Below are 72,089 nucleotides of genomic sequence, written 5' to 3' on the forward strand. Positions count from 1 at the left end.
GTTCCCTTTTCAGAAATAAAGAATAGCTATGACCCCTATGACAAAATTTCTCAAAAATTGTCCCTTCAATACACCTGAGGTTTTTTTAAAAAACTTTTCTCCACCAACTTCAGAATATCTAGTTTAAATTTCAATTTATGGCTTCATACCTCCCCCTTTTACAGCTTATGGCCACCTAAACTTCTTAAGTTCTTCTATAATAACTAGTATAAGCTCCAAAATTACCCTCAAATACCCCTATAAGCTTTTTTTTTGCTCTCTACCATCAACTCCGGAAAGTTCATATTGTGACCCCTTTCCAACTCATTGTCCCCCCACTTTGGCTCCTTTGCTGCTTATGGCCCCCTAAATTTCTGCAATGACTCACTTTGGAAACCCTTGTCTATATGTTATGATCAAAGTCAGACTAATTATTAATAATTAAAATGATAATTAAAATCCTACTGCTGGGGAATTTTTTTACACTAAACACAGTGCTTTTTGCTAAGTATGACCAGTGTTTGCTATTTAGTCAACATTTATGTTGAGAATTTAGTGTTTTTTGATATTTAAGTAAATTATTATCTAAATAAATATTACATACCAATAACTGTGCAAAAATCTAGTTTAGTATCACTATTTTTTAAGAGAATATATGTTTGAAGATTTTTATTCTTATTTGATTAAGCTAGCTTGATATTTTGTTAATATTAATAACAAACAGTATGTTTGACTTTTTTGTTTATTTTTCTAAAATTCTGTTATGTAATCAGTTTAAAAGTCCGTATTGCATTATTTTTAATTAAAGTAATTTCTTTATTTACAAATATTTATGTTATAGGTTTTAACATCTGTTTCTTGTATAATATAATATTCATTAAAGCAAAATAATTATACTACAGTCAAATTCTAGTTGTATGTAAAAATCGCTTAATTGGTTTTCATCTGTTAATTTTTATATAAATTTTTTTACTTCTGTATTATTTTTAAATCTTACATATTGCATTAGCATTATAATATATATTTTTGAAAACACCAATATTTGTATGAATATTTTAAAGCTTTCAACCTATGTATAGTCAAGTTATAAAATTTTTGTAAGTATATCTTTAAGGAGTAGGTGTAAAATTTGACAAAGGGACATTTTTTCACAAAGATATTGCATGGGAATAAATTTTGCACAAGGGGTCACTTTTGCTCAAAAAAACTAAGCACTAAGACACTTTTGCATGGATTGATTTTTTTTTAACCAAGTTGTTTTATATATATTTTTTTACTATCACTATTACCCCTAACCCTTACCCTTGGCTGGTAACTTTTTTATTTTTTATTTGTTTTTTTATTTTCTATTTTTTTTTTTAATTTCTACTTTTTATTTTTATTAAACTGCTACCCCTTACCCTCAGTCGGTAACTTATTTAATTTTTAATTTTTAAATCTCTTGCAAAAATGACTCTTTGTGCAAAAGTGACCCTCCGTGAAAAAGTGTCTTGCAAAAGTGGCCCTTAGTGAATATTTGACCCTTCGTGCAAAATTGTCTTTTCGAATATTTGACCAGTTCCCATCTTAAAATTTCTTGACTTGATGCTTTTATATGCTTAACAATTAAATATGCTTTATTCATAACAATTTTGTTATGCATACAAAACTGCTTGATTAGTTTTTCATTTTTTTATTGTTTTTAAATTTGAATGTTAATGTCTTTGTTTACTTGACATTTCAACATAGGCAGAGTCTTATGTTAGTAATTTAGAAAGTAAATTATTTTTAATGTTTATTAACACAATATAAAACCACACTGTTAATTGTACAACAAATAATAAATAAAAGCTTAAAATAAAAGTTGTTTTCAAATAAATCTCCAAAAAAAAAAAAAAAAACTGGTTATCCAATTGTATGAAGACTGTATTTTATACATTAATAAAATTATATTCTATTAAAAATTGTAATAGTTTATCATAATTAACTTCTAAGCAAAAATATAATTTTCGTTTTAAAGAAATACTTAAAGCATGTATCTTTTGGCCCTGTTTTTTTGTCATTACTTTAAAAGCCAAAATAGTTTTAGTAATTATCAAATTAACCAATCACTAATCATAAAGAATGTTCTGGATCTACTTTTGTGAGTTGGCAATATTTTCAGCAAATTAGTATGAAATTATTTAGAGAAATAGTTTTAAATTAAAGGGGTGTGGACAATAAAACAAATATTATAAATTAGTATTTTTATACATCTTTTTTATTAATATTGTTATTGATCTATTACTCACTCTTCTTTTGGGAATATTAGTTTAAAGCTATTTGGGAGAGTTAGTGTTAAATTAAGGTTGTTTGGTCAGTAATAGAAATAAAAAACATGCTATCTTTTTTATTACTATTATCGATCTAACAATTAGTTTTCCTTTATAATTATTGTTTATTTAAGTACTTTATAAAAGTATCAGTTGATTTATTTGCATAACAAATCCTATTGATATACTTGAATGATATTTATGATACTTCAATTTTTAGTTGGTATTATTTTTATTAATTCTTTCTTTATTTTGATATTTTATACACTTTTTTAAAGTGTTTTCTTTTATTATTGTTATTGTTTTTCTGTTTGAAAGTATTTTGTGCTTCAATTATGTATTAGATCAGAAGCAATAAAATTAGGGTTGACACATACACACTCAGTCTATATAGAACAAATCAGCTTAGTTTTTTATCAAAGATCAAGCTTATTTGTATATATTTGCTAAATTTCAGGCTAGTTAATCTAAAAAAGATTAAAAAAAAAACTTTTCTGTTTATCAAGTCTTTTTGTCATATTTTTGGTAATTTTAGGTGATTAAGCTAGTTTATCGGTATTTTTATGACTTGTCTGAGTTGAACCAATATTTTTAAATTTTATCTTAAACTCAGGTGAACTATGATTAACTTTATGAGAAAATGGTTGTTTTTTGCCTTTAAGAGTGGAAACCCTGTAAAATGTTCAAATGTTTTTATTTCAATGTAAGTTGAACCTTAAGTTTGATTTTAAATGTTTGTCTTGTACACAGTTTTTGTGAACCTTGTACTTTTTAATAGTGATTTAGTAGCTCTTTGGGCTCAAATATATGAGTCTATCTGCAAGGTTGCCACAAATTCAGAAAAAAAGACAAAAGTCAGGAAAAAATGGGGTTTTCGAAAAAAAGTCAGGAAAGGTCAGAAATTTGATATAAACCTGCTTATGATAAGAAAGTTTATCATCACTAAAAATGGTGCAATGGAAGTTAGATGATTAAATATAGCAAAAGAAGTCTGTTGTTTTAGCCTGTATAAATATAAGATTAAAAACTTTACATAGTTTCAAGTCTTTGCATATGTATTTTTGAATCAGTTTTAAGAATTTGATTTAGAAAAGTATGGATTTTTTTTTGAGCTAAATTTGTGTCTGTCTGTGAAATTTTCAAACGTTTGCATTTCAATGTTAGTTGAACTCTAAATGATTTGTTGACCATTGTTCTTTTTGCTAGTGATATTTTTTGCTCAATTGTACTATAGTGATGTTGGGCTATCTGTCTGTAAGTTCAGTAGTACATAAGTTAAAACAAAATGAATGAGAATCATTATAAATGTACAATGAAAAATATATCAGCAAAATTTTAATTATTCATATAAAAAAGGGTTTTTATTTTAAGTCAAGTAGCAATAGCTTATATTTTGACCAAAAGTAGCTATACTGTTATATTATGGTAAGCTTCAAATGTTTGCTTATTCGAAATTGAAAAAAAATTAAACTACAATAAATTAGAATCACTAAAGTTTTGTATTAAAAAACTTATTGCAAAGTTTAAATTGCTTGTATCAAATGTCAATGGTACTAGCTTATTATAGTTTCTATTGTGGAGCTTAGGAAAATGGTGCCAAAAATACTTTGTTATTCAATTTTATCATTAATGCGCTTTCTAGTTTATTTGTTTTTATATTTATTGTTTAATTTAAAGAAAAATTCTCCTTTCAAAATAACAACTTGCTTAAAAAATACTTGAAAAACATTTCTTTTTGTACATAAGAATATGATTTGTAATGAAAACAAAGCAGTATTTGACTATGAAGTTTTTATTAACTATTATTGAACGTTTTGTAATTTGTCCAAGTCTAAACATTTGTAGTAAAAAAAAAAGAAGTAAATTAGCTTACAGTGAGCATGAACACTTAAACATTTTGGTGTATCCTCCTTAAATGTTTTGGATTATTACGATATGGAAACTCAATTTCTTTGAGGCTTATCTTTTAAAAGGTGTTTTGTGTTGAAATTTTACCATACAAGAAGTTTACCTGAATAAGATATACATGTTCTATACTGCTTTTCATATAGTTTTATTACCGAAATGTTTTTTTTTATATTATAAAAAATTTATGTGTTATTTAAATAAGAAAACAATTTAGTTTGTTAAAGTATGTATAAATTTTTATATCCAATAAAGTTTATTCCTTAAATCAAACTGTAATTTTTAAGTTTGCTTCATACTTGATTATTTATGAAATTGTAATGATAAACTGCTTTAAAAGTTTTTTTTTTTCTAAATTATATTTTGTACATTATTTTTAAATATATGTAATCATTTAAAAAAGTTAAGCTTGTTTATCAAGCATTATTCTGTAATGTTTCCATCCTAAAGCTTTACTTCTAAAAGCAAAAAATGAGTTCTAATAAAAACTTTAGTTTTTGAATCTCTGCAAATACACACGTTGTCACAAAGTTTACAAAACCAGTTCAAACTGGTTTCATCCAGTTTAGTACAAGATATTTTATACACGCCGTATATTTGTTTTACTATTACTGTTTTGGAGAGGGCTTTGTTTATCTCTTATTAAAACAGTGGCAGTCTTGTTTGTTTTCACAAACTAAGTTTATTAAAAAAAAAAATTATAAGTTTTTATGTTTAGTTTAATCGATTTATAGTTTTAAAGAAATCTATTAAATAACTTGATGTTAAAAAAAAACAATTTATAAGTTTTAGTTTGCTGTTAGCTTGACTTGTAATTGATAAGAAGCATATTTTTGTTTTAACAAAAAGTCAACCTTGGCTGTTAAATTTTTTATACAACAAGAAGTGAAATGATAAATAAAGAACAAACATAAAGTTATAAATTAAATGTGCGCTGTGCGAAGTACTTGAAATCAATTTTCTGTCTTTTGCGCTTTCAACCTCGCCTTTCAAAGTTCGCTTGTTTTAACTTTTCATACAATTGTCTGTGTGTACATATTTTACAAGCTTGTGCGTTTGAAATTTGGTGTGAATTTAAATAATCTAGTATAAAAAAATATAATTTATTAACTTTAGTTTGCTGTTAGCTTGACTTTAAGTAAGTTATAAGAAGTGTATTTTTGTTTAAACAAAAGGTAAACCTTAACTGTTAAAATTGTTTGTATGTGTATGCATATTTTACAAGTTTGTGTATTTGAAATTTTGTGTGAGTTTAAATGATTGAAAATATGTTTATTCAAATTAAATGAATTGTCTTTTTGCTTGAATACTAAACAATAAAAAATACTTTAAAAACAATTAGATAAGTTAAGACTTCAAATTTAATACATAGAGTTCAATGTAAAATAGCTTGCAGTGATAAATTATTTTAACAGTTTTTTTTTTTAAATAAATATAATAAGCTTTATATAAAATGACAAATTTCAATAGTAATCCTTTTACTAGTTTAATAAATGTAAAATATATTGGCATTTAAAATTTCCATTTTTATTGTACTAACTAATTTTACGTGCTAATTGGGACTAAAATGTTACATGTACTTCAAAAAAATCTAAAGTTTTTTTTAGTATATAATTTAAATACAAATAAAATAGATTTACTTAGATTTAAATTTTACGCAATACTTACTCAATAATTTTTATTTCTAAGTGATTTAAGTTTTAGTATTTATTTCAAAGAAATTAATAAGGTATAATTGAAATTACTTTAATTATTTTATTTTTGTAAACAACTTAGAGATGACTGTATAATTTATAAAAACATAAGTTTAAGTTAATTCTTTATAAATTAATAATTTAAAGTGCATTTTTCCATATGTAATATATATATATATATATATATATATATATTTATATAACACATTTATTTATATTCCAGTGAACTTGTATCACTAGGATCATTTGTTAGCAAACGATTAAATGTATATTTTGAACTAATATATTTATATAATGATTTGTTTTATAAGCCAGATACTTTAAATGCTCACTAGTTCTGAGTTCTAATTGGGTCGAAAACCTTTTGTTTACTAGAAAAAAAGCAATATTTCTTTGCAGTATATAGTTTAAATGTACATTCAAAGATGAACAACCTTTCAAACGTCAAACCGAACGTGATTGAAATCGAACCCCACAAGATGGAACAGCTGACCAACAGGCTGATCAGGAAGGTTTGATGAATGATAGTTTTAAAATAATTACTGATTTTATAACAAAATTTTAAAATGAGTTACTTGATTCAAATTAGTTACTTGATTGCATTAAGCAAACTAGCAAGCTGACCAGAAAGATTTGATTTAATATGTGTATAAGTTATTTTGTTTTTGTATATTTTAGTGACAAACTTTTTGTCTTTTTTTAGTCCATGTATCTTTTAAGTGCTCTACAATTACATAAATTTGCCTAAAATAAAAAGATTGCTAGTTGTAATAAATAGTGAATAACTATTATTCATATTAGATATAATTTCACCTTGTTCTAGTTTCATTTTACTAAATTAAGCACTGGTTTTTTATTTAAATTTCAACTACTTATTATAATGTTTAAGACAATTGTTTTATTATTTTCTATGAAAATAGAATAAAATACTTCAATTAATAATGATTAATTTATTTGGTGCTAGTTTGTTTTGCATCAAATTTTTTTGTACATAAAAATGAGAAAAGTAAGTTTTAAAATAGCGATTAGAGTTTGATCACTCATTTATTTAATTATTGTTTTTACATGAAAGTTAATAAGTATTTTTTGTACCTCTCCACCCCAGTACAGAATTCTATGCCAAAGTCTATACCCAAATAAGTAAGATAAGTTTAGTTATAACTTGTAAGTATTAAAGTAATAACTAAAAGTTTAATTTTTAATTTTTCATAGTTTTTTTTTTGCGTAGTCGAAAAACAAATAATTACCAAATATTTTTTGTTCTTCCCAGCCCACAAAACAGAACTGTTATTTTAAATATTTTAAAAATAGTAAGAACTATTTTATAAATAACAGTTTGATTTCTCATTTGTTCGTTATACTTTGTTTTTTTTATATTACAACAAACAAACAAACAATTACCAAATATTTTTTGTACCCACCCTGACACACAGAACTCCCCAACTTGCAAACAGAACCCGTTGGACAGCAACGTGGGCTCCAACAGCTCCTCCTCCACCAACCAACACAGCAACATGGGCAGCAACCAGCAGGTCGTCGTGGCAACCGGCCATAGCAACGAGGACAGCGTCCCCGACATGCACTCGTTCGGGGACAAGAGCAACCCCAGGAGTAAAAACGGCGGGAAAACTCCGAGGGACCGGAAGAGAAAACGTTGGTTGCTTGGTAACATTTTTAAAAGTAACCTTGTGCTTTTTATTTTTTCTTCTTTTGAGGTTTGTTTTTGTAAATATTTTTAAACAATATAGTATTTTAATGGGCACAGTTTTGGATTAAAAATGTTTATTTTTCCAACTAATAATATGCATGGTATCGTATACATCCAAGCAAATAAATTTTGTTATGTTAGCAGACCTTTTTAAGTTAAACAAATTACAAAACTTTACATTTATAAAAAGTTGAACTGTTTTTATCAGTTGAACTTTCTACTTGAGTAAAAGTTTTTAGACTAATTAGCAGTAACTGATTCACATATATACCATACAAATGGGAATGTAGTTATGCGAAAGAAGTAATTTATAGTTAAGGATTGTTATAAAACAAATCTATTTTGTAAACGTATTAAGACAACTGATCTATAACATTAATACTTAGTGAAAGCATGTACTTAAAACCTAGTATCAGTAAGGAAGTTGATGTGTTTTATTTTTAGCCTTGTCTTTTATTTGTAAGCAAAAACAAAGAAATTAAGTTAATTTAATATACTAAGTAATCTTAGTTTTCAAAACCTTTAATAAATGAAAAAATTAAAATAAAAAATATACTGTTAAATCGACGAAGCGAAATGGATTATAGATATAGATGAGTTATGAAATATATAGTTTAATTTAGGATTACTTAATTTTCTTATTTTTCCTTATTGTTTATTAAAAAAAAATTACATTAGTTTTTAGGTTGAATGCAGTTGCGCCTTTTTATTACACAAAAATAATAAGTAGATCAAAAAAATCTACAACAGGTGTTAATACATAAGTTATAGATTTATAATTTTTAGGGTTGCCAAAAAACCTGTAAACCTGGAAAAACCTGGAATTTGATAGTTTAGGCTGAAAAACCTGGAATTTGAAAATTAAAAAAAAAAACCTGGAAAAACCTAAAATTTTTAACAATTTTAACATGTTCAGTAGTAAAATTTAGATTTGACACAAAAAATATATCATATAGATAATTTTTTTGTCATCATCAAATATTTTTATTAATAAAAACTTCATTTAAAGTCGCTTTACAGTATCTTTTCAATGTTTTTATACTCTTTAACACATTTTCTTACCTTAAACTTAACTTTAAATTAAAAATAGACCCAAAAATGAGCACTTTTAAAAACCTGGAGAAAATTTGCCAAAAGTAGTTGGCAACCCTGAATTTTTAGATTATCACAGGTTTGCTACACACTCATGCCTATCAGGTTAACTCAAGATAGTATGAAGTTTTTTGAAAAACTCCAGGTTTTTGACTTTTCTCTCTTAAAAATCAGGCTCACTTTTTAAACTAAAATCTCTTATGAATTTGTGTTTTTTCTTCTAGATATTCAGTTATTTCGTTGTAACAATACTATTAATTTTAAATTAATGATATTTAGAATTTCAAGTTTGACCAACAGTATTTTAAAAATATTTGGCTCCAACTGCTTGTTTTTTAAATTTTATAACAAACTCAGGCTGTCTCTGACTTGTTTTTGGTCTTTCAGGATTATTTTCCAACCCTGTTATATTTTTTTTTCTTTTTAGGCATAATTGCACTTCTTAAATTTTAACAGCGTCTAAAATAGCTATATAGAATAAACTTAAGACTTAGGTTATTAAAGTTTCTATGATTACAATAAAACTTTTTCTCAACATTTCTGCATGCAATTTGCACCCTGTTAAAATAATCAAAACGTATAGAATAAAGTAAAAAAAAGTCCTCAAGCATAAGTTAACCCCATCAACATTTAAGTATTCCACTAGCTAATAAGTTCTATAATTTTTTTGACTTAAACTATATATCATCTTTATGTATGCATTTGAACCTCTTAAACACCTACGCAGCCTCGAAAACATCTATAATTAAATGTGAAATAAACCCGCCACAGGGTTTAGAATTAGATATTTGAATTCAGTTCAAGTTTGTTTTTTTTTTGCAGGCGTTTTTGTTTAAATACCCCACAAGGTCCACCATTTGCCCCTTTTTATTACACAAAATGTAGAAAAGAAAATTACAGCAAGGGATAAGACCTAAGTTAAGGATTATACAAGTTTTTATCTGTTAAATATTATTATTTTATTTTTTAAATTTTTTTATTATTCTTTATGCACTCGTTATTCAAACACAGCGTCGAAAACGGCCGACCAGCTGCACCAGATCGAGGCGAAGAACAACAAGACGCACCCGCAAAAGTCCATACTCAACTACGAGGGCTTCAACAAGACGGAGTCGCCGGGCAAGATCGGCAAGATCAACCCCGTGGACGCCAACAGGGCCAAGTACCAGAAGGTCGACACCCCGACGAAAGTGGTCGCGCAAAAGGGAAACCACCAGAGCAAGGCAAGGAAGCAGCTCATGCAGGCGGTTCGTTTGTTGATTGTAATTGAAATTATGGGACACGATCAAAAACCACCCGGTCAAATTCGAGAACCGCTTAAATTCGAGAACCGCTTTTCAAACAAAAAAAAAGAAAAAAAGAGAGCTACCGATCGAGGGTAAGGGTTAGGGGTAACAGTCATAGTTAAAAAAATGCAAAAAAAAACATTAATAAATAGATAAATGTAAAAAAAGATTAGGGGATTTCGATTGCGAGTGAATTTTGATCGGGTGGATTTTGAAAGCAGGTTGAATTTTGAAAGAATACCGAAATTATATGTTTAACTGTTTATACCAGCTGCCCCTCAAGACGGAGGCAATATTGCCCACCTTAGAAAACCATCCATTTTTGAGGTACTCTCTATTTTTTTCATAACTGGGCCATTTTTAGGATACCCTTGCTTATAATTTGTTTAACTTTGTTTTATTATGGCTTTGGTTTTTGCAGAAGTCAAATATTCAATACCAAGTTTTTATCATTGAAAGTAGCTCAGCTCTATTTCATCTCACAAACCATTAAAGTACATATATATATTATGTGTTATCATTTTAAAATGTTTTAAAAATAACACAGGGGCTAGTTAAAAAAATTACACAGCAAAGCTTAATTTTTATGTTTTTGTATGTTAACGTTTATTCTTTAAAATTTTGATCGAGTTTTGTCCCTTGAATGTAAATTTTGCCTTATTGCAAGCACAACTATCAAAAACTTTCTCATTGTAACTAATATTTACAATACTCTATTAAGTTGTTTCAATTTTAAATTCGAATAAAGTTTAAACCACTTTTAACTTTAATCCTATGCGGTAGTCATAAATTTTTCCATGGGTTTTTCTTCTCCTTGGTTTGTTTTTATGTATAAATTACCAGCCTTGAACAGTAAATATGCTAAAGGAGGTACAGTGACAGTTCAAGTTATACAACTTTTTAAACTCTTTAAAAATTCCAAATGAGTGAACTATATCACACAGTAATAAGACTACCAGTGAAAAATGCAAATGTTTAAACAAAGATAAGAAGGTAATTTGGTTTTAGGCAGAAGATTCATCGATTCCAAAAAAGAGGAAGCTAGATGAAAGAAAAACAAATAGTTTCCAAGTATAAATTTATTTATAATACAGTTATTAATTTTGGCTATAGCCTTTTAATTGGAATAAATTTAGCACATTTTTTCTTTCTTTTTGATTAGTTTTTAAACTTGGACAACAAACATTTATTTTATATCAAATTTTAATGGTTTTAATGCCTCTTTATCATATTTTATAGTCAAAGCCAAATTGAAGTTACTTAGTGTTTGTATTTAAAAAAATAAGAAAAAGTTTCAACTTTACAACTAAAATCAAAACATTTAGACTATGAATTATTGTGAAAGTTATACTAATTGTAGTTTAAAATTTTTAAACTATTTTTTTTTTCACAGAACACAGCGGCATACAGAGTCTGTCAAAGGTCAGTGGTTATTTTTTTTACTTAATATTGCTGTTTTTGAAAGTTGAAACTATAAAAGTTCAATATTTTTCAGTTAGAAATAAATAATGTTCAATTTATAATTTTTAGATTTAATGACATTTGTCCAATCGATGTTGTTTTAAAACTACCAACTGAAAAAAAAATGCTATTAATATACACATTAATAATATTTATTTGCTTCTGTACTTCCTTCTAATAAGTTGTGTTGATTATAAAAATTTTAGTTTAATTTTTTTATAATTTTGTTTTGATTTTTACAGTTCTGCCTACACTCAGACGGAATCGGAGTCTATTTACAGTCAGTACAACTTTGCGGTTAGTGTTTTATAATCAGTAAAAATTAATAGTTTTATATCTTTCCAATAACTATTTTGAGTTATAAACAAAATATTTTTGGCATTACAAACTTTGAAAGCTAAAATTAATACTTTTTTAGTATTACAAAATGTTTTATTATGAACTTAAAAGCTTTCTTTTACAATAAAAGCACAAATAAAAAGTAGTAAATTATATGAGCTATTTTTTTGCTTTTAAGTAAAATGATAAAATAGGTGCTCAAAAACAACTAAACCAATAAAAACTAAATTTCAACAGCACGCTATTTAATTTGAAATAAAATAAACATTGTTAGTTACTTGATTTAAAACAACGACCATTCATAAAAGATTTTGTGTCAAATTTTGTATTTTGTAGATTATACCTTATAGCTGTTGAACTTGTATGTTTTGCTCCTACTTACTACCTTCTAATAATGAATGCACTTGATTATTATTATTTAATTTGTAAAAAAGTGTACAATACGAGTAGCAGATTAATGTAATCAAATATTTTTTTACAGACTCAGAAGTGCCTGAAGCTGCAGAAGGAGAACGACGAGTTGTCCCAGCAGAACAAGACTGCCAGGGAATTCATCAAGCAGCTTCTCATTGAAAATGCCAAGAAAGAAAAGGTTGGAAATAGTTGTTTGTTGAAAATATATTTACATGTTGATTAATTAAATAGAAAATGGTTAGTATTTAAACCGCTGTCTCAGTATTTTACAAAACACTAACATTGAAAAATCTTTCGTTTATTAAATGAAAATAATCAGTTCTTGTTCAAATAGAATCACGTTGATTAATTAGGGCATTTTTATGTAAACGATTTTTGTTAGTGTTTTATTATAATGCAATAAAAAGTATGCGTGATTTAAAATACGTTTTTAGACACAGAATAGAAAACAGTATAAAGTATATAAAGAAACAGTATCAACAAAATAAAAATAGTTTGGAACATGAATGGAAAATTTTCAAATCATGTTGCCTTTACAAGCTTTTATACATGAACTCCTTTTATTTAAAGCTTTCATAAATAATTAGTTGCATCATTTTTTAAAAACAGCTTTAAAATTCGAAAATTTCTTTGTTTTTTCACGCTTTCTGCCAATGGATTTTCTCAGATTTAAAAATCTGAAAAAATAAGTGCGTTCATTAGCACAGGGTTTAAAATACAAGTTGAAATAACAAAGGAAAATTTCATTTTGTATTTACTAATTTTACAAAATTACATATGATAAGAATAACTAATTGTTTATATTAATGTAGAACAAAATTTATAAGGATTAGCTACAATTATTTTATTTAAACCCATCATCTGTCAGTGGATGTACTCCTACAAATTAAAACAAAATACAAATACTAATAAAAATAAATTCCAAAATCAAAAACCAACATCAAATAAGTATAAAAAACATAAATACCACAGCAAGGTATTAGGTAGGACAGTATTTATAATGTTATTAAGTAATTATAAGTTACAAGGACAAAAGAATAATTAATTTTGTAACCGTAACAGCAAGATATTAGGACAGTGTTTATGATGTTATTAAGTAAATATAAATTATAGTTGTAAACACAAAAGTATAATTAATTGTGTCACCATTACAGCAAGATATAAGGAAGGACAGTTTGCATTCAATAAAAATGCAAATTCATATACTACTTTAAAATAACATCAATTTAAAAGGTTAAGTTTCAACAATTGGCTTAAGGTTAATTTAAAAAAAACATATAATAATAAAATTAACATGTTTCATTAAGTTAATAAATTCAACAGCAAGACATAAGGAAGGACAGTTTGCAGAGGTGCGTGGACCTCGGCAGGTTTCAGAGGCAGGGCGGGTATGGTCAGGAAAGGTGGGAAAACGGGCAGCTGTTCTCGAATATTGACAGGTATTTATCATATAATTATGTATTTTTATTAAAAAATATGTGTATTTAAACAAATAGATTTCAAAACGGTATGCAAAGCTTCTACTAGTTCCTTTTCATAACTTTTATATTTATCCTATCTACAAAGATATAAGTTTAACAAGTTGTTAGAAATTTTAGAGAAGTTTTAAATATCAAAAGCGACTTAAACGATTATAAAAAGCTAGTAGTGAAATAAATAAAATGTTGTTAAATGAATGTGTTTAATGTTTAACTTCGAAGGAAAAAGCAACTGAACGCTCTGGAAAAGCAAGACATTGAAAACCAGAAGAAAAATTTGACAAAAGTTAAGCAGACCAACAAGAGGAAAACGAACAACGACGACAGCAGAAGCAAATTTGTAAGTTAAAAATATTATAATAAATGTATTTTTAAAATATATTAACTTTTAAAATAGTTACAAAATTTAGTATGAGCAATACAAATTAATCTTACTACGAAAATTTCTTCTGTGATCAAATGAAAACATCCGTTTAAGCTTATTGTTTTATTTTAGTTATGTCAAACTTAAGCTTGAAGTAAAGACAAAGCATTAAAAAAAAATGTGACACACATGCGACACTAAACTTGTGCAATTATTGATACACTAATAACAAACTCCCTCACTTGTTTTAATTATTTTTTGCTGAAAGTTGAAATTCAAAGTTAAAATTTATTCCTCATTAAAGAAATCTAGAGAGCTGTGTTTGAGAGAAATATAGATCACAATTGATTAATTGAACTATTAATAAAAATTCTCTAAAATGCTGTACATATTAAAGGAAAAAAAAAACAGTTTCTCAACAAATTTATTAAACTAAATAAATGTTCTCATTCTAACACGACTTAAAAATACAGAAGGTTTAGTAAATAAAGTTGATAACTCATTTAAATGTAATTAATAATAAATAAAGTATAAATAGCACTATCTAATTCAAAACCTTCCAGCAATAAATGCTTTTTTCCATAATTTAAAAATCCCGGTTAAAAAGTGCATCAATTGGCATAATGTTAAAAACACATAATAGACTGCATTGGTCGCACAGAACTTCTTGTTGGGAAAAAAATAATTCTTTGTGAAATAAAAATTCCATGTGTAAAAAAAAATAATTAACACAAGTCCACATGTTGGCAGAAAATTAATTCAACTCCCTCACCTTCTCACTTTAATAGGATTTAAAAACAAAGGCATGCTAAACTCAATACTGTTTCAGCATAATCTAATAAAAAATACTCCACATCATAACTTCATGCAAGATAGGACGCAGCGAAAAAATAAATTTGTATTCTCACCGTAATTGCGCTAAACAACACATATATTTTTAGCAAAGTAAACTTGTTAAAAATTAGAAAAATCCTCACCAGGACTTCATACAAGATAGGCAGCAGCAGAAAACGATGCACGAGCAGTCGGAGATTTTGAAGCTGCGGGAGGCCAAGCTGAAGGAGGAGAGCGAGAAGCTGCACCAGGAGTGGGGAAGCCTGGAGAGGGAGAGGAGCCTGCACATCCGGGAACTCAAGAGGATCAGGAATGAGGATAATTCGGAGTGAGTGTTTTTATTTTAAATTATTAGTATTTGTTAATTATGAGGAGTCTGCACATAAGGGAGTTGAAAACGATCAGAAACGATTCAGATTTAGTTGGTGATGTCAGGGTTTATATTAATTAAGTTCTTGTTAGTTGTTTAAGAATTTGAACCATTCTTAAAAAAAAGGAAAAAGCCTGGCTTGGAGTTGTTTCTAAATATTATTTATCTAAAATAATAAACAACATATATAAATAACTAATATTTTGTTCAATAGCTTCAACGACCATAGAGTCCTTCACGATAGACATTTGCTATTAATAAGGATAATAATAATAGGTTTAAAAATTTTGAATTTAACAGTGTTTTAAAACTTTTTTCAGTTCTTTTTGATAATTATACCTAAAACCTTAAATCCTTTTGATAATACTTTTACAACTATTATTCAATTCAACAGTTTCAACGACCACAGAGTCCTCCATGACAGGTATCTTTTGTTGAACATGCTCGGAAAAGGTGGATTCTCTGAAGTTTACAAGGTTTGTTTGGTTTTTTCATGTTTAACTTGGTATTTTTTATTAAATTTTTATAATATGACTTAAAATTTTGACTTGTTTTGTTTTGAATAATATTAGTTTTTTTTCAAGTTTGTTTAAACACAAATAAGAAACGACAATCAACAAATAAGAAGATATTATTGATTGAATACTCTAACTTCTAAAGAAACTCAAATACAATTCAAACAAAACCATTATCTAAAAGTATCATAAGCACGACATTGAAACAACAAATAAACAACAAACAAACAACAAACATTTAAATTTGTAAAACAGTCATTTGACAAAGTATGGAAAATTGATAGAAACACTATAAAACTAAACATTATAACAGGGATACGATTTGACGGGAAACAGATACGTTGCAGTGAAAATTCACCATCTCAACAGAGACTGGAACGATCAAAAGAAACAAGATTACGCCAAACATGCTAACAGGTTGGTTGTAAGAAAGTTATTGATGTTATGTAGGATTTTTTTTCATTACTTAATAGTTTTGTGAACGAATTTACATGTAACTAAAATAATTTAAAGATTTTTAATAAAGTATAATTTTTTTTGTACATAGTTTAATGTTTTTTGTACATAGTTTGCTTTCATTAAATTTAGGAATATTTAAAGAAACTTTGTTTTGTTCATAATTATGTGTGCATTTTTTTTGCATATAAGAAAACTTATTTTTGTAAGCAGTTACAGCTTGTTCTGAATCTTATTTAAAAAAATAAAAACCCCCTACTAAACTCTTACACTTTTATCATTATATAAAAAAAAAATCGTTCATTCGACTCGATTCCGTTTCTTTTAGGCAAATTGTCATAGTTTAAACGTGAAAGGACATTTTATTTAAAACAAACAGGGAATCGGAAATCCACAGGATGGTTGACCACCTGAGAATCGTATCGCTCTACGACAGATTTGAAGTTGATATCAACACGTTAGTTCATTTGTTAAATAAATACTAAATTACTTTTTAGTAATTTGTTATTTGTTGTTTGATAAAGTATTTTCAAGATAATTCATAATTATAACGGGTATTGTTTTTTTTTATACCGTATTTAAAACAATGACAAACAAAAGTTTGTCGTTTGTTTGGACAAAAACATTAAACAAAAAAAAGAAAAAAAAAAGCTACATAAATCTTTAACTTGCGTTAATGCGTGGCGTTCGCGATTCTAATTATGACGTCACTAAGCTCACACGTCACAGACTTCCGTGAAAAATTCGCCTCTGAAGCTAATCATCTGTAAAGTAATCAGCCACCTAATTGTGTGTTTCCACTAGTTTTTGTAATAGTTTTTGAAATAGCTTTAAACCCTGTATTTGTAACAGTTTTGAACCACGTATTGTTAACAAACATGTTTGGTAGAGATGAAATATCATAGTTTAAAAGTTCAATCGCTTTCAATTATTTAAAACTTTTTGAAATGAGATGATACTGCTGTGAATTATTTATCATGTATTTATTTCTTTGAAGCTTATTTTCTTGTAACGCCTCTTATAAACTCATAAAACCTTTTACCCTCTTAATGGCCTTAGAAATGAAATAGAGTGTTTACTTTATACTTTTTATCCTAAATAAAACACCTGATTTTTTTCATATTATTCAGCTTACCAAAAAAAAAGTTTTTCCTTTAAAATACAAGATTAGACGAAGTTGATTGCAAGCAATGAACTTTGGGTTGCAAAAATCAATTTTTATCTTATTGATAAGCAATTTTGCGAGCATGAATTATTCAGTAAGCGCGGTAGAACATTCAGAAACTGCCTTGTTTTAAGTTTGAAATTTTTGAAAAACAAATTAAAATATATTAGAACAACATAGAATTTAGTGCTAGGTAATAAATATTTCTCATTGTAATGATTGTAATAATGTTTTTTTAAAGTTGACAATTTAAAGATATACTGCTCAAGGTTGGCTAAGTTAATAAATTATTTACAGTCATGAGGTGAGTTTGTCATGTGGTTTGAAAGTTTGTAATAGACAGCTTTCGGATAAAAATACATTATTGCTGTTTAATAAGATATTCACATTTTTTGTTTTTATTAAAATTTACTATTGCGTTATCTTAAACCATGAAAAATAAAACTACAATATTTAAAGGAGTATATTATAAAATAATGAACGAAAACACTTTTTGATCTATTTTTGATGACTATGTTTAATTTGTACCACATTTAATTTGTACCACATTTAATTTGTTAAGCATTAGTTAATTGAAACAATGAGGCTAGATAGCAATCAGACTGAAACAATCTTAATCAGTTTTTACAAGTAACTCATCAAACTTAGATCATTACAGACTTTTTAAAGTTTTATAGGCAAACTAAAAATAAATTTTGTATTTAGTTTGGTTATTTGCTGAACAATTTTATGCATGTAACATTTAATATTATCACTTTATAGAGCTATTATATTGAGCCATATACAACATTCTTGCGTCTACATCATTTACACGTTTTGTTTATTTTTGATATAAGTTTTCAGCTTCTCAAGCATAAATAATTTAACAGTTGACTTTACTTGTTAAGAAAACAAAAAGTACACAAACGAGTCAGAACTAAAAAAACTGTATCGCAAACCAATGTAAGTTTTTTTTAATCACTCGGTATGCAGTCTATGAATAATTAATACCGCGTGTACCATTTATTTTCTTCAGTAAATCTCCATGCACTTTCGAGCTGCATGAATCACTGGTACTCGGCATTGATCGATTTTTCAACAGGCAATAGTTCCAAGTTGCGCAGTAGGAAACTGGATTGTGCAAATTGAAAACCGGTGAAGTAGAAAAAAATTTCGATAAAAAAAAACTGGTAATGAATTTAAGGTTGGAGCAGCAGAGTATTTTTTATGAGTAAAATAGAAACAAAATTTTCTAGTTAATTGCGTTACTGCAGTTTGAATGGAAATTTCCGAGAAAATTTGCGAGAGATGTATCGATCGAATAATCACAACTGACATATATTGCTGTTTAAAAAAAATTGCACGAATCAGTTGTAACTATGTTTGAGGAAACACTTGTTTATAAACAGTAATGTCTGAACAAATCAAGTTTCTAATGTTTTTGATTTTTTTGATCGAAGTTTCAAATGACTTTCGCCGTAAAATCAATATATTTAATTAAGAAGGGCGTTTTTTTGTATCATAGAAAGCAATACGCTTGAATAAAATAAAAGAGGTATTTTGTGAATTAAACTGGTGTATGTAAATACTAAATTTATATACAACTTTTTATGGATCTAAGGAGTAAAATTTTTACAATTAATAAAAGTAAATTGACTGTACTTTATTTTAGACATATTTAAGATTATTAGAGTGTTTTTGTTTTTTGCAGTTTATTATTTTATTTAGATAAAAAGCGACATTTTGTAATGGTGTTCACTAAATTCAGATAATGTAACTCTTGTAAACAAAATAAATCAATACGCTGTAAAGGTTAACTGAGAAGTAATATATTATCTAAAGGTCAAAATATATAAATTTCCAAGCAAAACACTTGTTGTTATAAGGAAATTCTTTCGCGGTGAAACCCAGCTTTAAATTGTTTATAAAGCTTCCATTTATATCAGTGTTGAAATAGTTTGAAGTCAAAAGTATAAATAAGTGTTGTATATCGCATTAAAAAATGAAAATATAAGCTAGTTCTGTTTATAAAAAAGTTGAAAATAGTTAGTTAATACTGAAATTAAAAAGTATTGGTCAGTAAGTTATAAAGACTACATAAAACTTATTAAAAATTAATTAACTGTAGATTTATGTTTTAAATTTAATTAGCATGTAATTCGAATTCCACTTCCAGCTAATCAATAACAAATCGTGTTTACAGTTCATATTCAGTACCATAGAAATTGTTGAAACATTTTTGAATATTTATATTGCTTATGTTTTCATGGCAAAACAATGAAAATTTTTATTTACTTATATATATTTGAATTTAGGAATATAAACTTTATATTATTTTAAAATATTTGCTGTAAATATAGAATAGACTAGTTAATGCATTGATGTCTGTATAACTGTAGAAAATTTAAGTTATGTTATTTTGATTACGATTATCAGTTTTTAGAATATAAAGGAAATGATAGATTCCTTTGAATTTTATTAAAATGAGTAATTTGTTATATTTGACATACACTTATTGATTAAATTACATATATAGAAAAAATCAACCTTAATTAAATATTTACTGAAAGTTTCTATTTAAATGAGTGGCAGTTTGAATTATTTTTATCGACTTTAATGTTTACTGTTACTACTTTAATAGACCTTTGTTACATGAAATGTTAGATAAATTAGTAAGTATTATGATATAAGCTATGATTAATATTTATATTGTACCTGCTGTAGTTATGTAGGTTATATTTTGCGGAAAAACAATCAAAATAACTTTTTTTCATTAGAATCTTAAACTATTTTTTACGCTAATTAAGACTACTTAAATAATTAACACAAAATTTGTAACAACAAAACTTTTTAACGAAAAGTTGATTATTTATTCCTTGAATCAGTTTCAATTGGTGAAACACTAGACTAATTTTTATTTAAATTATCAGTTTATTCATACATATATGTTTTCAATTTAAAACTAACTTTTAAAACGTGACACGTTGCTGATAAATTGTTTATTAAAGTGTTATTAGTTTTCATTGTCAGTTTCTGTACTGCTAAAAAAGAAGTTAGTTTGTTTGTAATTTGAAAATTCATACTTTCATCACGTGATAAGTGCATTAGACCACTGTTTAAAGATACACAAATGTTTTCTTTAAATTTAAACTTTAGAACTCCCTTTGAACTTTTAAAATTGTTAATTTAAATCCTATGACTTCACAGCAAACCAGTTTATCATAGCTATCCCTAAAGCCAATAAATTTAATTATAATTTTCAAGTTTTGAAGATATGTACTTCCATTGGCAAAGGGTTGTGATTTATTAAATCCAGTATAATTTGCTACTTAAAAATTCTTAATTAAAGTGTTTATTAAATTTTTACAATATTAATTAAAGTTCTGAGCCATTAGTGAAAGCAAGTATTTTCTAGATAGAAGTTGTTTATACTTAAAAATAGTTCTCCAAAATTTATGCACTGAATTAAAAAGTAATACACTTCTATTATTTCTTCAACAGTTTTTGCAATAAAAAGAAATATCAGTATTTCCTTTTATTTTATTTTTTCTTTATACAGTTCACCGTGTTGGGGTATTCAAAAATAATATATGTTTGTACTCAACAGTTGTTAAAAGGTGAAATTAAATATATATTTTTTCCAAACAGTTTCTGCACCGTGTTGGAATACTGTGACGGCAACGACTTGGACTTCTACCTGAAGGAGAAGAAGCTGATACCTGAAAGGGAGGCGAAGACTATCATACTACAGGTAATATATATATATTTATTAGAAAAGTAAGATTTTAAAAATACTAGTACATATGTTTCATAAAGCTAAACCCTTTAATCATCAGCTAGTGAAATAAAACTAGCTGATGATAAAAGCGTTTAGCTTTATGAAGCATATGTATTAGTATTTTTAAAATCGTATTTTTTTAATAAACTATTTAAAAGCCCAAGTGGGCTGTGTAGAAGTTGTTCAAGTTTGAATAACCTTTATATTTTATACATTTATAAATATATTTATTTATACACATATGATATATGATGTCACAATCACACTGCAGGTTGTCAGTGCGTTGCAGTACCTCAGTCAGATGGAGAAGCCAGTCATCCACTACGACCTCAAGCCCGGTTTGTTTAATATTTTTGACTATACGTCTTGTATTGTAAATATTGGTACCTAATACAAGTTTACCATCTATGAAATCCTGTTTAAAACATCAAGAAAAAAAATTGTCACTCATTATGACTTGAAACCTGTTTTTTTTTGCGAGATAGTAAGACAGTATTCTCTAATTATAACGTCATGTATTGTAAATTTAGGTCTTAAGCAGGTTTCCTGTCTACTAGAGTCAGTTTAAAACATTTTTTGTAAATATCTAAGTTAAAGGATAGATGTTATTAGCCTTAAACGTGGTCATTGAATTTGATCACAAACAACCAAAGCAACATTCCTCATACAAGCAGTTTTAAAACCTAAGCAAGCAATTGCAATTCTTTTTAAATTTTCATTGAAAGCTGCAGTTTTTACCATCAACCAAAATGATAGTTTTACAACAACAGTTAACTCACTGACAAATAACATTTCTGATATTTGAACATAAGTGACCAGTAATTATACAGTAAGTTACACATGACACACAATTTCAAAAAAAACTAAATATATTTTGAGCAATTTTCATCAGTAGAGTACAAAACTAACAAGTAATAAGATACTTGTTAGCTTTGTACTTAACCGATGAGAATTGCTCGAAATATATTTAGTTTTTTTGAAATTGTGTGTCTTGTGTAACTCATTGTAAAATAACATTTCCAACGCAACAACCAATCTAATCTCACAGGAAACATCCTGATGAGCAAGGGCAAGCAGCTGACGGAGATCAAGATAACGGATTTCGGGTTGAGCAAGATCAAAGACAACTCGTCGCACGCCGACATGGAGCTCACTTCGCAGGGCGCCGGCACTTACTGGTCAGTAGAATTTATATGTGAAGTTTTACTAGCTAATTAACTGGTCAGTAGAATTTATATGTGAAGTTTTCCTAGCTAATTTACTGGTCAGCATATTTGTTGTGTTTTGTATATTCTGTGGTTTAAAATTATATTTTTGTATCATGAAATAAAGCGTACTGTTTTTATTTGTTTCTCAAGAAAGCCCAAACTTTCTAATGAGAATTATTTTGATATGTTATGTTTATAAACTGGTGTTGTTATAATTTTGATTGAATGATTGTGGTTTACTAAAAAATATTACAGACAAATTAAAAAAGCTTTCAAATTTAAGCTTTTAGTCACGTAATTTGTTTGCGCGCTTACATTTATAAAAAAGGCATTAGTGGGTGTTGCCATAACCTTTAAATTTTTAGTTAAAAAATTACCATTAGATATAGTTAAAGAAAGTTTTTTTTCTTTGCCAAATTCTACATTTAATCACCCATGGCCCGGTAGAGTAACTCGGATAATTATGCAACGCCACACTTGAACAAAAAAATAATTAAGAAATGTCTTGGTTTGTTTTATGGAAACAAAAAATCTAAACCAAAAACACAGTAAGAAGGTTGTAACGTTGCACAATTGTCCAACACAAAAATTTAAAACTATGACATCACAAAACTTTCTTATATCACATTATGACGTCACAACAGGTACCTGCCACCAGAGTGTTTCTGCCAGGGCCCGATGGGTGGACCTCCGAAAATATCGAACAAAGTCGATGTTTGGTCGGTGGGCGTCATTTTCTTCCAGTGCTTGTGGGGAAGAAAGGTGAGATATATGTTTTTGAAAACGCTTTAATGGGTTTGATAAGCTCCTTCCCATTATATAAACAAACTATTTATTAAATGTTGATTTTAAAATATTTGGTATTTAAAAAAAGTATGTTTTTAAAAGGCTTTTTTATCCAGGGTTGCCAAAAGTCTGGAATCCTGGAAAACCATGAATTTGACAATTTGGAAAAAAAGTAACCTCTCTAAAAACCTGGTATTTTAAACTACTTTTACATGTAAAATAATGAAATTTCAATAGATACGAATATAATAAAAATAATTCTGTATATTTAATAAAAATTCTTAAAAAATACATTTAATCAAAGTGCTTTATAGTATCTTCTCATTGTGTTTATACTATTTATACTATTTTTTGTTACTTTAACTTAAATTTATAATAAAAATAGACCAAAAACTTGTTTTTTAAATACCTAGAAAAAAATTCAAAAAAACATGGAAAATTTTTGAAAAATTTAACCTTCGGCAACCGTTTAAAGTGTTTTCTATTTTTTATTATGTCTTAACTTTAAATAATTTACTGCACTTACTCATAAGTTTATAGTTTGAGACAAATATCTTGGATGTCTAAAAATTTCACTTTTTAGACTATACTAAATTACTATAATTTTTATCTAGTTTTCAAGGTATTAACTATTATTTTAGATATTTTTAAATTGCAATATTTTTTAGTCATTTTTTTACATGGTTAGCTTTCATTTATAAAATTGATTACAAAAATATTTTGCATTCAAAAACAAATATAGTTCCAGGTTGATTTTTAAATGTACGTACATTGTTAAAAGGCACAAACTTTTTCCACTATCTAATAAAGTTATACAGTATAATAAGAGAAACAGAACTTAATTAGAAAGTTTTTTATTTTAAGTTTACATAAAAAAAAGCATAAGTATACAACTTAAAACGTTAAAATATATTTTAACGAAATTTGATATTTTAAACATATCACAATGACTTGCACTGCAATTTCACAAAATACCGAAATTTATAAATAGTTTATTTTGTTTGTTTGATCTGTTAAAATTTCACTTAGATATCACATAACACAAAACGAACTTTTCTTTTAGTTCCGTAAAACTCACAAAAAAATATGTTAAGCGGTTTTTTGAGCATGTATTTATCAAATTAGCATTATATATCTCACTAACTTAACACAATTATTCCAGCCGTTCGGAAACGGCCAGACGCAGGAGGCCATCCTGCAGAACGGGACGATCATAAACGCCAGGACGATCGAGTGGCCGCAGATGAACCACATCAAAGTCACTCCCGAAGCCAAGGTTTGCATATGTATATATATGTATTTATTTTTTTACAGAGCTCAGTTGAAGTGTGTTGACTCGTTTAACACACAGAAACGTATGTCAGTGTAATAAAAGAAGGGTTCTGTATAATTTGTTATTATTGTATAACCAGTGAACTTGTTTCGCTAGGATCTTTTGTTAAGAAACGCTTAAATTTATATTTTGAATAGTTTTGATTACTAGTTATTTTAAATATAAAGTTTGAAAAAGTGGAACAATATTTTTGCTTTATTAGCTATTTGAAGTTAGTTTATTATCTGTTTAAACTTTTAAAATAAAAGGCAAATCGCAGACAAATCAGAAGTAAACAGCCTTTAAAATATCTTTGCTTAGCAGAAGATTAATTATTTTAACTCATTGATCAAATATTTTAAGATAGATAAAAAAAGGATTAAAATTAGTACATATGTAAATTATCATCAGTTTTATTATTCTTAACTCAAACTTTTAACATTAAAAAAAACGTTATATCTATTAGTAGCTTAGTATTTGAATAGTAAAACTAGTTTATTACTATATATTTTCTTGCGTTATGATAACCAAAGTAGCTTAAATAAATTTGCTTCGTGTAATATGTATTTCAAACATTTTTTAAATTAAATACAGAAAAAAAAATTTTCATGATAAAATATTTAAAACAAAGTTTAACTTTATTCAAACAGTTTGACAGACAATACCTTATCAACCGTGCTGGGTTGAATTACAGATCAAATAATATTTTTTTATGAGAACAAAAAACAGTTTTATGTTCAAAGTTTATTTGTTTAGATAATATGCTTTATTTATTTTGTTTGTTCTTATTCCGCTTAACCTTTGTAGATGAAGTTTTTTTATAAACAAATACATTGTCTTTATTCTGAGTACTGCCTTGTACAGTGAGCCTAAATATTTATAACTTTAATCTTTTAAACTTCATTACAGATTCTTGCAAGATTTGTTTTTTCAATTTTTTATTTATAAAAAGTAAATGTTATTTCAACAGAGCTTCATCAAGAGGTGCTTGTGTTACAATCAGGAGGACAGAGCCGACGTCAACGAACTGTACGAGCATCCCTACCTTCAACCTAAAGTCAGAAATCAGGTATGATTGAACGAATTTTAAATTTATATGTTTTTTGGTTTATATATATTTAATATATATGGTTTGTTTTAAATATTTATGATTATACCTTCAACCTAAAGTCAGAAATTAGGTATGCTTGAGCGAATATGTTTTTAAATCTATATGTTTTTTTGATGGTACCCTCAACCTAAAGTTGGGAATCAGGTATGATTGAATAAATATATGGTTTGAAATTAATGTTTTTTTGATGGTACATTCAACCTAAAGTTAGGAATCATGTATATTATTGATTTGTTGTTTAATTAAAGGATGTGAAAGTACTTTAGAATGATTAATATGCTAACGACGTAATGTTGTTAGTTTTTTATAATATGAGTACCTTATAAAATTTTTGGTATGAATATTGAGTTTAATTTAGCTGTTTGTGTTTGTTGGTATCGTGTGTTTGTGGCAAGGGTAGAGTAGAATAGTGAATTGTGTTTAAGCTCTTTTATTTATAGTTTAGCTTGAATGTGCTAGTAAATTTAAATGGGTACAAAAAGTCCTGGAGTTTGGCAGTTTAGGCAGAAAAATGGATTTGAGGAATTTTGAAAATAAGCCTGATAAAACCTTGAATTTTGAACAAAATTCACTAAAAACCTAGAATTTTAAATAATTTTTACATGCAAAATAATGAATTTTCGATGAGATATGAAAAATCTATCATATACAATAATTTTTTTGTATCAATTAGAATTTTATACATAGCAAAAATTAAACACTTCTAGCACGTTTAAACTAAAATAAAGAAAAAAGAATATGATTGTTGTTTATTAACTTAACTGTATTATAAAGAAATATAATAACTTTCTCATGTACATTAGTTTAATTTTATCAGAATATTTCTAGTAATTTTTTTGTATTGTTTTCCAAATATAGAACAAGAACAAAGCCAATCCTCAACCGGATCATATCACAGTTTCTGTGGGTAAATATTTTCACCTTCTTATGTTTTTAGTATTTTAATCAGAAATAGGATGTATCTTTGTTATATGTAAAATTTTTATGATTGTATGCAGAAAAACAAGTCATAAACTTTAAAACTAAATAAATAAATTTTATCTACACTAAATAAACTTTCAAAAAAAAAAAAAGTGCTATGATATTGTTTTATATTTGAGTTTTAATAAGTATAAAAAATAAACTTTTGTAGTTTTTACAAATTAAGTATTGAAGTACTTTGCCTGGGGTAACTTTGAAAAAAAAAAGAGACTTTCCACAGATACTGATTTATACAACAAATAAAAAGTATGGTTTTAGCGAGAAAGTTGTTAAGATTATAAAAACCTGACTTTCAGTCAGTATGCACTAGAAAAAAAAGTTTAAAAAAATTTAAAGTGAAACCGTTATTTCTTGCTGGCTAAGTATTTATTTGTTGTATTTGTTAAGTTTTTTAACCAAAAATAATTCCTTTTAATAGTTTCATGGTAGAGAGATTTTTAGCCGTAAATATTGAATTTTGCCCTTAGTATATAAAAATAGTCTCAGCAGTTATCATAATAAACATGTTTTTTCAAAATTTTTTCATCAATAGGCATGGGAATCTTTAAAACGTTTTGTAGCTAATCAAAAATGATACCCTTAATTATCAACTTTCCGTCAACCTGTAATCCGAATTATTTATAAGATTCGTTCTATAGTTAAGCTGTATGTCGAACTTCACATTTAAAATAATTTGCACCACTGAAAATTTGAACAACGTTGCGTTGTAAACTCAACGCTTTCGTGTTGAAGTTGTGATTTTTTGTCTTCTTGGGAAATTACCATTTACGGCCGTTATGTTCCTTCTTGAGATCTTTGTGACGTCATAACTCTTATAAACTTTTCACAGCCAAAGAACAACAGCCTTAGCCAGGAGAGCAGAAACCAGCAGCATGACCTCGTTCAACCGACCTACAACCAGCACGGAATGCTCTTCAAATAACCGAACACTCGAGTGTCTGGATAAGCACTGCTGGAAGGTTTACGAAGGAAAACGAGAGAGCTCTCACGTTTCGTCTCTCTCGTTATTTGTTGTCTTGTTTTTTTTTTTGAGTTTGGCACGACAAATGCCACGTCAAATGTTGAAATATTTTAAAACTTGATATTTATTACTACTCAAGTTGGAAAAAAAAACTAATGGAATTTAAGAACAGTTGTTCGTTAGTATTAGAATAATTTATTTGAATAATTAATAAAAATATTAAAGTTTATAGAGCTTTTAGTTAAATTATTCTGTAGTTTTGCCTAACTATATGACTTTTTAAAAATTGTGATTAAGACTTATTTTATCTAAAATTTTCTAAATAGTTTGTGTTACTAAATGGAGTTTTTGGTTAAGTAAAATTAAAAACTAAAGTTTATTAACGTAAAGTGACATTAATAACTAACTTAATTCGTTGTACTTAAACTTTTGGATCTATCTGAAAGTTTGGTGACTAAAAGGTTAAAATAACGTATAATAATAAATATTCAAGTGATTTCAATAATTTAAAAATAATTACTGGTAATATTATTCCAAAACTGAAATAACTTACATATTTATTACAAGAGTTTTGTCGTTAGTAAGAAGTTCTTGTGAAAAAATCATGCGTCTTATTATGTATGATTTAAATTAAATTTTATTTTAGTTTATTGTATTTTAGTTGAAATTGTTGTAAATTTCAGAGATTTTTCTTCTCGACTAAAATTTGATTTTTTAGAAATTTTGTTGTTGATTTCTACTAAATATTAAAAGATGTCTATTAAGCAGGGCTGCCAAAAGGTCAGGAAAACCAGGAAAAATTAAAAAAAAAAAGACAAAAGTCAAAAGGAATGGGAATTTTTGAAAAAAGTCAGGAAATTTGACAGAATTTTAAAAAACGTCTGATTTTGTCAGTTCAAAATTGTAAAATTCGTTATTTTCCAAAGCCTTCCAGTGGTACTAAAATTCCAGACTAAAATTGCAAAATTTTCTTATAAATTTACTAAATTACTTAATTTTCAATGCCTTCATTTGGTAAAAATTAATAAAATATCCTTTATACAAATGCATAAAATTTTCTATAAACAACTGTTTTTTTAACCTGTATAAAAATAAAATTGATGGCTTTATATAGTTTCAAGTGTTGATTATGTATTTTAGAATAAGTTAAAAATAAGAGATTGATTTTGAAAAGTTCAGAAAAATTTTAGTAAAAAGTCAGGAAAATTTTCTCAGCTTGATCAGTGGCAACCCTGATTAAATGTGTTCATTGGTTCTTAGCAACTTAAATATTTTTGGTGTAAAACTTCAAATAAAACAGACAATTGATTGAAATATTCTCGGTTTGTTTTTATTTTATTAAAAAGGTTCTGATTTTTATTGAATTTTGTTGTACTTTATTTTTGATTACATGGTTTTGTTATGTTTGTGTAAAAATATTATTTTGAAAATTAGTTGCAGTTTTTAGAATACATAGTTAATTTGTTACAAACCCATAGTTTTCTGCCGTTAATAAGTTCTGAAATTCTATTTATTATTTCAAATACACTTTACAGTCAAACAACAAAAAAAAGTTGAATAACAACGACAATAGTTGAATGCAACTTGTTTCATGCAAATTTTATATCAACTTTAGTGTACATACTTTACTTTATTAAATTATACGGTTAAGTAGAAAATATTTTACCTCTAGATTTAGATAATTATTACAGTGAACATGTTTTTTTTTGTTTCCAGTAATCTTTTACTTAAGCTTCATATTTTTTACAAAAAATTAAAGCGATGTCAGTCTTACTAATAATACAGTTTAAAAATAATTAAAAAAATAAGTTAAAGTTTGAATAGGTGCTTGTTTTTATTGTTGATAATTTTTCATGTTTTGTAAAATAATATTTTTAAACAACATCAAATTTATGGAAAAAGAAATATTTGTCAACCAAATAGTTTTCCTTGCAGTTAATAAATGCAGTATAAACACTTTTTTTTAAATTTATACTGAAAAATTAACGTTGTATTAGTTTAATCGTAATAAAAATTTTTCGTTTAACGGTAATATATAATAGACTTTTTTATTGAAAAATTTTTAGAAAAACTCTTGTTGCAAAAGTTGAACGTTAAAGGGAGTTATTTAGTTTAATATTTTCATTGAAACGTTCTAATTAATTACTTAATAAAATTTGTAGTTGGTAAACTAAGGTAACATTTGTAATTCAACAAAATCTCAAACATATCGAGAGAATCTCAATTTATAACCGATAAAAAAATATTTATTTAATTTTAAACAAACTTTTTGAAAAAAGCAAAACACTTCATTTTCAGTTCAGTTCAAACTGAAAGCTTAAATTTTTTTTGTTTGATATACATTAGTATTAGATAAAGTATCATTGAAGACAAAACCAAATTTTTCACTAAAAAGTGCATCGATTTAATTCATGTTTACGAAATTGAACTGGTCAACCTGAACTTTATTAAAAAAGCCAAAATCCCTGGTTCAAGAAATGTTTTTTCTGAAAACGAACAATAAACTGTGTTTTTTATAGCAAGATATATGCTATTTGAAGCAATTATTTTCATGTTCTTTTAGATTTGATTACTAAACAGAATGATGTTTGTTATAAAACAGTCCCACTACAACTTTGTTTCTGATAATTCTTAAAACATTGCAGTAAGAATTTTATTAATTTTACTGTCCGCAAATTCTTCTTAACAAAGCTCCGTTAAATTTGGTGTATAACAGAAAAGTTGACTAAAATACTTAAGCTTTAAAAACGGAAACTTACATAAGTGCAGAAGTTTTACATTTCATATAAATAAAAAAACGTAAATAATTGTTCCGATTTCTATTCATTAAAACAGCTTTTGATATATCATTATAAAACATAAATTACATAATTAGAAAGTCCGAATAATAAGTTTTCAAGCTTTTTACAAAATGTTTACAAGTTATAAAAACTAAATGAACAAGTATAGTTTACGTATTACAGTGCTTCCTCGCTAATCCGGTTCCTCGCTAATCCGGCCGGTTTTAGTCGAGAAGCCGACTTATTTACTTTAGCGTTTTTAGCGTTTAATTTCATTTTACTTCGAGAAAGTATTCAATTTACGTTTTATAAGTATGCAAGCAATATATTGTTACGTCATTATAAAGTATCATTTGTATAATCTTCAGTTTTTTTTTCATACTTTTCCCGCTAAGTTGCAACAAACTTGTTTATTATTCATTTGCAATTTTTCTGTCTTTGCTAAGCAAGTTACACTTTAATATACTACAATCAACATATCTGGTTAAAAAATGGATAAGACAGCAAAGAAACGAAAACGCGTTCAACTAACAATTGAAAACAAGTTAAAAGTTTGCGAAATGGCAAACAATAATGTGCCTAAAGCTGTTATAATGAGCCAGTGTAACGTTGGTAAGTCAACTTTAAATGACATTTTGAGAGGCCAAAAAAAGTTCAAAAAGTTTAAAGCCGAAAAGGAGGAGCTGGGACTAATTGGAGCTGCTAAAACGGCAAAAAAAAAACAGTGTAGTTTTTTTTTCCATTAATTTTGAACTTATAAAATTTTATTTCGTTTAGTTTTGTCTGTTTTAATTCTTTTTTCTTTGAATAAAGTAAAATAAATTAACAGAATTTTATACTACGTTTTGTTATATACATTCATAATATAACTAAGGTAGATAATTTGTAAAAAAAGCGATATTTTGCTCTTATCCGGCCAAAGGCAAATCCGACCGTATTTTCAAAAAAATCTTGCCCAACTTGGCCGGATTAGCGAGGAAGCACTGTACTTACAAACAAAGGCTTGACTTGTAAGTATTTAATCAAAAGAGACTTGACTTCAAAGACAACTGCAAAATATTTTGAACATATCTTGTTAATTAGATGTTTTATACTTTTAACCACTGTAAAACACAGCTGTCGTTTTTTTTTTACACTTTACTGTTAAGTCTTGTAAGTATCAAAAACCTTTTTTAATGTTTTATAACTGAAACAACTTTAGCACTCAAAAAACTACAAAACTTGTCCATTTTTAGCCAAGACATTTTACTTGGCTTCTGGTTTCACGTTCGAACAGTTTACACTACAGTTTAGGCTCATTTGGCCTAAACAATTCAAAGACAACTTAGAACTTTTACCTTAAAACTCTATATCAGGGTTTCCCAAAGTGGGCCTAGTTGCACCCTTTGGGACCATGAGGTCATAATTTGAATCTTACACTAGATATTTTTGAGTTTCTGAAAACAAAAAGATCTTAAGTGTTTTTAATGGTAGTTTCTGAGTAATCTTTCTACAAGGGGGGGCCATTTGAAAAAAGTTTAGAAAACCCTGCTCTATACCAACGATTCTTAACCTGGGGTAGATTTACCCCTGGGGATAAATTCCCTTGTTTTAGGGGGTAAATTTTCTTTATTACACGTTTTGTAAATTAGAGACTAATAACTGTATTTTTACTTTATAAGTTAGTATCTAGCTGTAAGTTTTTTTCAAAATATATAAAATTTTAAGTTTTACGATTTAATTATCTAATAAACTTAACGTTTATAAAATTTAGTTTTTTTCTTCAAAATTAAATACTGTTTTGGATATTGGGTGTAAGTTAGGACATAACTTTCCAAATTGGGTAAAATTGGTAACAACTTTCAAAAAAGGGGTAGAACAGGAAAAAAAGGTTAAGAACCGCTGCTCTATATGTTTGTACACTTATTAAAAGAAAAACAGTCTATGACTAGTTATAAATAAATTACAATAATGTTAAAGTGCACCAAATTATAAAAATCACCTAAATATACTCGCTTGGTCCAAATTTTTAAAGCGTTACAGTCTTTTATTTTGAAATATCTTTTTAAGTAATTTTCATGTGACGACGCAACATTAAGTAATTTACTGATAATAATTAAGTTAAAACACTGAATAGTGATCAACAAAATCAAGGGTCTGAATTCGGCCGGACCCTAATTTTTATATCTGGTAGATCACTAGTATTAAACATTTTCTAATTATCTGTATTAAGTTAGTGAAAAACAAAATGAAATAAATAAATAGAAAAGGTTTGACTTTTGTAAAACTCGTAAATTTTAAATAAATTGATATTGCTAGATATCTTTTTAAAGTAATACAACTTGTAAAAATTACTTTAGGCTACTTTATAAATGTAAAACTATATAGCTTACTATGTAGTGGTATCTCAAGGCTGAAAAGTTACTTAGTAGTTTCATTTTAACACAAAAATTATTTTTTTAATAAACTCGAAAAAACCATAAAAGAAGTCAAGAGAAAATTGACAAACTTATACTTTAGTTCGATAAAAACTAATATGAGTAAGTTGCAAACCTGATAAAAGTAAAATAAAATAATTAAATGAGTTAAAAATGGTAAAACATTAAAAAAAAGGTTGTGGAAAATAAAGTTTCAAAATAGCAATAATCTATTTATTTACCTAAAGCAGGGTTTCCCAAACTTTTTTTAAAGGCCCCCTTTAAAGAAGTTAAAAAAGCTAAAGCCCCTTCTATAAAATTTTTCAAAAAACTATCTTTTTTTTGATAAGACTTTTTTTTTGTTCTTCATCACTAAATCCAAAATTTCTAGCGTAAGTTTCAAATTATGACCTCATGGCCTCCCTTTAACACTTTTGCTGCTCATGGCCCCCTAAATTTTTGTAATAGCCCCTAAGGGAAACCCTGATCTGAAGATTTTATATTTTATTAATGTTACAAAAAAATAAAAGCTCATTCAATACCTAAATAAAAGAATTACTTAAAGACCGTTTAAGCTACAGAAAACCACATATAAGTTTTCAATAGCTTAATACTTATATTGGAAGATTCTACGAGATTGATAAGTTAATTATAGATAATTAATAAAAAAACTAATTTATTTTAAGTTATTTATTGCATTTTACATTTTAAAAATTGGTTTCCGTATATTGAGTTAGTATTCTAAAGTTAATTTTTTTATAGCTGCATTTTATCTGTAATCGCCTTCTACCACTGGAAGACTTTGTTGCGTCTCCTCCCGAACCTTGAAGCTTTCTTCTTCCCATCTCGAAACTTGCTTATTCCTTCACCATAATTGTCATCGTCAAAATCGTTTCCTTCCCTGACTGGCAAATCGTCATCGTCAAAAAGATCTCGGTTTTTCTCGGCTGCAAAATTTGAGCGGGAATTTTCAGTCGAGCGCGGACCTTTTTGGTCTTTTTCCATTCTGGGTTTTCCTCCGAAAGCAAGTCCTTTTATCTTGCTCAAGTACCTTTTACCTTAAATCAATATTTGAAGTTTATGCTGGTATATAACGTAAAACTGTTTGTACAAGTAGATAAAGTTTTTTTTAAGAGATTAAGATTTAAATAAAGCCTGTACAAAAATATATTTTTAATTAAGAAAAAAAAGCTTATACCTTTACCGTAGTTGTCATCGTCAAAATCGTTTCCTTCCCTGACTGGCAAATCGTCGTCGTCAAAAAGATCTCGGTTTTTCTCGGCTGCGAAATTGGAGCGGGAATTTTCAGTCGAGCGCGGACCTTTTTGGTCTTTTTCCATTCTGGGTTTTCCTCCGAAAGCAAGTCCTTTTATCTTGCTCAAGTACCTTTTACCTTAAATCAATATTTGAAGTTTATGCTGGTATATAACGTAAAACTGTTTGTACAAGTAGATAAAGTTTTTTTTAAGATATTAAGATTTAAATAAAGCCTGTACAAAAATATATTTTTAAATAAGAAAAAAAAGCTTATACCTTTACCGTAGTTGTCATCGTCAAAATCGTTTCTGTCCCACACTGGCAAATCGTCGTCGTCAAAATCGTTTCCGTCCCACACTGGCAAATCGTCGTCGTCAAAAAGATCTCGGTTTTTCTCGGCTGCAAAATTGGAGCGGGAATTTTCAGTCGAGCGCGGACCTTTTTGGTCTTTTTCCATTCTGGGTTTTCCTCCGAAAGCAAGTCCTTTTATCTTGCTCAAGTACCTTTTACCTTAAATCAATATTTGAAGTTTATGCTGGTATATAACGTAAAACTGTTTGTACAAGTAAATAAAGTTTTTTTTAAGATATTAAGATTTAAGTAAAGCCTGTACAAAAATATATTTTTAATTAAGAAAAAAAAGCTTATAACTTTACCGTAGTTGTCATCGTCAAAATCGTTTCCTTCCCTGACTGGCAAATCGTCGTCGTCAAAATCGTTTCCGTCCCATACTGGCAAATCGTCGTCGTCAAAAAGATCCCGGTTTTTCTCGGCTGCAAAATTGGAGCGGGAATTTTCAGTCGAGCGCGGACCTTTTTGGTCTTTTTCCATTCTGGGTTTTCCTGCGAAAGCAAGTCCTTTTATCTTGCTCAAGTACCTTTTACCTTAAATCAATATTTGAAGTTTATGCTGGTATATAACGTAAAACTGTTTGTACAAGTAGATAAAGTTTTTTTTAAGATATTAAGATTTAAATAAAGCCTGTACAAAAATATATTTTTAAATAAGAAAAAAAAGCTTATACCTTTACCGTAGTTGTCATCGTCAAAATCGTTTCTGTCCCACACTGGCAAATCGTCGTCGTCAAAATCGTTTCCGTCCCACACTGGCAAATCGTCGTCGTCAAAAAGATCTCGGTTTTTCTCGGCTGCAAAATTGGAGCGGGAATTATCAGTCGAGCGCGGACCTTTTTGGTCTTTTTCCATTCTGGGTTTTCCTCCGAAAGCAAGTCCTTTTATCTTGCTCAAGTACCTTTTACCTTAAATCAATATTTGAAGTTTATGCTGGTATATAACGTAAAACTGTTTGTACAAGTAGATAAAGATTTTTTTAAGAGATTAAGATTTAAATAAAGCCTGTACAAAAATATATTTTTAATTAAGAAAAAAAAGCTTATACCTTTACCGTAGTTGTCATCGTCAAAATCGTTTCCTTCCCTGACTGGCAAATCGTCATCGTCAAAATCGTTTCCGTCCCACACTGGCAAATCATCGTCGTCAAAATCGTTTCCGTCCCAAACTGGCAAATCGTCGTCGTCAAAAGGATCTCGGTTTTTCTCGGCTGCAAAATTGGAGCGGGAATTTTCAGTCGAGCGCGGACCTTTTTGGTCTTTTTCCATTCTGGGTTTTCCTCCGAAAGCAAGTCCTTTTATCTTGCTCAAGTACCTTTTACCTTAAAAAAATATTTGACATTTTTGCTGGTATATAACGTAAAACTGTTTGTACAAGTAGATAAAGTTTTTTTTAAGAGATTAAGATTTAAATAAAGCCTGTACAAAAATATTTTTTTAATTAAGAAAAAAAAGCTTATACCTTTACCGTAGTTGTCATCGTCAAAATCGTTTCCTTCCCACACTGGCAAATCGTCGTCGTCAAAAAGATCTCGGTTTTTCTCGGCTGCAAAATTGGAGCGGGAATTTTCAGTCGAGCGCGGACCTTTTTGCTCTTTTTCCATTCTGGGTTTTCCTCCGGAAGCAAGTCCTTTTATCTTGCTCAAGTACCTTTTACCTTAAGTCAATATTTGAAATTTATGCTGGTATATAACGTAAAACTGTTTGTACAAGTAGATAAAGTTTTTTTTAAGAGATTAAGATTTAAATAAAACCTGTACAAAAATATATTTTTAATTAAGAAAAAAAAGCTTATACCTTTACCGTAGTTGTCATCGTCAAAATCGTTTCCGTCCCTGGCTGGCAAATCGTCGTCGTCAAAATCGTTTCCGTCCCACACTGGCAAATCGTCGTCGTCAAAAAGATCTCGGTTTTTCTCGGCTGCAAAATTGGAGCGGGAGTTTTCAGTCGAGCGCAGACCTTTTTGCTCTTTTTCCATTCTGGGTTTTCCTCCGGAAGCAAGTCCTTTTATCTTGCTCGAGTACCTTTTACCTTAAATCAATATTTGAAGTTTATGCTGGTATATAACGTAAAACTGTTTGTACAAGTAGATAAAGTTTTTTAAGAGATTAAGATTTAAATAAAGCCTGTACAAAAATAGTTTTTTAATTAAGAAAAAAAAGCTTATACGTTTACCGTTGTTTTGATTCTTAAAGTCTTCGTCATTCCATTTCTCAAACCGATCTCGGTTTTTATCGGCTGAATATCTTGATCGACTGAAATCTTCTACTTTTCTTTTTAAGTCCTTTACGCTAAACTTCTTCCGAGATTCTGTTTTCTTGGCAGGGCGATTCCGTTTTCGATCATGCTTTCCCTTGTCAGACTTTTTTGGTCTTTGCCAAGCTTCGCCGTCGTAATCTATGGTGTACCAGGAACCACTGTCGTCATTATCAAAAGAAGTTTTGGAGGGAAGTTTGGAATTGCTCGAAGGATTTTTATTTTTATTCTTGCTCGGTTTGGTGCCGTCCCAAACAATGTCACTCAAGTGTGCTTCATAGTCTCCATATGAAGATTCATAACCGTCATCATGGTCGTCAAATGTAGACACACTTTTCTTTTTTCCAAACCTGGGTTTATCCCAACTGAAATCGTATTTACTGTCGTCAAATTTTTTCGGGCTTTCCCACACCGGGGGCTTGTAGTCATCGTCCAAGGTATACCAAGAATCACTATCGTCGTCATAAGTAGATACGGTTTCATCTTTTCCAAACCTGGGTCTGTCCCAGTTGGGGTCATATTTACCGTCTTCAGGTGTTTTCGGACTTTTCCACACCGGGGGCTTGTAGTCGTCATCCATGGTATACCAAGAATCACTATCGTCGTCATAAGTAGACACGGTTTTATCTTTTCCAAACCTGGGTCTGTCCCAGTTGGGGTCATATTTACCGTCGTCAGGTGTTTTCGGACTTTTCCACACCGGGGGCTTGTAGTCGTCATCCATGGTATACCAAGAGTCACTATCGTCGTCATAAGTAGATACAGTTTTATCTTTTCCAAACCTGGGTCTGTCCCAGTTGGGGTCATATTTACCGTCTTCAGGTGTTTTCGGACTTTTCCACACCGGGGGCTTGTAGTCATCGTCCAAGGTATACCAAGAATCACTATCGTCGTCATAAGTAGACATGGTTTCATCTTTTCCAAACCTGGGTCTGTCCCAGTTGGGGTCATATTTACCGTCGCCAGGTTTTTTTGGACTTTCCGAAACCGGGGGTTTGTAGTCGTCATCCACGGTGTACCAAGAATCACTATCGTCGTCATAAGTAGATACGGTTTCATCTTTTCCAAACCTGGGTCTGTCCCAGTTGGGGTCATATTTACCGTCGTCAGGTTTTTTTGGACTTTCCGAAACCGGGGGTTTGTAGTCGTCATCCATGGTATACCAAGAATCACTATCGTCGTCATAAGTAGATACGGTTTTATCTTTTCCAAACCTGGGTCTGTCCCAGTTGGGGTCATATTTACCGTCGTCAGGTTTTTTCGGACTTTTCCACACCGGGGGCTTGTAGTCATCGTTGAAGGTATACCAAGAGTCACTATCGTCGTCATAAGTAGATACGGTTTTATCTTTTCCAAACCTGGGTCTGTCCCAGTTGGGGTCATATTTACCGTCGTCAGGTGTTTTCGGACTTTCCGAAACCGGGGGTTTGTAGTCGTCATCCATGGTATACCAAGAATCACTATCGTCGTCATAAGTAGATACGGTTTTATCTTTTCCAAACCTGGGTCTGTCCCAGTTGGGGTCATATTTACCGTCGTTAGGTGTTTTCGGACTTTTCCACACCGGGGGCTTGTAGTCATCGTTGAAGGTATACCAAGAATCACTATCGTCGTCATAAGTAGACACGGTTTTATCTTTTCCAAACCTGGGTCTGTCCCAGTTGGGGTCATATTTACCGTCGTCAGGTGTTTTCGGACTTTTCCACACCGGGGGCTTGTAGTCATCGTCCAAGGTGTACCAAGAATCACTATCGTCGTCATAAGTAGACACGGTTTTATCTTTTCCAAACCTGGGTCTGTCCCAGTTGGGGTCATATTTACCGTCGTTAGGTGTTTTCGGACTTTTCCACACCGGGGGCTTGTAGTCGTCATCCATGGTATACCAAGAATTACTATCATCGTCATAAGTAGACAGAGTTTTCTCTTCTATAAACCTATTATTTTTATCTTTCCGAGGTGTGTTATTGTTTTTTGAAACCGGTCTGCCCACCCTATCTCTCAGATTGGCTGCAGCTCTACCAACCTGAGTTTTAAACCAAGGGTTTTTACCAATCGGTCGCCTTCCTCCAGGAGGTTTAGGAAATTCCGGGTCGTCGAAGGGGTGTCTCGGTGCCGGCTCTCCTGCCGGTTGCCTGCCCCAAACAAAGTCATTATTCCTCGGGTAGATATATTCGTCTTCTGAATTTTTCGGTTGTTTAGTGCCGTCCCAAACAAAACCACGGTCAGCACCATCAATGGGGTCATCTTTGACACGTTGTTTTCTGAAGATGGAAGGCCTAGAAAACCGTCGGCCTGCGGGCATTCCCCCGAAAGGAAACTGAGATTTCAGGATGTTTTGGTCGTCAAAGTTCGGGTTTGAACTCGTGGAGTCGGGAGCCCTATATGAACAATACCAGGTTAGAACTTTTATCTAAAGAGGTTGTCGTTTTATCCAAACAGGCAATATAATGGACTAAAATAAAACTAAAATGATATCAAGGAGTAAATGAGTTAGTTACTTAATATTTGTTAAGCAAATAAAATTATTTGCTTATGTAAAATATACTTGTACGATAATAGAACTGAAACGGCACAAATACAACAAAACTTATGTACTTCTACATATAAATTTTTTTGGATCTCTATTATATAACGCCTTAAAAAGTTATAAACTTTATCTTGATATTATGTAAATTTATCATTTAAATTTAATTTAATAAAATCAGTAGGATTGATGAGATTGTAGCAATTTCACATGCTTCACTGCTTTCTTAATTGTATAAGAGAAGAGATTGCAAAAAAAAATATTTATTTCTCAATGCTTAAATATGATAATTTTCAATATACGTGGCTTTTGGTAGAATGATGAGCAAAAGTCACCTGTTAACTCTTTTTTAAGCTAAGTATAATTTGATCGACCATTATGCTTATGTATTCTTTATAGTCTGTATTTACTTTGTATATATTGAAATGTGTAATAAATTGTAAAATGTTGTATTGAAAAGTACTTAGGTAAATATAACAAAATATACTATTTAGAATTCATTAGCTAGGCTATTTTTATATAGTACAGTGCTTATTCACTTATCCGGACAGTTTCGGTCAGAAGAAAATTCAATAAATTTCAATAGTAAACACAAAAATTCATTCAAAAAGTTTCGCAACTTTTTAAATTCCATTAGTTTTCTGCTGAAAAACATGCTAACACTATAAAACAAACGTCTACTATTTCTAATTATAGTAAAACTTCCAATAAAAACTAGTTTGCTAGGAATGATATGTTTCCGTTAGTTGACTTTAAACTTAGTCTAAGTTTCCCGTTTTCTTTTTGTCTATTTTTTTAATTAAAAAAAAAGTCTTGCATTTCATTTAAAGAGATAGGTTTACATTATTTTTTGTTTTAAGATAAAACTAATTTATATTTTCTCTTAAACAAAAATTAACATATTTTTAAAATTAATAGTTAGGGCAGGTGGAATTACAAATGATAAATTTTATTTGCTTGACCAATAAAAAATGTATAAAGTTTTAGAGGGTTAGTAAGTCTGATGTTTTTCTACCATAGAAAAAATTAATCAATTAACCTTAAGTTTAGCTTTTATTATTTATCATTTTATTATATATTACTTACAATTACTATGTTTTTGTTTTTACTGTAACTCTTTTATTATGCATTGCATTATATGCAGCTGTTATATTATTATATGAAAAAAAAGAATTTTTGTAGTTATCCGGATTTTTAGTTATCCGGACACGTTTACAGAAAAATCTTGCCCAACGTGTCCGGATAAGTGAATAAGCACTGTAATACTTAGTTTATGCAATGAGCCTTCAGGTCCTCTATCATTATATTGGCGTCCTATTTAAAATTACTAACCTTTCGATTAGATCAGTCTAAATTAAGAAAACTTCTAATGAAGACTAAAACAAAACAGCAATAAAGTTATTGAATTTTTTTTTTAATCAGGAGTTAGACATTTGTAATATCTTAATCATATAGTTAAAGAGTGCATTTACTAAAAGTTTTAACAAGCTTGTAAGAAATTAATATAAGTTTTCTTTTTGTTACATTTCTATCTACGATTAAGTAATAAAAGTTGTTTAAACAATAGTTTTGATACAGTGAGTTCACAGTCGAAGTTACAAGTATGTAGTAGAAGCCTATTGTTAATTATTAAAATAATAATGTTTATTTCTCAGGAAATTTTTAAGCTAGCGAAGATTAAGAAGCACTTAATTTTTTTGTTTTTTGCGGTTACTTTTATTTGCCTTCTCTATGTTTTCTCAAATATCAAGGTGCACAAATTTTAAGCAAAAGATGCAGTTAATCTAAGACGCCAACACACGCAAAAGTCGTCGACCAAGCGCAATAAATGCACATTGCAATTGTTTTTTTTATAAAAGCATAGGAAGGAACTTTGTTAAACCGCGAAAACATTGAGCAGCAAAAAATGAGCCTGATAAATACGATTCTTGTTGACTTCCATTCTCAACTAACACTAAACGCTTCTAACTAATGTTTCACATTTTGCAAATTTTTATATTATGGATATATTGAATCTTTAGACGTTGTTATATTTACTTTTGTGCAACAAAATATAAATCTTTTTTATGAAAAATATTATTTCAAATTACCGCAGACGGCAAAAAATGTCTTTTAAGTTATGAGCAAGTAATTTTAAAATTTATGTTGCGAATAAGTTGCTTATGTGTAATCATATAACAAACTTTCGATTTAAAAAGCTAAATTTAGTCGAAAAGAAGGTGACATTTCCTAATTTTTTATTAGCAAATACTCTATACAAGTGGTTAATATTAAAACAATAGTCGAAGGAAGCAGCTAACATACTAGAAAATCATTTAAGCACTTTTATTGCTTCAAAAAAAAGAAGCAATTTAATCAGGAAAGTAGAGAAAACATTTTTTGTTTTTAATTTGTTTTCACATCAAAGCAATTTGTAATTATTAAAGTTTTTAAAAATAGCTTCTAAATGTCAGTGTATTATTGTGAAGTTTGATAAAAGTTTATTTCATTAAAAAGCAGCTTATTAAGTAGTCTTTAAACCAGGGGTCGGCAGGCTGGAAGTACTCGGGGGCAAAACTTCTATTTTGAAACATGTTAAGGGGCCGCAGTTTTAGTTTTAGTCAGATATTAAAAACTATTTAGTTTTAATCAGTCTAACACTTGAGTCTAAGTTATATATGCATATAAGGCTTATTATTAAAAGATAAAATTGTGATTTTAGTCTTAATGAACGCACTACCTGTCTATTTATTTATTAATTTCATACTTAGTAATTTAACTACTTAACTATCACCTACTAGCACGAAACAAACAAGATTAGGTTGTAATTTTAGGTCATTTTTTACAATCGTCCTTATCAATATCTTTTAATAGCTTAAATAAATCTCCTTAGTTAAAGTTTTATAACGTGATAAAACTTAAGTCTTTCAAGAAACTTAACCTAAGTAATCTAACTTTAATACTTAAAATTAAAATTCATGAAGGCTAATCAAAATGAGTATTATTACCATTACTGTTATTGTGACTACATAAGTACTAACAATTTGGCTATAAAATTAAAAAAAAATTACTTACTTAAATTTACTTAAAAAAACAACTAGTTTGAAGTATACTAGCTCATGAAAATGTTAAACTATCCTAAATTTTTGACAACCCTATGTAGTCTAAAACCAGTACAAAATGTAATAATACAATACAATAAACAATAAATAAAGTTTAATAATAACAATAAATTAATTCAATTTTACAGAACCAAAATGTAAAAAAAAAAAGATAATTCCAATAAATTAAAATAAAACTAACTATTAACTTTAAATAAGCTATAAAAACAAACTTTAAAAAAAAACTAAGAGCTAATAAAAGTACAAGAATAGCAAAAAAAAGTTAAAGTTTTAACAACCCTTATTTAAATATTTGACAACCATATTAAGCATAGATCTATGGAAGTAAAGATAGAACTAGTTCAAAAAAAAGTTTGTTACATTACAATACACAATTAATAAAGTTTACTAACAATCTATTAATTTAATTTTTAAGAATAAAAAAAATCTAACTAATCAAAAAATTACTAACTATTAACTTTATATAAGCTATAAAATAAACTAATAGCTAATAAAAGATAATAGCTATTAAAATATGGAGTAATTCAAAAAACTGAACTTTAACCAAAAAATCAACTTTAAGTTAAATTTTTAGTATGCCAGATCAACATGCTCGCGGGCCACAGAATTACCTTTTGCGGGCCGCATTCCATTAAAAATTAAAAAAATGCTCACGAGCCGAAAATTTACTCTTCGAGGACCGCATGCGGCCCGCGGGCCACGTGTTGCCGACCCCTGCTTTAAACAAGCGTATGTTTTGGTAAATAAACTTGTTCATTTCAAACTTGATGTTTGTGTAAAGGGAGTTAAGTTTTGCAGTTCTGTTATAACGTTATTCTCATTCACTTTAAAATAACACTTAAATTCGTTTGGGCTATTTTGGTATTTTGATATGTTTAAAACTTTATTTTGCAAAGTAAACTAATTTTATCGATGCAGATATTTGACAAATACTTTTAGAATATTTATAGGAGTAACTCTCATAGTTATTTTTGACAATTACTTTAAAAACGAATTTATTTTTTATTTACGAAACTATATAATTTTATCTTTTAAGCTATTTCAAACCACTTGTTTTAAAACTGTGTAGCGAAAGGAGTAATTGATTATTTTAAAACATATATAAAAACAAACTACTTCTTTTATTTGTTTACAAATTGAAATTATTTCTTTAATTTGAGGTTTATCTAAAATTTTATACTTTTGTGATAATATCATTCCAATATCAATGTTTTCAAAACATTGTACTTGTATATTAGAAGTTACTTAACGAAAATGAAGGTACTTTGTGAATATTAGTAGTAAAACACTTGTTTTAATTAGTTACACCTTTAAAAATTTAAGAATTTAAAATTTCCTTTAGTCTTGAGTGACTAAAAATAACAATTCATTTAAGATATATAAAATTAAATATAATACTTTAAAATTTCAATAGACAACTACAACGAGCGATCTAGTCACTCGATTATGACGTCACAGCCGTAAGTTCGATGGTAGTACAGAAGAATAAATAGAAAGGTCATCGTGTACACTAGCGGATAACAAATGTTCAGATTCAGACAGTCGGCGACAATTATCTTCTTATTTGTACCTAACATTAACGTTGTTTAGCACATTAGACGTTAATTTTTCGACAATACGATTGGAAAAAAAATTGACTTCAGTTGACATACTTTGACATTTGAACTAACATATTACGTGTTTTATTTGTTGTTTTGTTGTAAAAGTGTTAACAAAAATAAAATATTTCACTTATAACTTTACATGTGTACTTATGTTTTGTACATAAGTATTTTCTCAAAACTTTTGACACTTTCTATAAAGTTTTTATTATTTTAAATAACGATATAAAAATAACTTAATCGGTGAGACAATTTTTTTAGTTTTTTTAGAGGGGAAGAACCTAATGTGAAAAATTCCATATTTAACTTTTATTTTAAAATCTTAGGAACAAAATTTAACTTTAAAAAAAACAGGTTAAGGAGTGTAGCAATGTCGCATGCTTCTATGCTTTCTTAATTATATAAAAGTAAAGATTGCAAAAAAAAAAGATTTATTTCTCAATGCTTAAATATGATAATTTTTAATATACGTGGCTTTTGGTAGAACGGTGGACCAAAGTCACCTGTTAACTCTTTTTTAAGCTGAGTATTATTTAATCGACTATTATTTTTATGTATTCTTTATAGTGGGTATTTACTTTGTATATATTGAAATGTGTAACAAATTGTAAAATCTATTGTACAGTACTCAAGTAAATATCACAAAGAGATACTATTTAGAAAGTATTAGCAAGGTTAACTTTTTACATAGTAACACTTAGTTTATGTTTAGGTCCTCTATCACTACAACATAATTGTGTTTAAGTTATCAAAACAATTAACTTCGTCACTCAAGGACCGTTAGAGTTAGTTTTACAGTAAATATTTAAACATGCAATAATACAAAACATCAACCGACCTTTCCACGTCAGCAGTATAGTAGTACGCGTTGTAGGAGGCGAACGTGATGAGGACGAGGATGCCGAACGCGGATCCGATCCTCGCCACGCTGAACTCGTCTTCTTCCTCCTCGAAGATGACCTCTATGTTCCCGTTCCGCCTCGAACGTGCCGGCCTGCACGATCGGTTGCTCGAGCGCGATTGGCTGTTGCTGGTGGTCCGCGAGCGCGACTGGTTGCTGGCGGTGTTGGATTGGTTCGATCGGTTCGAACTCAATCCTGATTGGTTAGATCTCTTGGATCTGGAACTTGCCGTTTGGCAGCTGCTCATTGCGGCTAAAGTTTTTTGGAATTTTAAAGTTTATGTTTGTTTTTTACGACACTTTTATTTATATATATTTATTTTTTGAAACAAATATATAACATCTCTACTTCTAGAGGAGAACTAATTTGGTTTAACATTTCAAGACTTTAATCAGTAAACTAAGTTTCGGTCAAAGACCTTGTCAATGCTTAAAATAAAGTTTTATTCAAATAGATTTTTGAATTCTACTTTAATGAAGTAGAATTCTATATTTATAACTGTATTTACTTATTGCTATGGTTCAAAAGAAATAAAAATCAAACTTAGCATGTAAGATAACAAATACAAACGATTTAAAGCCTAGTAAGTTTTGATGTAGCTAACTACTCATACTAAAAAATTAAACTTCCATCGTCTATACACTTTTAATGTTATGGAATAAAACGGCGAAGAAAATATAAAAGTTCCGAAACAGTTATCATCTAAAGACTTTAGACTATGTAATAGAAAAACAAGAGCATAATAAATCTATTAAAACTACGACTAACAATATTTTTCAGGTATAGTTAATAAAGACTTAGTTTGAAACAAAACATTTACTTCAAAATTTGTTAAGGTAATATTCATTAAATATAAAACAATACTAAAGATCAATAGCTGTAACTTAAGTTAATTTATACATTTAGAACATAACTGACCCTAGATACAACCTAGTTGTAATTGAGACAACAGTTTGAAGAATAAAGAGTGATTTCTTTTCAAACTTTCTCGGTGGCTTTCGTTGAATGAATTGTAGATGCTGATAGCTTCAGTCTTATTCTGCCTTTCTGCTATTTTCTGTTAGCTTTGGTGAAAATTTTAAGTTAGTAAACACGAAGTGGTCACTAAAATGTTTTAGAATTTCTAATGAAATTAAAAAATATAAACTGGTGTCCGTAAATTACCATGGAAACCAATACTTGTATTATGTCGAACAATAGAACTATTCTAAAGTGAATTAATTAGGTGGATATACTTATTTAATCGGTAGTTGCGGAAAAAATATAATAATTGCATAAGTTTTTAAGGATTACAATTAGAAAAAAGTCACAAGCCAAAATAAGGACTAAGATTTGTTTTTTTAAAAAAGAAATGTGACTAAAGATAATTCAACAAAACTAATAGTTAAATAATAAAAAAACTTTCTTAGCTGGTATCCCGATAAGGCCTTTTTTTAGTTAAGCAAAACTCAGGAAAAGCTAGTTAAATTTAATCATTAATAACATAGGAAAAAATAGTGGTACACTACTATCATTGATGTTTCAATTTTCACAAACATATTGTTTCACTAGGATAAAAATTAATTATTAAGCAAAGGCCTTGTTGTTTTATTTAACTAAAATATAAAAAGACAATAAACTAAGGTTTAGTATATTTGGTATCTCAATGTTATAAGTAAAAATAGAAAAGTAGTACAACATGTTTGTAGGCTATTTTTACTATTGAAATTGAAGTTAAATCTAGATATAATTCCTAAACTAAACCATAAAAATTAAAATACAAGTCTAAGTTATAGTCACAAGGTAAAAATTGGTACAATTTCTAGACTAAAATAGTTACAAACAAATCTATTTCTACACTTTAAATAAAGTAGTTATCATAATATTACACATATTCAAGTATAGTCCAAATACAATAATAATTTTTTAAACTAATCTTCAAATTAAATTTAGAACTTTAATGATATAACTTAAACTTTATTACTTTTGGCAACAAAGTTAAAACTTTTAAAATATAAGTATAACTTAAACTTGTAGTTAATTTCAAAGTATAACTAAGTAAAGCAACAAGTTTTACTTTTCATATTGTAATTAGAATAAAAATAGCTATTATTATAGGAAGGTTTTTGAACGTATTTATATACCATTTGCAACTTAATATCAATAGATTATTCATTTTGTTTTTTATATCTAATTACACAAAGCTTTTCAAAACCATACAAGATTTCTTTGTCAAGTGATAAATTTTTAAAATTTTCTGAGTAAAGTTTTCTAGAACTAAACCGTAAGTGTTATAAAAAATTATATAAATTATTTATTTAATGCATTTATCTCAGTTATATTTTGTATAACTAAAGTCACTCATAGCTTATTTAAGCACAAACACTGGGCAAATAAGTTCAAAGTTATCTAATAGCAAGATGCTGCACAAACTCAGTTTAAATAAGAACTGCAACATTTTTTCGCTTGATAAAAACTGAAACACTTTTGTTTTTGTTTGCATAAGTATTGTTTAAGTTTTGTTTACCACAAAAGTTCTACATTCATTAAATACTCTGTAGTTAGTTTTATCAAATTACATTTGTACAGTCGAATGAGTATTAAACTACTAAAAGTTATTGACATGTCTGTGCTTTAATACCGCGTTAGCAATATATTTTTTTTAGTGCTAAAAACCAAACATCCCTCTCAAACTCCTTGCAACGATAAAAGTTTTCTGGGGAAAAGCGAGTTTGTTACATCATGTGCAGCTTTACTGGTCCCATTAATTTTCAACCAACCAAAATGACATCTTTTATACAAAAACTTCGGAAGACACACCATTTAGAGAACACAGGTCAAAATCTCAACAACAAAAACCTCAAAGTGTGGGTAAATCATGAAACTTTTTTCCACAAGCTAGTGTAACCGACGATATAACAAAATGCTTACTTTATGCTTAATCAACTTAAGATGAACCACGCAAGTTTTATGACCAATTTTATAACCTGCAAACTTCAAACTGCTAACGACTGAGTAAAACATTTTACTTGACCAATATATAGTTCTAAATAAATTAAGCTCGTATGAATTTTAATCATGTTTTTCCTAAACTTAAAAAATCTGTACCGAAGTCAAAAAATTGTTCGTTTTTAAAGAAGATATGTACGTGCATTATTATGGCAAAATAAAGTGGATAAAACCGTAAAATATTAGTAAAATCAGTTTTTATGCAAACAGATGCATGGAAAATGTTTATTAATTTTATATACAAGCTTGCTCTGAACAAACAAAACTTTATCCATCTTTGAAAAAAACTTAACTAATAGCTTAATTTTTTTCTTAACTTGCCGGGTGCTTAAGAAGGTGCCTGTAATTTAATTTTAGGAAGCTAAAAACGTGGATGATTGATATCTGCATTCGGACAGCATTTGAAAATATCAAACTGACCTACTTCTTATTTATTTTTCAAAGTTGCCATAGCTTTTCATTAGCGTCCTTAAAAGCGCTTTTTTTTTTTGCTTTTACATTAATAAAATTTACATTAATAAAAAATATTTCATTCTCATGTTTCCCAAAATAGAGGCTTATGAAACGTTTTTTTTTTTGACCACTACTTATTTTTAGTTGCTGTTGTAAAGTCTAGTGATCAACAATTGTTTATTATTTGTTTCATGAGATTCAAGATGTTATAGATTTAAGTTAATTTTATTTTTGTTACTAAAGAAAACTATTTTTGCCAGCAACTGATAGGTTAAAAGTAAAAATAAAATTTGGTTTAGTCCAGGGGCGTGTCTAGACTTTTTTCAAAGAGGGGTTCACAATTTTTTTTTCTTAATTTGCCGCTTAAATACGCATTTCTTAGGTATGCACTATGCACTGCCAGTTAGGTACGCAGTATTTAGCCGAAAATATCTGTATTTAAAATGCTTTTTTTCCGCTTAGAAATATAAAAAAAACATATAAGTAGTAATAGAAAAATATTAATTTTTTTCATTTATTATACTGTATTAAATTTAGATAAATTAAAACTAAAAGAACCAGAAATAAGTTATAAACTTACAAATAATATATCAGAATTCATATATTTTATTTAAAACAAAAATATTACAGACATAACTAACTTACTCTATAAAAAATTATCTTTTTTATCAGAAACAATATTATATAATAATTAAAATTAGAATGAATTTTTATAAAGAGAATTTCGATATTAAATTAAATGTTAGTATAGATGAAGTTCTTACAAATTTTTGTTTCAAATTTTAAACTCTTTACATTTATATATCTATTTATAACAAAAGGTTTTTTTTCAAGTAATTTAATCTTTAAAAACTGAAATTTCACTAAAAAAATGTTTAGACTCATACAATAAAATAAAGATATCTTTTTAAAAATTCAGTTTTAATTGTTTTATAATATTGTTTCCTGGTAAAAAAGTTATTTTTTTATAGAGTAAGTTAGTTATGTCTGAGTCTGTGTTACTTTTGTTTTAAATAACAGATTTAAACTTTGATATACAATTTGTAGTTTCATGACATTTAAATAAAATTTAAAGAGAATTTCAATTTTGAGAACTTAAATGTTAGTATAGATGAAGTTCTTACAAATTTTTCTTTTAAATTTTAAACTCTAATATATCTATTTATAACAAAAATATGATTTTTCAAGTAATTTAGTCTATAAAAATTGAAGTTTCACCAAAAAAAATGTTTAGTTAGACCAGGGGTCGGCAGGCAGTTGGTGGTCGCGGGCCAAATTTCAAGTTTACGAAGTCCTCGCGGGCCGCAGTTTTAGTTTTAGTGACATTTGAATAATCTTTTGGTATTAGTTTTAGTCACACGAGAGAAAAGTTTTGCTTTTATTCACCTTATCATTTTAAATAACTTTTAGCTATACATAGAATGCTTATTTAAATAAATATTTATTAGAATAAAATTTACTTAAGTGTTAATAACTATGTACTTTCATAAGCACTAATAAGTTAAAATTAATACTTTTTTAACTTTACTAACAACCTAACTATTTATAAAAAACAAATTTTAAAGACAATTTATGGGTTACTTTATATATTTGTTATACTACTAACCCCTTTTTTCATATTTCTAAGAATATTTACTTCAAAAAAAGTTTTTGTGTGTTAAATAGTTTACATTCATTAAAAAATTTAGTAATTAGTTAACTTAATAAAATTAATACCTGTTTGTATTCCAGAAAGCTAGAACAAATTCTTTAACATAGTTAATTCTCGAATACTTAAATAAAATATCTTATTAGTAACTAGTCTTTTACATAGTTGCCACTTAAAAAGCAAAAATGTCTGAGTTGTATCAAACCAGCCTAAGTTTATTAAAAGTTGAAAAACCTAATAAATCGTTGTTTATTAAGCCCTAGTAAAATATCATCATCATCAAAAAGTAAAAAAAGTGTAAGAAAACAAGAAAAAACTACAATTAGTAAACTACACTACAATCATAAAAACTATTCTGGAAATTAAAAGATTTCTTTAAAGTGTTTGAAATAAAAGTTTCGCACAAACCTAAGTTTTTAAGCTTTTAAAATAGCCTGTTTGTGCAGCAACCTAGTTAAAACAAAGTTCACAGCATAAATAAATAACAAAAGTTATTAACAGTAAATAAATTACATGCCAAAAAAATTTATAAGTCAGCTGGAATGGACAATTAAGTTTCTTAAACAATTTTAACATAAGTATAAAACTTTATTGAGTTATTAGCGAAATAGAAAAACTTGTTTTTTATTAAGCATTATAGCAATTTTTTATCTGCAATAAGAATATTGCATTTAAAAATATTAATTGTAAAATATAAGACGAGCTACAAAAATAAAAAAAAAACGTTAATTAGGAGTTATTGCGAGAAACGATGAAAAAACAATTCACCAAAATCAGTTACAACAAAGCACATGATTATCTTCAGTAACTACAGAATTATCAGAAAAAAAAATGTTAAGGCAAGTTATAAAGTAGCAAAATTTATTATTTAAAATGGGAAACCGTTTATAATTAAAAACTTTTTTAAAGAATTTATGTTGGTAGTAATGAAAAACTTTTGTTTATTTCATCAATGACAACAAAAGGTCGTATTTAGGAAATGCTTTAAGGTTATAAAGTCGCATAAATCAAATTAAGACTTTAATCAATATGTTAACAAGAGAACAATGATAGAAAAACTATTGCTCATCTGAGAATTTTTATTAGAGATGTTTTAACTAACTTTGACATTTTAGTAAAATTTCTTGGTTTAGTTCCAACACGAAGCACAACAATCGGTGAAATTTTACAAGTAAAGCACCAATACAAAGGTTTTAGAAGTACAATACCTTCTTTTGATTTTAGTATAAAGTTTAATTAAAGTTTAAAATGTGTCTTAAAAATTAAATCAATATTAAAAAACATTGTTAAGCTACTTTAGTATATTTTTTAATAAAGAAATGTTTATTTGCTAAATTTTTTGTGTCAAATCGAAATTTCATTACTTTACATTGAAAAATTGTTTGAAATTCCAGGTTTATTCAAAAATTCTCAAGTTCAAGTTTTTTTCCAGAACTTTTAAGCATAATTTTTCAAGTTCAAAGCTTTTCCGGGATTCAAGTTTTTTTGGCAACACTGATTGTTCACACATAAATGAACACAATAATATAAATAATATATTGAATTATATCAGCTGCAAGACTTAAAATTAAACATATATTATAACTCAAACTAACACTGTGGATTGAGCAAAACATACATCATAAGTTTAATTTGCCTATCTTTCAAGCAAAAAAGCCAGCATGAGTCAGTCAACAAAAACATTTCTTATATTTTTGTAAACAAAAAACAATTCTAGCCAAAAACTTATAAAATGACTTAGTTGGCCTGAGATTTGAAGTCTTCAAATAGTGATAGTCTGAGTGTGTGTCAATGTTTAGTTATTTATTTGCTTGAATTTGAACTATTTTGATTAACAGTGTACAAACTTAATAAATTTACCATCCCTAAGTCTAGTTTATATTAATTAGGTAGCTCCAAAAATCAGCAAATGTGTGTATTGATATGCAAGGCATAAAAGTTAACTTAGTTTTACAAAAACAATGTTTGAAAAATGAAAATGTATACCTAACAAAAACTATATTAATTTATATCATATATACTGTTTTAAATGTGTCTGTACACATTTAAATGATACATGTAGAAACAACAATGTTAGATAATTATGCATAAACTAAACTTAAACTAACTAAAGTATTAAATAAAAAGTGGTTTAAAATATGAGCATCTTTTTAAGTTGGTGTGCATATAAATTAATTTAAGTGCAAATAAAACTTCTAAAAAATTAAAATGTGTAAAACAAAAATTAAAAAAACCTATTTCTTATTACTATGTTATTTTAAATGTTTTTACACTAAAATATAACATTTACAAATTAAAAAATCTACAAAAGAAAATTAGGTATAAAAAACAGTGAAAAAGAATATCTAAGCTATAAAGAAATGACACTTTAGTTAATTACTGTGAATTACTTTTGTACAAAATGGAAAACACTTGCATTTAGTTTATTTAATAAATATATATTATATAACTAACTTATTAAGTTCAAGCACTCTTTACACTCTTTTTTCAGATAATTACTTGCTGTTGTAAAAAAGAAGTTATTATGAAACTCAGAAAAATATCCTCTTAGAATGCTAATTTGTCTTTTTCACATTTTTAAACTAAAGCAGTAATTTCTTCTAATTATTTTTAAATGTTATACAGAGACTTAAAACTAAGCTAATCAAATTAAATCGAGTTACCGAAAAAAATTTAACTTGAAACATATTTTTGCTCAGCGGGCCACATTTACATGCTCGCGGGCCACAAAATTTTCTTTCGCGGGCCGCATTCCATTCAAAAAAATAACGTGCTCGCGGGCCGCAGATTTACCCTTCGCGGGCCGCAATTGGCCCGCGGGCCGCAGTTTGCCGACCCCTGAGTTAGACTTATACAATTAAATTAAAACATCTTTAAACTTTATTTAAATGTTTGCCTGATGGTGCAGGGATTCTAATGATGGTTTGAAATCTCTTTGAGTTAAAAACTTCAAAAAATCAAGAATCAACTTTGTGGCGAACAGATATACAAAAATAAAACAACTTAAATAAAAGTATTAAAATACCATTAAATGATAAAGAATAAACTGCCAGGTGGTGTAGTTGTCTAAAGATGATTTTGGAAACTCTCTGAATTGATATTTTTAAGAATTAAACCCAGTTGGTTGACACGTAAACAAATAATATAAATGTTAAAGTACAAACACAACATTATTATATAACAATATAACACAAAAGCTTCAAACAACATTATTATATACCATAAACTAAGTAAAATAACCCTTTAGTGATTATATTGGACAATTTTTAAGTAAAATGGTACTTACTAGTTCAAAAACAATACTTAATTAAAAGTTATTTACACTAAGCAACAATTTATATTAGGAACTAAGATCATCTTAGTAAAAAGTTTTCTAGAAAAAAATGCTACTTTGAAACTTTTACCTATTATGACGTCACAATTAAAACTTTATTTTAAATCTTTTTCAGCTGGGCAAAAACGAGCATTATTAGTTTTTGCAATTTTTAATCTTTCAGTGTTGTAAATTCAACATTCGTTAATCAGAGTTTGTTCAAATACCCAAAACAAAGTCAATAAACAACGTTTTTAGTGATATACTAAGAATCTTTTTTTTTTTCAGGGGATTCACAGGAAACCAGTCAAAATACGCCCCTGATTTAAACCTCTATCTTTAACAATTTTTACCCTAAATTTTTAATCTATACCCTTATAATTTACCCAAGTTCTTAATCAATACCCTTATCCCTGACCCAGTTTACCGGATTTTCAAAATTGATACCCTTATCTCTAAACCTACCTTACCAAAATGTATAAAAATTAAAAAAAAAAAACTTTAAATATATTATTAAAAAAAATATTTTAATAAAACTAAGTAAAATACCAGCCTATTTGAAGCGCTTTAGATTTGCAGCTGACAGGCGGCAATTTCAAAGTCCTAAGAATAATCCCCCTGTCTGCAGCTTCTAATTAGAACATCTGCATCTTTAACGTGAAGTCGAGTCGGCCGCTGAAAATTTGTACAAAATTTCTTAATTGTTAAACGTTTATACTATAGTTCAGTGGTCGGCAAGGTGTACACTGGTGCACACTAGTGCAGTGCTTCTGAACCTTTTTCTAGTGGCGGAACCTTTTTCTTAAGTTCAACTTTTCCGCGGAACCCCTAAATTGATTTTACATAAAATGTTTAATATAATATTTCCTGCAAAAATTAAAAGAATTTCAGTGAAAAACGATTTTTTTAGCAAAACTATATCATTGTTAGAAACCATACCAACTGTAATAGTATCAAGTCGAGTCAAACTCAAAGTGCGCCAGAGGCATTAGGTATTTTATGGTTCTATAATAAATAAACGAAAAAAAAAAAGATTAATCGCAACGTCATAAAAATCTTTCCTTGCATAATAAAAACAAAATGAGAGCTACAAACAATAATGAAATGAACATGAACCTAATCGAATTCAAAGATTACTGTAATAAACGGGTAAGATGCCTAACGAAAAATAAATAAAAAACATTTAGTGCGAAACTTAATTTTATCTCTTAGCAACAAGCATGTCAATGCGCGGCTGGATTTCGGATAGACTGAGACGGAGACAGGCAGATAAGGTTGGAGTCAGCATACAGTTCATTTGCTTCGTTTTAATGTTTGTTACATGCAAAAAGCCGGACTTGCAAAGATAAGTGGTGGAGATGGTAAAATAAATTTTACTGCACGTTTTGCTGAGTCGGGGTATTCTGAAATTGCACAGATCCAAAAGTCTAAAAGCTCCTTCCTTTTGAAACTCTATTTTAAATTGCTATTTTCAGATAGTTGCAGCAATTTATTTTCTGTATCTGTAGGAAGATTCACTTCTTCTGAAACAATATCACACATAAAGAGATTCAAAATCCATATATTTCCAATACGAACATCTTCAGGAAAACAATGTTGAAACTTTATAGACAAAAGATCAAGGTGGTTGTATATTTTGTCAGAGAAATTAAATCCTATGCATTTTTCATGGGCCTCATCAAACCGGTGAAACATCGCAAAATTACCATTGCTAGCCTTTTTCTTCCAAAAGTTAATTCTATTTTTAAACGCCTCAATCTTGTCTGTCATGACAAAAATGGAATTTTGCTTCCCTTGCACGCTTAAGTTCAAAGCGTTCAATTCTTTGAAAATATCAGTGATATAAGCTAGCCTGGCCAAAAAAAACATCATCTTCAAAGAACTTCACTAATTCTGAGCCATCATCTTTAAGAAAGGTGAACACCTGGTTCTTTAATTCAACGAGACGAACTAGTGTCCGCCCCTTCGACAGCCTTCTTCTTCTAACTTCGTTGTGATAAAGAAGTCGCAGATGGTCAGCATCTAAACTTTCACATAGGTCTTTGAAACATCTGGCTTTTGTGTCACTTTTCTTTATAAAACTAACAGTTTTAATCGACGCTGAAAGAACTTCTTGTAAACAAGAAGGAATATGTTTTGTTGCCAAATTTTCTCTATGTAAAGACAATGTATCCATTTAGCTTTAACTGCTTTATCCTTCACTTTCCTCACTACACCATTTTTGGACCCAGTCATAGACGCTGCACTGTCAGTACAAATGCCGACACATTTATTTAACTTTCAACCCTTGCTGATGAAATAATTTTTGACACATTTCATTACTTCAACAGAAGTTGTTTTTGTGTGTAATTCTCCACAAAATAATATATCTACGTTGAATCCTTCCTGCCCACAACATCTAAGAAAAACGAGTAACAAGGCTTTGCCGCTTACGTCAGTGGACTCGTCTAGTTGCACAGCATAAATTAGACTGGCTTTTAATTTCGCCAGTAGTTGCTCCTTTGTATCACTAGCCATCTCCATGACCCTGAATTGGATGGTGTCATTAGACATAGGAATTGTTCTCTGGCTAACACATAGACATTTAAACATTTTTATCATGTAAATTTAAAAAAATATTTAACACTCAACTTCTGTTAAAATTTTAAAGACCTGGCCACAACTTAAAAAAATTAGAGTATCATTTTTTATTATGTAAGTCTAAAAAAACTATTTCAAATTCAACTTCCGTTAAAATTTTATAGACCTGGCCAGATTTTTTTTTAATTATAGTAGCAATTTCTAAGTAAAAAATAAGCTTTTATACATATTTAATTTTATATCAAGCTAATAGACATCTTTTTAAACCTTTTTACAGCATTTGAAACAATATAATATGCCAGAAATAAGTTTCTGATAAAGATTTTTATTTAGTTTTATTGTGTAAACATTCAGAATTAGTTTTGATTGCTCCTACATTGTTTGCTTTAGTGATAATACCAGTATTTTTATGATTTCACTAACAATAGAAATTCAAAAATTTTGCAAAAATTTGCGCAACCAGGACACCTATTAATAATGTATACCCATTAAAAGTCCTACCCCTAGACACACACTAAGCAGATCAATGAATGATATAATTATATATGTTTTCCATTTTAGATGTTCCATTTTTTTTTTTAAATTTTATTATCTATGTTTTTTTTTCTTTCAAATTTCTTTTTTAAATTTCGAAAGGCTTCGCGGAACCCCTGAGAGGCGTGGCGGAACCCTTGGGTTCCGCGGAACCCCATTTCAGAAGCATTGCATTAGTGTACACAAAATTTTTTTGGGGTGCACAAAATTTTTAGGGTACACGAAACTCATTTAGGGGTGCACGAAATTTTGAGATTACTAAGAAAATAAATAGAGTTAGATTAAGTATGTAGTTAATATTTAATAAAGTATTTGAAGAATACTGAACTGGGGATTTGTAGCAATTGCGGAGAAGTGTTCAATTAATAAGTAAGAAAGACAAAGCCATATAACTATAACATAATTGTGAAAATAAGGTAAAACAAACAAAGAGGTCAATTAAAAAGAGGATCAAGTAAAAAGTTTCAGCTTCAGTTGTAAAATCGTTTGCATTTAATACAAACTGAGTTATGACTTTTAAGGAGAAATGCACTAATAAAAGTGTTTACGTAGTCCCACCAATAGCGGCGCTCATTAAAATTAGATCTTGGGGTGCACCGTTTTTATTTTCTGCAGCTTGGTGTACACAGAATTTGACTAGCTTGAAGACCACTGCTATAGTTTATTAAACGATAAAAAAGCTCAAAATATTTGGTTCTAGGACCTAGCGCACAAAGAACCTAACGGTTATTGAGTTGCACACCACGGATACCTATAAATGTCCTGTTTAAAGCATTATAGATTTACTTCGGAAAAAGAAATATATCTGTTGCAAAATTACCTTAATCTAAGATTAGAAAATAAAAACCTAAAAATAAGCACTATCTCAAAAAGTTTATTTTATCTAAAAAAATCAAACACTAAGTTTAATTTCCTGGACGAAACTCAAACTGTATCTAAATAGTGTACGACTAGATAACCGAAAGGTTTTTTCATAGACTAGGTACATGCCCCATGGACCAAACTTTTTTAAGTGTTTTTTTTTGTCACTTAAAAAACTGAGTAATACAGTTAATTTACTCAAGAAGGTACAAAAATATTGTGAAAAAAAACATAAAATTGACTGGACAAACATATGTTTAAATTTTTAAGGTAAACAAAAAAAATTTAAATTATTTTTTATTCAAAGTTAAGAAACGTTAAAAAATATAAATACAAAACTTAATTTGAGGCTTACTTAGAATTAGAAGTAAGATTATTTTTTTTATAACACTAGTCTGTATAAAAAATGTAATTACAAACAACAAATGCTCTTAACTAAAAATTATTAGATTTTTTTGTAGAAATAATTGAAAAAAAATTAATAAAATACACCAAAATTTTATTTGTAGCTAATATTATAGTTTTCTTAATTTTGTAGCATAAATTACTTTAATATAAAACGAGTTAAACTTCATTTTAATAAAAAAATATTAAAGCTTTCTCAAATTATTCGATTTAAAGTTAATGTAATTTATAAAAAAACTATGAAAAAATTGTTTTTTTGCTAGGTTAGTATTTCCAAACAAAAAGTTATTATTTTTGTATAAGCTTAAACAAACGAACTTTAATAACTTTTAACAATGACAACATTCATGATATAATGGGTAATACCCTTATCCGAGTTGAATAGATTTCTGTTTTATTTTATAAATATTACATACTTGAGTTTCAGTGAACACCCTTTGTGTAATTTAATCACCAGTTTTGTCTGTATTATTATTAGTATAAAAAAGTTGTAACAAATACAACTTATATATATATATATATAATATTATCTCAACATACTAAACATTTGTTGGCTAAAATTTTACTAACATCTAAAAAAACGCTCACATTTTTAGTAGACTTGATATGGAAAAAGTAATTTAGCTATCAAGCTGCACTATTGTTTATCTCTGTGAGCCTTTGAAAAATGAATAAAAATCTTTTAGTATTTAGGGAAAAATGTTATAAAAAAACACCATCAAATTTAAAGTATACTTCTGTCAGTATTAACCAAAGAAATTGCAGTTTTCTATGGAATCTAAATCTTTAATGCCTTAAGTTATGGTTGCAAAATAATCAGGATTGCCACATACTCAAGAAAGTTAAAATTTAAAAAAGACTAAAGATAAAAAAAAAGCTCAGCCTAGTTTTAAAATGGCCATAAAACCATGGTCCTGAAAAATCATAAAGTTTGAAAATTTAAACAAAACATCATAGAGTTTGATATATTTTTAGGAAAAATCCTAATATTTTGAGAAAAAGCACAAATTTTTAATAATAACAAATTATACAGTATCCTTCTTTTATTACAATGACATATGTTTCTGTGTGTTGACTCGTTTAACACACAGAAACATTTGTCATTGTAATAAAAGAAGGATACTGTATAATTTGTTATTATTATATAATCCATTGAACTGGTTTCGCTAGGATCTTTTGTTAACAAAAGCTTAAATTTATATTTTGAATAGTTAAATTTTTAAAATGAATTATTGGAATAAATCATTGAAAAACTAATGTAATTTGACTTTATTTTGTATATGTGTTAACCACCTGTTTTTTATCTTGTAATGTTCAAATCAGAGAGTTCATCAAAATTTGTTAAATTTTGTTTTTAATTATAAACTATGAAACTAAATAGTTCAATAAACCAATGAATATGCACCTATCTATAAACATAAAATATAAATTTGTATCATACAATTTTTTTTTTTTTTTTGAAAAAAGTTATTTTTTAAACTTTACTTTTTTACTGGAGGTAATAAAAGTTCATTACACTTCTTATTATTAAAAAATATATATTTTAAGTTGAAAGTGTTATAAAGTCTTTAAAATATTTTTATTAACATTTTATAGATAGTCTTTAAAAATAATAGTCTTTAAAAATAATTGATTGCAGAAATAAAGAAAAAGTTGCATGCAGGGTGTAAGTTTTGTGCAAGATCTAGTTATTTTACATAATTGTAGTGTATTCAGTAAAAACCTTTTTCAACCAAAAACATTGTAAAATATTTAATGATAGAGCACTAGTGACAGCTTATTAAAATAAGAGCCAAGTGTAAGTTATTATCACAAAAACTTATTTATTGTTTGAAATTCAGGAAGTTAAACTTTTTTTAAACTCAAGGTGATTCAAGCATGTTTTGTTTTGTTTTCAAAATGAATTTAGGATAGTTTTATTAACAAAAACTATTTATTGTAAAATCTGAGTTTATAAAGTCCTTTTATCATTACTTTAGTACACTTAGGTATTTTAGCTTGATAACAAGAATTTTTTAAACTTTTTCTCTAAGGCCAACTCTAAATTAGTTTCATGTAACATGTTTTGCTATTTTCTCAAAAAAGGGGGCAACCATCTATTAAATGGCATAGGGGGTTTACCTTGTTTTTTACTAACTGTATTATGCAGAGTTTTATCTGAGCTGTAAAACATTTTTAACCGCTTGAAAAAAGTATTTTTTGATTTAAAAGAGATCAAGTTTGGTGAACTTCATAATGGAAGGCACAAAGTAAATTTTCAAAAAAAATGACTAATAAAAAAAATAAATTTTCTTCATTTTTAACCAATATTTTTCAAATTTTTACAGAAACTCCTTTACTGATATTTAAATCTTAGCATCACAGGAAGTTTTTTTGTTTTTTTATATGTGATTTAAATTTTTCAATGTTTTTAAAATTCCCACATCAAAAGTCTTTAAACTATATAAGGAATGCTTTCTGAAAATTTAAGGTCTTTAGCTAAAAATTTAAGGAGAAGGTAGAGTTTTTTTTCAATTTCTAATAAAGTTGATTATAAAAAAAAAAATGCTGTATATACATTTGTATTGGAAACTTCTTACTAAAGCGTCTATATATAAAAATCTAATAACTTTTTTCATATTCTTTAAAAACTGATTTATATTTTATACTTTTAGCTTTAATTTATGAGCCAACGTTAATTTTTGTTTGAAATAAAACGTTGGAACCTTCTATACCTTAAATAAGGATTATTTTTTATACATTTTGTTACCCTTTCTACTTAAGCAACTAAAACTCAAAAATAATTTGCTGAAATATGGTGATTAAAAACTGCTATAAGATATTTTAGTTTCCATATTAACTGTTTATTTTTTATAATCAATATCTGAAAACAACAAATTTATGTGCCCCAAGAAAGAATATCTATTAAGTATTTAAAATGTATGTACATCAGGGCTGCCAAAAATACCTGGAATTTGAGAAGTTATGAAAAAAACTTGGAAACTTCGGCTGTTTTTACAAGTAAATTAATGAAATTTTGATTAAATACATAAAATTTATCATGGTGAAAACATTTTTTTATATCATTAAATGCTTTAGTTTTTTTTTTAGCGCATTTAAAGTTAACTCATTTTATCTTTTCGTTGTTGTAATACTATTAAAGAGAGTTGTTTACCTTAAATTTGGTTTATATACCTAAAATGGACCAAAAAACTTACTTGCTCTTTAAAAATCTGAAAGAAATTCAGAAAAGCTAGAAAAAATTTTAAAAACCTTTAACAACCATGGAACATGTATACCACAAAAGTATAACGCAATACATAAAAAATTGAACTAAGGTTTTTGTAGTACAGTTCTCAAATTTTCATAAGCTGTACAGTAGGGTGCTTGTATTACAGCTACTTTCAATTTTCCAACTGAAAAAAAAAGATGTTTCAAAATTTTAGATGATTTGAAGAAACTTTCACCTTAGCACCAACCGATTTTCTAAAAACCACCCCAATGCAAAATGTATGGGATCTGAAAATTGCCGAGATTTTTTTTTTAATTTAGAAGGATTTGGCATCAAAATATTTTAAATAACTTTTTAAATGTTCCTGTTTTTTAAATAAGCTTAAGGTTTTTTTAATAAAAATATTTTTTATGTAGTTTTTACTGAAAAAAAACTAAAAGAGTTAAAAAAAATTATTTAACAGAAAGAAGTTTTATTAACTAAGCACTTTTGTTTAAATTTTTATCAAGTAGAATTAAACACTTTTTGACAATGAGCTAGGTATATGTTAAAAACATTTTTTATTATATTTTAGAAAATTAAAAATGAAACTAGTTTTACGAATAGAAATTAATAAGTTTTATTTGTGTGTGACATGTAAACGAAATATGTTTTAAGTTGAGTAGTAAAATAACATTAATAGTAAACAGAAAGTTTTTTTACAAATATAATTTTCAAAAAAAAAAGTTTATGTACATTGATTTTGAAATTCTTATTTAAATTAATTTTAGCCCAGGGCTATTTCTTTACTATTCTTTGAAATAAAATTTTAGTTTTTATTTTAAATCTGAAATTAAAATTTATCATGATTTGAGTTTATATACAGAAACAGTTTAGAGATATAAAAGTTTAGCTATGCATTGATAAGTTTTAATATAGTTTAGGAAAGTTAAATTGTTTTATGTGTTCTTAATTCTTATATAAAGGTGTTTGTTATAACTTGTAAATGCTTGTTTTCAGTTAGAAAAAAAAAAAGTATAGACTAGTATTGTTTAATCTTTTAAAACGGTATTTCTCATAAGGTTAGTGAACTTCTAATGAAGAAACATACAACCTTACTTTTAATTATAAAGATAAAAAATAATTATATGTTACAAGTAGTTTTTGCCAGAGGCCAACACTTTTTTACACATTTGAAAAAAAATTCAGGGTGACTCAAGACATTTTTCTTGACTCAATGATTAACAATCCTGATTTTAAAATTAGGATTTAGCTGGATCCAAAACTAAATCTCATTTTGAAATCAGGATCCTGCCGGATTCTATAAATCTCTCAAATTTTTCATGTATATCTAAATTAAATTCAAAACTACCCTTAAATACATCTAAGAAGACTTTTTTTTTCTATTTTGCTTTTTATCACTAACTCAAAAATATCTATTGTAAGTTTCATGTTTTCTCATATTATCCGGTGTGTTTTAACTTTTAAACGATTTTTCTGTAATATCTAGTGCAAATTTCAAAACTACTTTAAAATACTCCTAACACATTTTCTTTTTTGCTGTTTATCACAGATTATAAAATATCTAGTGTAAGTTTATCTTTTCTTGTAATATCAAGTATAGCATTCAAATTTCATAGACTTGTACAATGTGTACATTTTATTAAAACTTTTTAAGAGGTTTAGTATAACATAAAACATAGAAATTAAAGTAGAAGTGTGACCTAAATTATGATTCAATCATTATATTTATGTGTAATCATTTATATTTTTAATCTACTAAAGTTAATAAATCAATTATTTAAATTTTGCTTTCACTCTTACACAAGTAGCATTTTGCTTTATATTTAATACGTATAAGCTCTGGCTAATCAACATGATGAAAAACACTAAAACTAATTTTTGAAGCTAATTCTACATGGCAAGTTTCTATCTATACAATAATTTGAAGTTAAAAAAACCTGTTTTAAGCAATAAAAATATTTTAATCATGAACAAAAACACCAGAATTCTTTACAAAAGCTTTAACCACACTTTCTTTCCACTATTCTTAATAAAATTATAATTAAGATTAATATATGACTGGATTTTTTTTTTCTAGTATCATACTAAAACACTAAAATTGTTTACACAAATATTAATAAGCATTTATTTATTTTAAGCATTAGTGAATGTATAAAAAAACACTCAGAAACCAGACATCTTGTTCTAAATTTTTCTTAGCATATATAACACTTTAATAATTTACAACACTTTTTATTTATTCCAGCATTGTTATTAAATTAAAATGCAGCAGAAAACCTCCCAGCAGAAAGCAGACATCTGGTCCTCATTATTGAGCGACTTCTCCTCATCCTCCCAACCCTCAAAGTTCCTCCACAAGAAGTCAGTGGTGGTGTTTGGGGACGAACTGACGGGCAAGTCCACCCTGGCAACTAAGCTGTGTTGCCACGGTGATAGTGACAAGGAGAGGACCCACCACGGCAACGGCCTGGACTACCATGAATTGGTTGTCAAGGGAGACGACGATGACGAGTCAACCACATGCAATGTGTGGGTCACTGATGGACATCTGTCGCACAGGTTGGGTTTTTTTATTTATTTCTTCAATATTTTTGTTTGATGTTGAATTATTTTTAAATTGTTTGAAATTGATAAATGTTCAAAGTAGATTATTGTCTCAAAAGTTAGAGTTTTTACTAATTATACTTTTTTAGTTATTTTTATATTATTTAAAATACTTTTTACTTGATGTTATACTATTTATATACTGTTTAAAATAAGTATATATTTTTTAAACTAGGTGTGTTTTATGTTATTTATGTTTTAAATTAGTACATCCTTAAACATTTTTCGGACATGCTTGTAGTTGTATTCAAGTAAACTGGTATTATTGGCTGTTTATTTTTGGCAGTACTATATATTTCTATAACATTTTTGAAATTTTCCTTTTTGTTTAGACAAACTTTTGCATAAAAATTGAAATACTAAGAATTGGTCATGAATTTGTTTGGTATAATTAAATTCAAAGTTTAGAGCAAAGTAAATGGTTTAGTAACATCTTTATAAATATTTGCTTATTTGTGAGTTAAAAGCTTTGGCATTTTAGTTGTTTTAAACTCTTAAGCAGTTTCATAAACATTAAACATCTCAAATTAACATATTTAAATAAATAATGACATTAAGTAGTTCATGCAAAACGATGAATTTTGCATCAAAGTAGAATGTTTTTTTTCTTAAAGTATGTTTTATTTAAAAAAAGTTTGTGCTTAAAATTTTTATGATTACTTTATTTTGATCTGCATCTTAATACATACGTTTTTACAAACTTAATTAAAAAATGTGTTAGCTCATGTTAGCACATGGTTGCACTACACCAGAGGTCGGCAAACTGCGGCCCGTGGGCCGTATTAAATTTAGTTTTTCAACTAGTTTAATATATTAATATTCTCAAAAAACAAAAATTTAATTTTAATGTTATCTTTAAAGGATGATCTATTGCTAAATTTTTTTTTGTTCAATAAAATTTTTTTAAATATGTTTTTAAACCACATAAAAAACGTTCATTTTTTGACTTTCAGACCCCTGGCCTACACGTTAAGTAGTTTGTATTGTTTGAAACTCTTCAAAAAAAAAAACTTGACCAGTTATTTGTAAAAACATAAATGAGGTTGAGTTAATTAAATTTGTAAAATTTGTTTTTATTTAGTTAACTCGTGCTGTACTATTTTTTTTATAGATTATGTGTTATTTTCAATTATCAAAAAATTATATAGCTAATATTCTTGTTTTCAAGACATTCAAAAATTTCATTTTAGTGCACAAATTGAATTTATGGTAATGATTTTGCAGGCTGATTAATAATATCAAAGCTTAGAGGTATTAAGTTGATTGAAAATTTCCACATACTAAGGCCAGTTTGAAATTTTATTGAGAACATCAGTTAAATACATTTTTGAAAAACTCAAGCTTATTTAAACTTGAATGAAATTAAATTGATCAAGCTTTGGTTACTTGTTGTTTCGTAGTTAAGTTGTGCACTACTACTTAGTTTTTGATGATTATAATTTTGTGATTTCAATTGTGAGGTAAGGTTTTTCATATTCTGGTTAGCTCTGCTTTAAAATAACATCTATAGTTTATGTAACTACTAAAACTAAGATAGTATTATAACAATAAAAATAAAAAATTTTGATTAAACAAGTTGTTGTTAAGTTTTGTTGTAGCTTAAAATATCTTTAAAAATTTTAACTACATCTCTACAATTTTTAATTTATGTGCTTTATTTTTTCTCGAACTAATAAATATTCCTGTTTATATAACTCTTTAAAGGCTATTAATGTTATAAAAAAATAAAAATTGTTTATGTTTGGTTTTTTAAGGTTTTTACTTTTTCAAAAAAGTAAGTTTTATAGTGTTTTGTAAACGCAAAGTGCGTGATCGTATATTTACACTTATGCACTTGGTGATTTACAAACTTAATTATTTTACACATAGAAGTCAAACAAAAAAAAAGTTTCAGCAGAAGTCGAAAACATTCTAAAATCTTAAACTCAGGCTGGCTCAGGACAGTTTGGTCACTCTGGTAAATTTTTTGCTTTAAAGAGTTGCAAGCCTGATGTTCTATTTTAAATTATTTCTATAAGGTAATTTGTGTTTATATTTTTGACAGGGTTGCCACACACTCAAGGATTTTTCAAGTTATAAAAAATCTCAGGAAATCTCAGAGAATTTTGATTCTTTTTTTTAACTCAGGGAAACTCAGAGAAGTTTTTGTTTTATCTAAAAATTTCAGGAAAATTTTAAAATTATAAAAAAAATCTCAAGGAAATTTTTTTCCAGATCTAGAATGAGATTTAGTTAATCCAGTTTCAATATTTTGTTCAAAAATGTTAGTTTTATTTATTTCTAGGTGCTTATTTAGAAATTTTTTAGCCCTACGGCTAGTTCTTCAATAGTCTTAGAATTTACATTGTAATTTTTTATAAATAATAATTTTTTTTTGTATTTGAAAAAGACTCAGGGAAACTCAGGGAAGTTTAAGGTTACTCAGGGAAGATATTTTGAATCAAAGAGTGGCAACTCTGTTTTGGTAACCAATTTTAGTTTAAATAAATAATTTTTGACGAGTTTAAAAATATTTTCGGTTTTGAATATCTTCAATTAAAGCTTGTAGCACTTACGTGTATAAAATGTAATAAACTTAAAATTTTAGGTTAATAGATTTACTGCGAAACGTTCTTGTGGGCCGCAGTAAATGTAAAACGTCCTTTGTGTAGGCCATGGTTTTTTTTCGACATATTACTTTTAAAAGTATACATATGACCAGTTGTGTAGTGAAATAAATAAAAATAGTCAGAAGAGCTTACTGAAAAACAACAAAAATATGCCTTTGTACACATTTTAATAAAAAAACTTGCTTCTCTGCCGCTTCCTAGCTTAAAAGGACATCGTGAGAATTTTTTTTTTCTTATCTGGCTGCCGTTTGCAAAACCCTGCTTCAGGGTTGAAGTAGGTTTAAAACATTTTATGAATTTCAACTTTTATCAAAAATTCTAAAAAAAATTAGTCTTGTAAATAGGAAAATTGTGCAAGCTCCAATAAGATAAAACAAGTGAATAGTTCTAAACCAGTTTGGGAAGAATTTTAAAGTTTGTTAAAAGTATGTGGTTAGAGAGTATTGTTGTTAGTCAAACATACCATATATTACTACTCGTAACGGAGGTGTCCTCAGTATTTTTTACTTTTTTAGTTGCGTACTTACAGAAACTCACATGTTGAGAATGTTATGAAAATTTATTATCAGCATGTTTATACTACAAGTGTTGCTACACAGTCATCATAACTCAGATTAGTGTTTAAAGTTTTTGTGCAAATGATATGTAGTTTTGCAAATTATAGTAACCTTTTGTTGTAAATGTAATATTTTACCATTCAAGTATGATTAAAAAAGCTTTTTTAAAGTTTATGGGTTTTACTTATTTAGAATATTTTTTCTCATAAACCTTACTCAATAAACTGTAGTAGTATTAATAAACTCAGGATAATTTATTAGTATAATCATAACTCAGGCTTTTTTTTTTGCTTTAAAGAGTGTCAACCCTAACACTCTCTTATACAAGTTTTAAGTTTTTCTTTTATTGTCTAGTTGAACGATTCTATTTGATTATTTTATAAGCTTATTAAAATTATAATTTCAACAAAACAAATAGTCATAGAATCTGACAGTTTTTGCTCAGCTATTGTTCATAGTCTGAATCTAGTTTTGCTGTATCAGAATAGCAGCTATGAGTTTAATAATTATACTAAAATAGTACTTATTGTTTAGATGAAGCTAAAATGTTTTTCAAAAATAAGCCTGCATAATTTTTGAATTATCGAAATTAAAACTCTTAATACAAGGTTATATATACAGATATATATTTCAATATTAAACTCAAATCTAGCCTTAAATAAATGAAATGAACTTTTTAGTAATTTTAAACATTTTTTCAAGCTTTTATTTTAAATAGTTTTGAACATATATCCAATCTTATTGTGTCTTATATTTTTTAGTGATTTATTTAGTTACGTAACGATCCTCAAAGTTTTTGCTTAATTTCATGTACACTTTGACTTATGTTTTAAAATATTATTACAATAAACAAACTGAAGATATGTTCAGTTTAACAGAATAGTGAAACAATTGTATTTTTAAAACTATGTGTTTTATTAATATATGTAATATATATTGTTACGGTTACTATAAAACTGAATTTTTTTGAATAAGATATAAAAAAATGTAAAACTAACATACACGTTACTCACAATAAATTAAAAAAAAAACACAAAAAAAAAACCCTTCACAGAAACCTGGTCAAGTTCTCGCTGAAACCAGAGACTCTGGAGCACACGTTGGTGCTACTGGTGGTGGACATGTCTCAGCCATGGACGGCCATGGAGAGCTTGGACAAGTGGACGGGCGTCATAAGGGAACATCTGGACAGCTTGAAACTCGACCCTGATGAACAGAAGTAATATTTATTTTTGATAAAATTAAAAAAATTGTTAATAGTAAGTAGGTATACGCCAAACTTAAGTTTTATTATTATTTTCTGATTGTATGCCTAAAATATTTTAATGATAAATAGTATAAGCTCGTTTGAAATAAAGTTTGTAGCTTAGATGTTAGTTTATAAGTAATAATTTTTTGTTAAAATAACAATAGACTTAAGATTATCAATAGTGAATTAGTATGTGCATGTTAAAAAAAGTTTTGCTTTGCAAAAGTACTTGGTTAGTTGTTGTTTGAATAAAAATAAGTCGAAAGACAAGATTAGATATTTTAAGTTAACATTTAACATTTAAAATCTTTAGTAAAAAGAAAACTTACTGTAATAAGAAATAAAAAGCCAAATTAAGCTTAGCTCAGATTTGTTATAAAACCTTTAAAAAACTTAGAATTTGGAAATTTATGCAAAAACCTTGAAAAACCTGGAATTTTAAAAGCGTTTTTACATGTATAGTAAGATAATTTTCATTATAGTTTATTATATAATTAGTTTATTATTAAGATTTGTATAATAACTAAATTTTTGAATTAATAATTTTTTTGAATAATTAGATTTTATACATTTAAAGCATAGTTGCCACAAAATTAAGAAAGTCAAGAAAAACGAAAAAAAAAAGACAAAAGTCAGGATTTTTTTTTTTTTTTGAAAAATTAAGGAAATTTGATATAAACATCGATCATACACAGATGGTTCAGTGGAAGTTAGATGATTGGTTTCAGCTAAATAAATGTTGTTTTGATCTGTAAAAAAATTGAAAACTTAACATCATTTCAAGTCATTGTTTTTGTATTTTTATATTAGTTTTAATTAAGAATTGATTTTTAAATGTCAGAAAACAAAGTTCAGCTCAATCTGTAGCAACCCTGTTAAAGTAGCATTACTGAGTGTTTTTAATAGTTTACACTATTTTAGACATTTTTAACTTTTATTTTAGTTTTATACTAAAAATGGACAGAAATACTTGTATATTAAAAAACCTAGATTCAAAATTTTTTTTTTGCTACTCTTGTTGTTAAAGCTTGTGTTTTATTTAATTAAGTTTTAGTTGTGTGCGAAAAGCCTGTTGTGACGTAACAATTAAAATGCAAACTCTCTTTTTATTAGAAACAAAAAAAAAAAGCTAAATGTTCATAAAAGAACATATAGAAAAAAACATTATTTTTAAAGCAATGGTAGTCATAGCTGTAATATATGATTCATGTTATAAACTATTGTTTTGTTTTCTAAAATTACTCAGTTAAGTTTTTTGGTTTAATAAAAGTAGGTCGGAAGTGTAGTTAAATTATTTTTAGACGAAATTTAAGCTTAAAAAAAGTACAGTAAAAACAAAAAATGTGTTATTATGCATGTCAAACCAAATTAAGCATAGTTGTAAAAGTTTTTTAAAGGACTCTTGTCAAATTAATTTCAACCAAGTTGTGCGCGAAAAGTTTGTTGTGACGTAACAATTAAAAAATTGCAAACTATCATTTGATAATAAACCATATATACAAAAACTGTAAATTGTTATTCTTGAAAAACTAAAAAAATTCAATGAAAAGACGTATTTTTTAAAAGCTATGGTAAACATAGCTATTATACTAGAGTCATAAACTAACCCATTTTTATATAGCAATGATTATAATACTTAGCTTTGTTGACTTAATAATATTAACTTTTCACAATAACTCTATCTATTTTAATAAATATCAGCGAGTTGTAGAGTTGTTTAGCTGAACTAGGAAATTCAAACCGGGTATAACTTGCTACAACCCAAATATTAAACATTTTCTGACATAGTTGAATATTTTCAGGCGCCTCAAAGACAAAATACTGACCGGATACCAGAGTTACGTGGAACCGGGCCAGGAAAACGAAGCCGCAAAAGTGTCCAATGTACAGCAGGTTTGCGTAAAATGCTTAAGTTTTTGTTTTCCAATTGGTAATGATGTTTTTTTACCAATTTTATAATCAGTAGCAAAAAAGTCCAGTGTTTGGCAGGTTTGTGCAGTTGTGAAACATTTATTAATTTTACCATTGTAAATGGCAAGTATGCGTTTTCTCGTTTTAACAACTATTCAGTGTTGGATGAATTAAAATAAACAAGGAGATTAAAGAAAACACCGGCGAAAGTCTACAGAGCCTTACCCTGTACTATCGCATGCCGTATCAAGTATCAAAGTAAATAATGTTAATTTCTCCCCTCACAGGCCTCCCACGACAGCTTGGACGAATCAACGCTCACCGACAACCTGATGCTTCCGATCGTCGTCGTCGCCACCAAATGCGACCACCTGGAGGCGCTGGAGAGCCAACACAACTACGGGGAGGAGCAGTTCGATTGCGTCCAGTACCACCTGAGGAAGTACTGCATGCGGGTGGGAGCTGGTCTGGTGTACACCTCGGCCATGAAGGAAGACAAAAACGTGGAAGTTTTGAGGAGGTCGGTGGTAGTTTGTAATTTTACTGTTATTCTATTTTTTTACATATTTATTGTTAGTTTTAGGACTTTTTTGAATCTAACTTGAAGTAAGTTTTTAACGGTTAATGTTAATATCATATAGTTATTTTTTTTTTTAAGTGTTATTATCTGTTATTTAAAATGTTGCAGTAGCTCTCGTTGCTAGTTACTGTTTTATGCATAAAATGAAGTTAATTTTTGGGTTGGTTTTATTTTAATTACTATTTCTTTATCATAAGTTTTTGTGTGTATTAAGGGTGAAATATTTTTTAATAGCATTTTGTTTGTTTAAAGTTTCTTAAACAAATAATTATTTTAATGTTTATTTATTTGTTATGTTATAGAAAGTTTTATTGTTTTCTATTTTGATTACAACAGTAAATCTCTGTCTTTGTAGAGCTCTTAAATTTCAAATAAATCCCAATATATATTTTATAACGATGACTTTCAAACATATTTTTTAGAACATCCAATAATCTTTTACATCACGTACTCTTAAACTTACAAGTTTTACAAATTCAAACTTAATAAATTAAATAATATAAATAACTTTAATAATTCAGCAATTTAGATAAAAACATCAACAATCACAGGTACATCACGCACAAATTGTACGGGTTCAAATTCGACAAGACCGCTTCCGTGGTTGACAGAGAGTCGGTGTTTGTACCAAGCGGTTGGGACTCCGAAAAGAAGGTTAAAGTGCTGGCAGAATCCTTCGCCAATCAGATATCTCTGTCAGTTTGTGTGTTGTACGGTTGAGTATTTTTAAAAACTAAATAAGAGTTTTTGATTTACTTTTGCCTATACGTATTTTCTTTCAGGTATTTTAGAGAGTATTGATAGGGATTTTTTTACTAATTTAGATTTTCGGCTGAATCCTTTGCCAATCAAATATCTCTGTTAGTTTGTTTTGTAATGATTAAATTACATTTAGTTGTTATATATATATTGTGTAATGATTTATGAAAATAATAATGAAAAAATTAATTAATAGTATTTGACAAACTGTTTACCTATAAGTACTTGTACCTGTGTTTTACAAAGTATAAGTAATAAGTCTTTTGCAAAACAACCAGGTGAAAATACTATAGGTAAAGAGTTTGTCAAATGTAATTAGTAAATAAAAAGTACTAATAATAAGTTTTTTATATATTCGTCTCAGGTTTTTTTCAGTTGGTATTGTATAATATTTAATAAGGTATAAAATGCTTAAATGTAATACAAAGTGTGTTTAAAGTATTTCAAATCATATATTTTGATGATTCTAAACCAGGGGAAAACAAGAATTCGGTGATCGCGGGCCATATTTAAAAAATAAAATACTCGCAGGCCGCAGTATTTTTAGTTTTTACTTTTCACAACAGACCCAAAATATCTAGCGTAAGTTTCAAATCTCCCAATAATTGTGCCTGAGACCTTTTTGTTTTTGCTACTGGTTCGTTTCAAAGCCCAAAATAATCAGTGTGAATTTAAAAGTTTTATTTCGCGAGCCAGACATGCGTGTTCGCGGGCCGCATTTTACTTTTCACAGGCTGCCTCCCCTTTAAAAAAGATATGCTGGTCTATGGGCGCAGCTCGACAGCCCCTGATCTAAACATTAAACTTTCTTTTTAAAACTCCCATGTGTTGCATTTTAAATGTATCTATATATATATATATAAGAGGTTTTATATAAAAGTTCTGGTCGATAGTGCTCGACAAATTAAATTGGAGCTGAATATTTATCTAGTTATATAAAAACTATAATTTATACAGCTGTTTCACACATGAAATGTAAAATTTCACGTGATTGTCAGTAAGTTACAGTTTAACGTGACACTAAACAAGAAAAGCGAAAGACAAAACATATGCATCCATTATCAAAAATACTGTTTTAACAAAATTAAAACCAACTAAATATTAAAACAAAATAAAATCGAAGCGGCAAACACGAGTATTTTAAAACATTTTTCCCAACAGTCCAAAAGATTTTTTCTAATAGCTTAAAAC

General features: G+C 27.9%; 2 protein-coding genes across 2 annotated transcripts in view; both read left to right on the top strand.

Annotated features, from left to right (window-relative positions):
- The first annotated feature begins 6,280 nt into the window (after positions 1 to 6,280).
- LOC145843373 (serine/threonine-protein kinase tousled-like 2) lies at positions 6,281 to 27,761 on the top strand. Its single transcript, XM_082950839.1, has 19 exons — positions 6,281 to 6,381; positions 7,324 to 7,522; positions 9,681 to 9,916; positions 11,349 to 11,377; positions 11,659 to 11,713; positions 12,237 to 12,347; positions 13,493 to 13,608; positions 13,870 to 13,987; positions 14,992 to 15,173; positions 15,610 to 15,691; positions 16,044 to 16,147; positions 16,566 to 16,643; positions 20,979 to 21,081; positions 21,380 to 21,446; positions 22,157 to 22,286; positions 22,961 to 23,078; positions 24,265 to 24,378; positions 25,385 to 25,483; positions 27,336 to 27,761. The coding sequence occupies exons 1-19, from the start codon at positions 6,295 to 6,297 to the stop codon at positions 27,426 to 27,428; spliced, it is 2,121 nt and encodes a 706-aa protein (XP_082806965.1). The 5' UTR covers positions 6,281 to 6,294; the 3' UTR covers positions 27,429 to 27,761.
- Positions 27,762 to 62,878: 35,117 nt separating this feature from the next.
- Positions 62,879 to 72,089, top strand: part of LOC145842239 (cytoplasmic dynein 1 light intermediate chain 2-like) — an 18,436-nt gene continuing 9,225 nt past the window's right edge. The window contains exons 1-5 of the mRNA XM_082949658.1: positions 62,879 to 63,188; positions 67,454 to 67,618; positions 69,451 to 69,541; positions 69,847 to 70,079; positions 70,691 to 70,834. Of these exons, the coding sequence (XP_082805784.1) occupies positions 62,893 to 63,188; positions 67,454 to 67,618; positions 69,451 to 69,541; positions 69,847 to 70,079; positions 70,691 to 70,834 (929 nt within the window). The 5' untranslated portion in view covers positions 62,879 to 62,892. The remainder of the gene's footprint in view (positions 63,189 to 67,453; positions 67,619 to 69,450; positions 69,542 to 69,846; positions 70,080 to 70,690; positions 70,835 to 72,089) is intronic.

Source organism: Thalia democratica, chromosome 8, assembly GCF_965202585.1.
Source record: "Thalia democratica chromosome 8, ktThaDemo2.hap1.1, whole genome shotgun sequence".
NCBI lineage: Eukaryota > Metazoa > Chordata > Thaliacea > Salpida > Salpidae > Thalia > Thalia democratica.

What these genes read in the sequence shown, in the direction of transcription:
- LOC145843373 (XM_082950839.1), top strand. Translation starts at nt 6,295, where the DNA reads ATGAACAACCTTTCAAACGTCAAACCGAACGTGATTGAAATCGAACCC. An exon ending in CCAACAGGCTGATCAGGAAG is followed by an intron (nt 6,382 to 7,323) that starts GTTTGATGAATG and finishes ACTTGCAAACAG; the next exon opens with AACCCGTTGGACAGCAACGT. An exon ending in CGAAGACTATCATACTACAG is followed by an intron (nt 21,082 to 21,379) that starts GTAATATATATA and finishes ATCACACTGCAG; the next exon opens with GTTGTCAGTGCGTTGCAGTA.